At 35.0% G+C, this 72089-nt stretch overlaps 3 protein-coding genes and 3 pseudogenes across 4 annotated transcripts; 4 read left to right on the plus strand and 2 right to left on the minus strand.

Moving 5' to 3' along the window:
• Nucleotides 1-1663: 1663 nt before the first annotated feature.
• On the minus strand, nt 1664-7498 carry LOC146921848 (uncharacterized). 2 transcript variants are annotated; one of them, XM_085715103.1, is made up of 5 exons: nt 7270-7498; nt 5211-5299; nt 4919-5094; nt 2345-2453; nt 1664-2226 (listed from the first exon to the last, which is right to left on the minus strand). In XM_085715103.1, exons 1-5 carry the CDS (start codon nt 7466-7468, stop codon nt 1927-1929), a joined length of 873 nt encoding a protein of 290 aa, XP_085571229.1. In that variant the 5' UTR covers nt 7469-7498; the 3' UTR covers nt 1664-1926. The 2 variants fall into 2 exon arrangements, with proteins under 2 accessions (XP_085571229.1, XP_085571230.1); XM_085715104.1 differs by having other exon boundaries at nt 5211-5275; nt 7270-7493.
• Nucleotides 7499-13690: 6192 nt separating this feature from the next.
• On the minus strand, nt 13691-17117 carry LOC146921849 (uncharacterized). The gene is made up of 4 exons (XM_085710797.1): nt 15342-17117; nt 15102-15238; nt 14923-14998; nt 13691-14840 (listed from the first exon to the last, which is right to left on the minus strand). Exons 1-4 carry the CDS (start codon nt 16978-16980, stop codon nt 13819-13821), a joined length of 2874 nt encoding a protein of 957 aa, XP_085566923.1. The 5' UTR covers nt 16981-17117; the 3' UTR covers nt 13691-13818.
• A 9944-nt stretch (nt 17118-27061) lies between these two features.
• On the plus strand, nt 27062-28488 carry LOC146921850 (uncharacterized; annotated as a pseudogene).
• Nucleotides 28489-31269: 2781 nt separating this feature from the next.
• LOC146921851 (secreted RxLR effector protein 161 pseudogene) lies at nt 31270-32004 on the plus strand (annotated as a pseudogene).
• Nucleotides 32005-62733: 30729 nt separating this feature from the next.
• LOC146921852 (uncharacterized) lies at nt 62734-64979 on the plus strand. Its single transcript, XM_085715109.1, has one exon. The coding sequence runs from the start codon at nt 62851-62853 to the stop codon at nt 64831-64833; it is 1983 nt and encodes a 660-aa protein (XP_085571235.1). The 5' UTR covers nt 62734-62850; the 3' UTR covers nt 64834-64979.
• A 1222-nt stretch (nt 64980-66201) lies between these two features.
• On the plus strand, nt 66202-67007 carry LOC146921853 (protein RMD5 homolog; annotated as a pseudogene).
• The last annotated feature ends 5082 nt before the right edge of the window (nt 67008-72089 follow it).

Below are 72089 nucleotides of genomic sequence, written 5' to 3' on the forward strand. Positions count from 1 at the left end.
TTATTTAAATATAATAATTTTTTTACGAATATAATAAATTACTCTAAAAATATACAAAATTTGTCAATATAGTCTTCATTATTAAGATGCATTTTTTTTTTTTAGGTTTGTTATTAAAATGTTGGTCACTAAATTGACGAATTTCATATAGTCGTATATGAATTACTTATTATAATTATATAGTACAAAGACTAAATTGAAGAGAGGATAATAGTTTACGAACAACGTATTAACAAATTTTAAGGACTACTTAAGCCTGTTAAATAGTTGGTCGCAGAATTCCCATAAGGTAAATGGTACTGCCCTCATTATTCTAAATACTTCATTTGTCCCAATTTATAAGATCTACTTAATATTTTCTTTACGAAAATTCCCCTTATTTAATTTAGAAACATAAATTCATTTTTTTGTCTCTTATGATATCAATAATTGTAGAAGTAGTTATAGAAAAATAACATATTTTTTCTTATCAAATTATCGCTACAACTACTTTTCTTAATACTACAAATTTTGGGATATGAGTTTCATAAAAGAGGGGCATAAATAGTACTAAAAGATCAATTTCAGCACAAAGTAGTTGGGCCTATGCATTGTCCATGCTTCAAGCATGAAGGACTCTATTTGGGCCTGTGCATTGTCTATAGAAAATTGCTCCTTAGTATCCATGGTTTGCTCTCAGGTACCTTACTAACCATTTTATCACGAGTGGCAGTTAACTACCGTTCACTGGTGAACGGCTGTTAACCACTGTTCCAAACCTGCATATACATGAACAAAAAATAAAAAATAAAAAATAAAACCATTCTTGCTTTGAAGGAAACTCAAAGATTGATTAACTTATTTGAAATACGAATAATAAAAACCACTAAAAGGGAAATCATTGGCTATTGGGAAAGAAAAATTCCATGTCTTTGCGGAAACAACAATGTTACACTAATATTTGCCAAGTGATGGGTGACTAGGATCACTCAAAGCATATGCTGCTTTGTGCCTTTGTGTGTCTTTTTAAAAGAAGACGAGTTAAATCTAGGTCTGTGTTTTGGCAAATTATTTAACAAAATGTTTGAACGGCATTTAACAACCGCGCTTGAACGGTAGTTGTTCAAAGCAAGTTTTTTGTATGTCAGTTAACCACCGTATACCAACAAACGGCAATTAACTGCCGTGAAGGTTAAATGGTAAGTTCAAAGTACCCGAGAGTAAATTATGACGCCTAAAGAGAAATTTTCTTATCTATGCATTCCATCAAGCAGAAGAAATAAAAGAGTTGCTTCAGTATGTTAAAATTGTAAGCATGTAATTCACAACCCCTAATTTTTCTTGAGTAATGATAAAGATACCATAAAATGGTAACAAAATGAGGGGGGAAAAATTATACTACCAATATTGTTGTATATTGACTTCACAAATCACAGTAGTAATACAACTTACGTACCATGTAGATTACAATTGGAGTTGTTGTTGTAATTTTTCATTATGGTTCTTAGCGACACTTGAGAACTACAAAGATATAACTAATAAACAAAATTGGTTGTGGCTTTACAGTTTGCACAATTCCAGTCTCTTAACGTATAGGCTTTCAAACCAATTTTAATTTTTTTTTTTAAATAACCAAACAAATATTGTCGAGAAGTCTTAAAATACAATCAACAATTAAAAGATATAACTTAAAAATGAAAATGCTATTGTGATTATGAACAACGTTATGAAATATTGCAGGCTTGCTCTCGCAGTAAATGTTGTAGCTATGCATGTGCTTATGGTAAGAGCTTCGTTTTATAAAACGAATAAATTGAAAGCTTCATCTGTGAACTTCTTGCAAGAACATAAGATTTTACGAGGAGAAAACTGTCACCGGGTCGGGGGGGAGATTCTGTGTTCCTAAATCATTCTGTGTTCCTAAATCAAGTAACATAAGTTTTACAACTAATCAATGTACATAGTTACCATTCTATGCAAGTTGAATGGCAATCTTAATCTCCAATCTTTCTGTTTACGATTCAACGGCTTGCCTTTTATTGTAGCGTCTCTATTCTCTTTAACATCTGCCAGCTTCCAAACACATACCTCAGAGTCTATTTCAATGGAATCTAGCAAGAATACTCCATCCACTTCACGACAATTTGACTCTATATTTTCTGCATAGCAAAGTCTCATAGGCATTTCTTTAAATCGATTAAGATCATCTGGCACTTTCAGAATCCTATCAAGACCTGGAGAAGAAACCTTCAGGGCAAAATTGTGTTTTGTCAGGTACTAAGTATGCTTCAGAGGAATGGTCATTTGTTATTGTATAAAAACCTACTGGAAAAAAAAAATATAAGATATCAGCGCAAAACATTACCTCAAGACCCAAATCATCAGGTATTTCTCCAAGTGCTCCAACTTCATCTAATCTTTTCTTGAATTCCTGATTGTAGCTATCAAGCTCCTCCATGCTCGGACATCCATATCTGAATAAGAAAGACGAAAAGTTTACCACAAAACAAACCGTACAGTGAAGTATGATTCTATCAAATAGACAGGGCATTAATAGCTCATATTGTAAATTATGTATCACTGGGTTGTCATTGGTAGAGTTCGAAGTACATGCCCATGACATACACGATAACATTTTGCCGATTCTAATAAAGAGCCATTTTACATGCCTGAGATAGCATGCTTGGAAAATGATACTATGCATAAATTTCTACACATGTTTTGAACCAGCTATGCGCAAATCTGTACACATGTTTTGAACCAAGAAGCTAAATCGGGAATATAATACAACAGTAGTTTATCTAAAAAATGGAAGGAAAGGTGGTGTGTAGCGAAGTTGGGAAAGTAAATTATTTGATTAGGTTAATTTTGAGATAATAAACCTAATCAATGTAAAACAATGAGGAAAGTAGGAAACAATTTGATGAAAACCTCTTGCCCCAAAAAAATAAAGTCTATCAGTGGAGGCCCAGGTAGAGAGCATGACTAACTGGTTAGAATTAGCAGTGGGTGATACAGTGAGGAACTATGTTATAATTAGTTGGAATTTAGGAGAGGTTGGGCACTCTTGAAATTGTCTGCGTTATTTTGTTTTTCTTGTTTTCTGCATCTTTCCATTGTAGACACTAAATAGAGGGTCAAATATGACCTTGATACAGACCACCATTCCATTAATACATCGAAACCAGTTCTTTTTTCTTAATCCATAATATTTTTCACAAATTTAAATTCGCAAAATAAATATATTATAATAACTGGAAAGTTCAAATAAAAGTTTTCTATTTCCCAGCATTCGTGTTAAGTTCCATGACTCATCAATGGCTCCTCACCACAAATTTCGACCATAGTCACATAATTCGCCACCCTAGAGGAGAACCGCGAATTGGTTCGCGCGAACCGGTTCACGGTACTTTTGCGAACCGATTCGTCGAAATTCGTACAACAATTCGCAGAAATAAACGTACCGGTGAACCAGAAGAGGAACCGTGAAAAGATGTCGGGATTTCCGCTTTTTCAGTTTCGATTTTCAACATATGACTCAAGATAGATATAAAAGAAGCAATTTCAGTGAAGAAGAAGAAGAAAGGAGTGTGTGTGATGAAGATGGATGTATTTCTGGAATTGAAGACGAAAGGTTAGAGAGAGAGACAATTTCAGTGAAGAAGAAGAAGAAGAAGAAAGGAGTGTGTTGATGAAGATGGATATATTTCTGTAATTGAAGACGAAAGGTTAGAGAGAGAGAGAGAGAGAGAGAGAGAGAGAGAGAGAGAGAGAGGAGAGGTTCGTTATTTGGTAAAGTGAAATTAGGTTTTTTTTTTTTTTTTTTTTATGTTTTTTCTTCTTTCTCGGTAATAGGAGTTTTTTTTATGTTTTTTATGTTTTTTTTTATAAACGATGCATGGTGGGTATCCCAACTAATTTAATGGTTTTTCTTTAAATAAACAATAATTAAATTACTTTGTCAATAGCTGTCAACAATACATTTTTATTATTCCTTAAAAAAAGAAATACAAAGTAATTCTTTTTTAGGAAATATACATTAATTATGTAAGGCTCAGATTTTGAATGAATATGATGTATTAATATTTTTTCTTCAAAAAAAAAAATGATGTATTAATATTTTAACTCTTTTTTTTTTTTAAGACTTGATATTCTTTGTTGGGAGAATTTAGCATAATTTTTTGGATGGAATAGATCAATGGGTGTGTGTTTCTATTGGTTGTTATATCAATTCTGTTTGCAATTGTGCTGTGATTGAACCACGTTGGGCTTTTAATATAATGAATGAATTTTTATTTGCTCTCTAAAAAAAATAGTTTTCATTTTCTATTATATTTTTTGTTAATTAAATATTTTTTTAATTAGTAACGTACCGATTATTATATTTGAACGTACCATGAACCCAAATAGCGTACCGACTCTGTATACCCCCCACGTACCTAGTTTTTTGAAAGTCGCGAACCGCGTACCCGAATTCGTACCACGTACCGAAGGGAATGGCGAACCGTGTGACTATGTTCGACTATACTGGAGTCTTTTCATTTTTCCTAGATCAAGGTACCCCTAACTTAATAATCTTAAACAACATCGCAGACTTCCGCGCTAAATATGTACCCATGCTTTAAGCATTAAACTTATTCCTAGTTCAATAAACACTTCAACAATCAAGACCAAAGGCATTTCTACTCATATTTAGTTAGAGTTATGTTCAATTTCTTGGGGATCTTTCAATTATTAGTCGATCTTACCTGTAACAGCTTCCTTGAGGTGTTCTGTATTTCTATTTCACGCATTCTGAGGGCAGTATCATTTAACTAGTCACACACCATTAACTCTCTAGTTGGAACAACCTACACTCTACGTCCCTACCAACAAACAACAAGCTAATCAAAAGAATGTAAAGAAGTTCTAAACATATATGCACAAGTTAAAATATTACTCGGTTGTTAATTTGTCCAATCTCACGTAAACATATCCACGGGGACTAGTCTTGAAAGCAAATAGTTTGAGGTCCTCACTGAACTGCACAAGGACCTCCTCCGCAATAGAGAGGGCTCGCTGACCCCATGGCACATTTTGCAAGGCAACCCCACCACCATTTCCTCCGTCACCAATCTACACATTTAAGATAGGGACATAGCAGAGCAGCAACTTTAAAGCAATGTTTAACTGTATTCATCATATAATTAAATTGAAGATCTCTACAATAATCCGATTTAAAGACCTGGTACCTTAGGATCAGTCTCGTCTTCTTCCTCCCATCCATCTGTGCTTGCACCTTCATCGCTTGTCTCATCTGCAAACTTAAACATACTTGAATCTGTTAAGATAATAGTTTTGTGGAAACACCGATAAGAAGCAAGATAGTAATAATACACTAGAGAAGAAAATATAAACACCCAATGAAAATTGATATCTTGGGAAGCAAAACTGAAAAATTGCAAACTAATTTAGGAATTATGAATGAGCTGCTAGTAAAGATTTGAGAGAAGAAAAACCCTCCAAAACAAAGATATTAACCAACCAACCAAGCCTTATCCCACTAAGTGGGGTCGGCTACATGGATCAAATTACGCCATAATGTTCTATCATAAACCATATAAGAAAAACCCTCCAACCAGTATCAATGATATTCCCTTAGACTTTGTTTGGGAGTTCGGATGAAAGGAGGGAGGGATAGGGATGAGAATCCTTTTTACCTTGTTTGGAAGTGTTTTTTTGGTGGGGAGGAGAGTGAAAGACTCAGGAGTGATTGACCCTACAAAATTCTCCACCAATTCATTTATTGAGTTTCTCCATATTGGGGATTTTAGTCTGATGAAGAAAAATAAAATTGATAGAGATTCAAGTAGGGGTCATAAGGAAAAAGGGGTATATTATGCAAGAAAAATAAAACTGATAGAGATTCAAGTAGGCTTCTGAACTTTCGTTTTTTGTTTCATTTTAATGTCTTTGTTTTGGAGGGTTTTTCTTCTCTCAAATATTTACTAGCAACTCATTCATAATTCCTAAATAGTTTGCAATTTTCAGTTATGCTTCACAAGATATTATGTTTTCATTGGTTATTTATTTTTTCTTCTCTAGTATTAATGATTGGGGTAAGTATATGGTAAATAAAAAGTGAGTTAGAATGCTTAGTTGGCATGTTTGTTATGTCATGGTAGTATAAATAGTAAGGTGAGTGAATTAGGTTGCTTATGCAAGAATATTAGATTGGCCATTATGGGTAGGCAGAGAGAGTTTTCTCCATCTCTGAGGAGCTTGGCTCTCGGGTGGATTGGGATCATTACCTTCTACGGCTTTACTTTCTTCATCAATCAAATACATTTTATTTTCCATTATTTTATATCTTTAATTAATTTCTGTTTGTGAATTACGGGTTCCCAACAAAAACCCATGCACCGTGAGGGACAATCCTCTTATCCCTTTTCCCCTCAAACCCTTCCCTTCTTCCAAACAAAGCCTTGATATGCAACAAAGCACGAAAAGGACGCTATATTAAGAGAATCCAATTCCCTAACAGATATAAGGGAGATAAAGATAGAAATATAGAAATTTATTCGCAAACAACTCTAGCCATACAACACATAGCAGAGCAGACCTCTATTAAGTATCAAGCCTTTTCGTTTGTGTATTTCTACCAAACCTCTCTCAGACTGGTGAAAAGAAACTGTTCTAACTAAACGCATTGTGTGTGCACAAAATTAACCAAAATCTACAACCCTATCAGTAAAAAAAAAAAAGCAGTTGTTTCCAAACTCAAACCGGACATTATGCAATCACTGTTAGCAGAACGAGACTTACGAGGTCTACCAACTGATGCAATCATTGTGATCATTGAGTCCTTAATAGGTACTTTCATTAAAAAATTATAAATAAGTGATTGTACACATGGAATCCAAACTCATTTTAGTTTACTACCATTGTGGATACTCTAACAAAGGTGTTTTTAGATTTTTAAGTAGAAATTTCACTTTAATCTAAAAGCAGTTAACAAACTAGGAAATGGGAAATCCCAAAACAAGAAAAAAGAAGGCAACCAAACATACATGCAGACAAAGACACAGTAACTTATCAACAAACAAAAACCCAAAAACATAAAATGGGATAAATAACTCTACACATGATCTAGTTTACTGTATATTTACACGGGTTTAAAATTGTCAATTGTATTTGTATCCCAAGCTACAAAAAACTAACTACTTGTGTTGTGATTAAAATTATTTTTACACAGTAGAATGAAACTATAGACATAAAAATTTAAATGGAGAGTAAAAAAAAAGATTGAACCTGAAAGTGAAGCTGAAAAATGGCGAGAGAAGGATGTGTGAGGAGTGGAGAAAGGGAGAATGTGAGAATTTGGCGGAGAGAGAGAACGATTTTGGAGAATGAAAGAGTGGGAAGAGCGAGAAGTAGAACGTAGGAGAAGAGTCACACCACCAATAATATTCCTCGTCTTCTGAATCATACCCCTCGCCGCCATAGCCATGCTTGAATTGAAACAGAAGAATGCAACAAACAGGCATGTCTATACATTTTAAACTGCTACTTACACCTCCTAGTCATTCTAGATACACCCCTGAAAACGATTTACTACTAAAGAATGCCCAAGTTTCCTTAATCTCAATTTGGGTAGTGTTAACTTGTGTCTTAGGGCACATGTTAAGAAACTTAAAAGAATAAATATTTTATAAAATTTTGTGCATTCAACTTATTAAAAAACTAAAAATTAAATGTAATGTGCTCATTTCAATGGATTGTTTCTATATTTGTTCCATTAACTTGTGCTTAAGGGCACAAGTTATCATTTCCCTATCAATTTAAAATTGCAAGAATTCTGCTTTTTACCCAACACATTTGGCTCATTTCCAACTGAAAATCCAATATTACCCCTGCGTGAGTTAACTCGTGTTGTTTTAAAGGCATGCAGAACCTCATTTTCTCGTTTCCCATCTAAAATCTCTCTCAAATCACCCAAATTCGAAATACCTTCAATTTCAAATCAAACAACACTCCAATAACAAGTACGTTTTCATAATCAAACATCATTAACCTTTTTTATGTTGATATGTTAGTTTTTTCTTTTAAATTAGATTTTTTTAGTTTTAAGGTTTTGTTTAAATTTTGATTATTTTTTTTTTTTGCAAGAAATGATACAATGTTACGTGTAAACAGGGGCGAATGGCTGTGTTGACATGGGGTAGCATTGGCTACCCCAAAAGGAAAAAAAACACTTGAGTATTTAACATAGTTTAATACATAGCTACATCATTAATATAGTATTTGGCCACTCCAAACAATTTTGTTCGTTTAAAGAGAGATGATATTAAAATAATATAGATAATCTATTTAGTTTAGTGTCCATTAGAGATAAATTTGACTTCTTTAAACTCCATATAGCTCAACTTTTATAAATAACTATTGTTAGCTTTAATTTATTTTTGTTTTTCTAAGATGGCTTTTATTTTCTTTGTTGGCGTTTCATTAAATATAAGTAAAAATTATTGTGAATTTATTTTACTTATTTATTAAGTTTAATATATTAGTTTTTAAAATATATTTTATTTCTTCTGTATGTTTGGCCCCCTCGTAAAAATTGTGGTAGCTTCGCCGCTGCGTGTAAATGACTTATATTGCATAATTGTTTAGATGTTTGCATGTTTATGTTGTAGATATGACTTTTAGGGTTTATGTATAATTTGTACTCCAAGTGTTTGATGAAATGTTTGAATGAGTATTTCATTGATTGTTCAATTTTTATGGTGTACATTTGAAACAATGATCGATTTGTTCAGTATTTGTGTACGCTTCAACGGTGGAAATCCTTAGATGTTTAAGATTCGGTACATTAATGTCACGTTAAAAGGTCTCAAGGATCAACTGGATGAAATCAACCAAGGACTCAACCCCGAAGACACAAGGAAGGTGGAATACATTTGGTATGAACGTCCAACGTTGGACAACGGGAGAATAACGTTCAGTCGGCTAGAATTAACGAACGACAACGACGTGAGGAGCATGTTCTCCATTTTTTGGCAGCACAACATGTTCCCGTGGATCGATATGTTTGTCACGTTGCTGAGATCGCCTGAAGATATTCTCAACATCTTGATTCCTCCAGAAGATTATGATTAGGTAGCATCATTATTATGTACTGTCTTTATTTTGTTGGAATTTAACTTTAATTCTTGTTAGTTTCTTGAATATGTTGGTATTGAAATGTCTTATACTTATGGTAAAGGTTTGCAAGTCTGTTTGAAAACTCAAAAGAATGAAGAGAACACAACATGTATTCTGCAAAATCAGCTATATAGGTTTTCACATCGAATTCCCTTGTATAAGATGAGTGAGACGTAAGTGAATGCATGTTATTCCTTTACGTTCTTACCATCTTATATGAGGGAATTTGATGTGAAAACCTATATAAATGATTTTGTAGAATACATGTGTTGTTCTCTTCATTCTTTTGAGCTTTCAAACAGACTTGCAAATTTTTATACTAAATATACGACACTTCAATGCCAACATTTTTGGCAAACTTTCAAGAATTAAATTTAAATCCAACATCATGATGATACCGCATATATTTAGGGAGAATGTAATGTAATGTAGATGAAATTAAAACTAAATAAAATTGTGTATTTTTTTAATTGATTCTGTGTAATTGTGGCACTTTATTCGAATTTATTTATTCAATACGCAATTTTTATTCGAATTCACCTGGGTTTATTTAGTCTTTATTCAAATTTATTTATTCACTTTATTCGAATTTATTTATTCAATACGCAATTTTTATTCAAATTCACGCTAGGTTTAACTAGTCTTTATTCGAATTTATTTATTCACTTTATTCGTATTTATTTATTCAATACGCAACTTTTATTCGAATTCACACTAGGTTTAATTAGTCTTTATTCAAATTTATTTATTTAATATGCAACTTTTATTCGAATTCACTTTATTTGAGTTTATTTATTCAATAAAATAAATGCAAATATAAACAAAAATAAAGGAACACAAATAATAGACATAAAATCTCATTATTAGAATATGGGAAATAATACCTGCAGAAATAAAGGAACAAAAATAATACCTGCAGAAATTTGTCTCCAATCGACTAGAATCCAAAGGCAATGGGAAATCCCTACTGATCATTATTAGAATATGGTTTTGGATGAATTGGTCGATTTAGACGAAGAAAGGTTGTAGGCATTAAACACCCTTACAAGGCAAAAGGAAAGAGTAGCCAAAGCTTATAACAAAAAAGTCAAGTCGAAAGCATTTGTTGTGAATGATTTGGTTTGGAAAGTTATCTTACCTATGGATAAGAAAAACAAAACCTTAGGCAAATGGTCGTCTAGTTGGGAAGGACCTTGGAAAATCCTAAGAGTATTTTCGAATAATCCATATGAAGTCGAAGAGTTAGTTGCTGATAATCGAATCATGCATATAAATGGGAAATATTTGAAAAAATATCGACCATTATTGCAAGAAATTAAAATAACGCAGGAGTAATTCGAAAATACAAAATATGGCATTAAGAAACTAAAGCAATCTAATGGGCAGAGTACATTAGTTGTCGAATATTAAAGATAATTGCATAATCATTGCATATAATTAGACAAATATTACAAAAAGATAAATATCCCTAAACTAACTTAAAGGCCATAAAAGATTGGGCCAAAGCTAAAAAGTCTCTTGATCCGCGAAGCTCTATGTCAAAACGGCAAAGCATGCAGATCTCCGTTTGAGAGTATTCATAATCATCACCAAGTTGAGTCTAGTGGAAACCATGCAACCTTCCATCTCCCTTGAAGGTTCCCTTCGACGGACAGAGAGTCCTAAGAACCAAGCCCTTAGGCATTTCCCTACTCCACCAGAAAAAGCGAACGAAGTAAGGGGTTCTCCACCCATACAAACACGATCGAAGATCTTGAAATTGGTTAGCCCTAAAAATACCTGGTGAAGGTAGAAAGAGCCATTTCAAGATCAAAACATCCTTCAGCTGAAACGTCCAACATCAGCAAGAAGTAGTTGGCGGCTTTGACCTCAGCAGCAGAGGCAATCTCCAAGATGCGACGGACTTCTGAGACATCAGGATCACTCTGAAGCATCAGATAGACTCCCTTGATCATGTAATAGCCTGCATATTTGCTGTTGATCACCATGTTGAGACAGTTTTGTTATTGTGGGGTAATGTCTGTGTCATAATACAAATCTAGATGATCTGGACGTAAAGCCCTAAGACCAATGTTGAAGGTGAGAAAAAGACAAGAAGGGGGGTTGAATTGTGTTTTATTTTTCTTCTCCTAAAACTGAAATCACTGTTCAGAACTTGATAGAGTTCAACTTCTGAAGTGATGTTCAGAGTTTAGTTGCAGCGGATAAGTAAAGAGAGATAGAGAAGAAAGACACAAGAAATTTATAGTGGTTCCTTTCACAAACCGGAAGTAGTCTACTCCTCCTTGCACTTCCAAGTAGAGTTCACTAAAATCAATATCTGATTACAACTGCTCTCTGCTCAAAATAGCAAGAGACTTCAAACTACTCAAGCACAACAGCAAGAGATTTCCTATTGCTCAAGCACAACTGCAAGAGACTTCCTATGCTCAAGCACAACTGCAAGAGACTTCTATTCAAACAGAATTACAAAGAAAATTGTTTGAGGTTGAACACTTGATACACAATCAGTGGTGTTCACAATACAAATCAAATACAGACTCTTAAGACTCTAGAATTTCTAAGATATGAAAGTTGTTAAGAAATTCTAAGTGAACTTTGATGTGAAACAATTTTAGCAGAGATTTGGATCTTGTAAAATTGTGTGAGTCTCTCTAAATCTTCAAGTCTTCACTCCATTATATAGAGGTGTGAAAGAGACGTTGTTGATTGCCAGCACATCAAAAGAGTTGTTGTTGAAGCTTGATAATCACCAATGATCTGTTGCTTGATTTGGATATTGTCCTAAGAGGGAATAATTTCAAATTCATTCCTTGTATAGAGAATTACTAGCGTAGTCATAGCTATTGTCTTGTACTATTGCAGACACAAAACAGGGTAGTGGAGATAGTGGTTGTACAATTGTACTATTGTCATTTTTTTGCGTTCTTTAATGGATAAGCATCCAATGCCTTTAAATTCCTCTGAATTAGCCGTTGATCGAGGCTTCTATTCCTTCTGCATTGATGCACAATCAGAATGACAACATTTAACTAACTTCAGCTTCCAGTCTTTAGATTCTGATGACGTCAGCTTCTGAAAAACAGCTTCTGATAAGAGTGCTTCTGATGACGTTAGCTTCTGATGATCTTCAGAACCTTATTTCTTCATAACCTCTTTTCTTCAGATGCTTTCTTGCAACACAAGATTCCTTTTTTTTAGAATCAATTGCTCTTAATTTGTTCTTCCAGAACCTATGCTTTGTTTAGAGACACTTAAATTTTTGTCTATGATCCTGCACACTTGAACAAATATTATCATATCCAGTTGACAATTTTTAATACCTTGTTATCATCAAAACTCAAAGGATAATGTTAAACACATCTTGTTCCAACAATCTCCCCCTTTTTGATGATGACAAACACTAGTATTAAAATGTCCAATTGTTGTTAATTTACTTAACAAGTTGACTTTGAAGGTATGAGGTTTGTAAGCTCCCCTAAGTCCAATAGTTCTTTAAGGTGAGGTTTGTAAGCTCCCCCTAAGTTCTATACAAGTTAATTAAATTCAGTTTTTAAAAACGTAATAACACTCAGAATAATCTCACATGAAATTGAATGATTGAGAGATGAGAAGCAAGTTCTCCTAATTCAATTTTAAATTGAAAATAAAATTATTGGGGCACAGGACCTTTAATACTATATCTACTCCCCTTTTTGTCATCAACAAAAAGTATAAAATAAAGATAAAATAAGAGAAGTGAGAAAAACAACATGAGATAATTCTAGTAAACATATTCAAGTTGTCAGAGCATGTAACTAGTCAGAAACAATAAAAAGTTAACAGAGTAGTAAAACAAATTAGAGGCAGTTATCAGAAGCATAATACAACAGGAATGAAAAAATAACAAGATAGAAGGTGTGCATTCTATGACTTGGCTTGTTTCTTCATCAAATCCATCATTTCACTCATCATGGTGGTCATCTTGTCTGATTGCTTCTCCATTGCTTCCTTGAGCTCATTGTAACCCTTAACAAGTGCTTCTTCTCTTACATTGGATTCTTCTTGTTGAGTGATCAGTCTCCTTTGAAGGTTAGCATACATCATTCTTTGCTCAAAGAGATCCTTCTCCAACTTCTTAATTCTTTGTTCTTGTGCAGAATCATTCTTCAATTTTTCAAGAATGGGAGCATCAACTTGAATCTTCAACTTTGTTAACCATGTAAAATCAAGATTCTCAAAATGAACACTTGATGAGATGATACTTGCAAGGTTCTAAAAAACGGTCGCGGTCGCGGTCGCGGTCGCGTTAAGGTTGTCGCGATTTCGGCTGTAACGGACGCTGCGATACAAATAACGGTCTTCGCGGTGTGAATTAATCAAAATGTTTCACAAAACGTATTAAAACTATTTATATTATCATATAATGTATAATAACTTAGATTAATACTTTTTTTTCATAATTATAACATGTTTAAAGTAAATATGATAATAAAAATAGACTACATTTAGTAAAGATAAAATGTTTGACAGATTGAAAAGAAATTGACTAATAAATAACTACTCATAGCATATCTTTAAACAAAGTTCATGATCAATTAACTACATTTAGTTCACATCATAAGAAACTACTAATACAATTGAAAAAGTCTAATAAAAACTTATTGATTACACCACTAGTCACCACATGGTAGAACGACGTGCAGGATCATAACTTCCACTATCACCTTCATCATTGTTATTTCCACTTCCTCCAAAGACATAATCAAACAATCCAGAACTTCTTGGTGGTTCTATTTGTTGGTAGGCATACTCATATGAAGAATTTGTTGATGAGTCATGGTGGTAATTCATAGGAGGTTGGTTATAAAAAGGTGCATTTGGGTTTGGCATATATGGATAGTACCCATGTGATATATAAGAAGGTTGTTGGTAATATGGTGGATAATTACCTTGACTACCAAAATCACCAAATGATTGTACTCCACTTGATGAGGAAGAATAATCTAATGGAGTCTCTTCTTGCCTTCTACTTTTACCACGTCTTCCTCGACCTCTGCTACTACCACCAACATTAATCATATCAGCAATGAGTAAATCGTCATCCATAGGAGGCATCAAATTTTCATCACGCCTAACATATGAGTCTTCTTGAAAAGAATTAAATGACCCTTCACTCATTCCATGATTTTGTTCAGGATCACCATTGCCACCATTGCCATCACTACCATCACTATTTCCATCACTAGGTGGACTTAAACCACCATCACCACTTTGACTAGGAGTTTGACCTGAGTTTGAGACATCACCACCAAGTATTTCATCATTCTCATCATCTGAATCAATAGGGAGCCACTCTAAATTTTGGGTTCCATCCAACAGTGGTCCCTCTCTTTCCTCAATCCATGGTGATAAATAATCTTCTTGAAATATATGATCAAGGTTGATAGGATTAAAACTTTTTGCAATGTCTTCCTGACTTCTTCTCATGGTAGTCCTCGTTTTTAGCTTCATGTTGTAATATGTAAAGACAAGTTTTTGAAGCTTTTTATACTTTAGCCTATTTCTTGTCTTTGTATGTATGTAGCTAAATGTACTCCAATTTCTCTCACAATTTGAAGCTGAAGTTGTTTGGCTAAGAACTTTTACAGCTATGCTTTGAAGTTCAGGAGCACAAGATCCATACATCAACCACCATTCAGCTATATAAAAAAATTATATTAAAAATTAGCATAATTGTTCATATATTCATGTCAATTAGCACAAAATATAAATCATACATACCGGGTTTCATTTGAGACCATGCTTTTTGAGCTTGTACAGTTCCAAAAGTCTCTAACTTATCTCGAAAAAGTAATAACTACAATGATATAAATACACCATATAAGTCTCCAAATGAATAATTTTGTTTCTAAAATTTAGTATTAAATTATATATGTATATAACATGAAAAAATGTATCACCTGATTTATGGCTCTTATTTGAATATCAACATTCGGCTCTAGTTTAGTTATTACTTTTCTAGTTTCTTCCAATGTTTCCATAGCTACATGCCTTCCATGGACTAATCCAAATTGAAATTGTGGATTGAGAAAATAACCTTTAGAGAAAATGGATAAACATGTAGATACAAATTAATATTTATACTTCAAAATTAAATATCAACATGTAAAATAAATAAATTAAACCATGTAGATACTAACCCGCTGAATGCAGATCAGAATGCATGTAATTCCATCTTTTGTCAATGATTGAATTGTAGTAGGTACTGTAACGACAATTTTTCGCAATAGCTTGCTTGGCTCTATCAATTGCTTCATAAAGAAATCCCATTGTTGGTTTATCATCACCATCCACCAGCTTCAAGACCTTAACAATGGGTTCAAATACCTTTAGTATCTCAGTTGCCTTATTCCAGAATTCCTTATCCATCACCACTTTCTTTGCTTCATAAGCAGCTCCTCCTGATTTATCTTTTCCATATTTAGAACTCTTGTATTCATTAGAATCAAACATGTCTTTCAAAGCTTTCTTCTCTTTAACAATTGATTCAAGTTGTAAAAATTGTGTAGCAAATCGAGTGATTGCTGGACGAATAAGTTCTTTATCATCAGTATATTTCTTCATCAAACTCACTGTCCAAATATGGTTGTATATAAACAAAGTAACCTTTTTTGCTTCCTCAAGCACTTTTTGGACATTTGACTTTTTTCCAATATCTTCTAAACACAAATCCAAACAATGAGCTGCACATGGAGACCAATAAAGGCGAGGTCTTTTTTCCATCAATTTCAAACCAGCTGCTTTTAGTGCTGCCTCATTATCAGTGACCACTTGGACAACATACTCTTCCCCCACCTCTTCCACTATTTTGTCAAGCAAGTTAAAGTAATACTCAGTGTTTCTACTAGCAACATCAGAGGCATCAATAGACTTTAAAAACACCGTTCCATGACTAGAATATACTAAAAAATTCATGATATGCATGTGGTTTATTCCGTTTGTCCAACCATCACACATTATAGTCACTCCTCTCTCTTCCCAAAATGGTTTTAACTGTCTTATATATTTTTGCATTTCCGCATATTCTTCATTCAAGTATACCTCTGAAATCTCATAAGGAGTAGGAACTTTAACACCTGGACCCAACTTTGCAGCTTCAGCTAACAAAGCATGTAACCAAGGAGAAGTGCTCAAATTCATCGGCAGACGATCATATATTATCATTTTAGATAACATCCTTCCTAAAGTCTTTCTCGCATTTTTCATGAATCCTGTAGGAACTTTTGTTTGCTTCATACTCTTACTTCTCTCTAGATCAACATCTACATTTCTCATTCTTTGTTGAAGATCATGTCTTTGATATTGAGATGAAGCTCCACCACTACTACTACCAATGCCACTTCCAGGAAACCTTTGTCTATCTTCCCATTGTCTTTGTGATGTCATACTTTCATATGTAGCTCGTCTAATCGCATCCTCTTCCATCAAATCTTCATTGTCATCATTGCTATCCCTTCTTAAGCTTGCGACAAATTCTTCCTTTCTTTTTCGAGAATCATTTTTCTTTGCTTTTTTGTCTAATAAAAGCTTCATCATAGTTTCTCTAACAAAAGTTGTAACACTAGGACAAACTTTGACTTCTCCTGTCATGTGTGCAAGATGTTCCTTCAACCGAGTTATTCCACCCGTTATTATTGTTTGACAAAATTTACATTGTATGGTGTTTCTGCCTCTACCCTGCACAATGTTACCAAAGTGCCAACCAACATCATCACTCGGAGCATTCTCTGCTCTACCAATTGGAAATACTTCTTCCCGTGCTTCTTCTCTTCGAGGCATTGTTCAACCAACCTACAAATAAATGATGTAGTTCTAAAATAAATGGGCTGCTTCATCAAAATAGCTTTCGAAAAAATAAAAAAATTTAAAAAAAGTTACAGGAACCATACTAAAAATACTCTAATCTAACTCCTCTATCATTTTATTTTTCTTTTAATCACTAACAACATATACAATATTTTTCTTTTAATCACTAATAACATATACAATCAAAGTTCAAAGTTCTAATCTAACATCAAAGTCCCAATTTTTTCTCTAAAATTTAATCTAATTTCTCTAAAATTTAATCTAATATTTATTACCTAAATACTCAAATTAAGAGTGTCAATTTAAAATTACCTTGAACTTAAATAAGAGATGAATGCACACTTTTTTTTTTTGAGTTTAATAAATAAATATATGAATAAACAAATAAACCATCTAAAAGTAATTATTAATTATTATTATTATTATTATTATTATTAATTGATTATTATTGAATGAAGAGTGAAGCTGTGTGTGTGCATACGTGTGTGTATTGTGATAACAAACCTTATTCACTCAAAAAAAATATACTTATCACTTATCACAAACCTGACAAAGAGAATGAACAAAAGAGACGGCAATCGCAAACCTGAACAAAGAGACGCAAGCAGAACGAACAAAGAAACGCAAGCAGAACGAAGGAAGAATCGCAAATCGCAAAAGAATCACCCACCAGAATCGCAAGCAGAACGAACACCAGAATCGCAAGCAGGAAGAGAAGGAACAAAGAATCACACCACACCACCAAAGAAGAGAAGTAATTGATTTGTGTAAAAAAGATTTGAGATGCGGTACAAAAGATTTGAGATGCCTGGCTGGTACAACAGATGATATTCGTTCTTCCCCTGTTCTTGTATTTTTGTGGTTTTTTTAATATCAGATTTGAGATGCCTGTCCTTCTTCTCCTGTTCTTCTTGTATTCTTGTGCTTTTTTTTTTAATATGAGATTCGATTCCTTTTCTCCTGTTCAGTTACTGAATTTTCAAGTCTGAATTTAGTCTGTAACGGCGTTTTTCGGCCGTAACGGTGTTTCGCGGCCGTAACGGCGTTCCGTAACGCCGTAACGGCGATTTTCCTGTGATTTTTTTCCTCCGCGTTAAAAGGTCCAAAAACGGTAACGGCCGCTGCCGATACCGATTTGTAACGGCCGTTTTTGCGGTAACGTCCCGTTTTTTAAAACCTTTGAAGCATCCAAGTAGATAGGTGTGTCTGAGATGTACAACTTGCTCTTCTCCTGATTCCTGTTAACATTCACTTCCTCCATACTTGAGACAACATCTTTGAACCAGTTCTTGAGAGTGTTGAGAGACTGATTATGTGCTTCTAGTGATAACTTCTGAAGTTCACACATAACATATTCTACTCTTTCTCTAAGAGCAATCCATTCATCTTCATAATTCACCTTATGAACAAAGTTGCTTCTGGTCTGCACCAGTTTGTTCAGGTCCTTAAAAATATTCTCACATACCTCCTTTAATATAACAGAATCTAATAAAAGGGCAGGTGGGGGTGAGACATTTGTAGATAAAGGTTGAGGAATGAATTGTGTTGAAGAGCAGGGAATATCTGTGGTTATGATTTCAATAGCAGCATATTGGTTTGGTTCAAAGGGTGGATCATGAACATGTTCTAAGACAAATGGTGAGGATGAGTCTAAAGTGGTTCTAGATTGAATAGCATGTTCATCTTCAGCATCTGAATCTGTTGTAATTGTGAAACCAAATTCAAGAGCTTGTACATGAGATGGTTGAGGCTCAATTGTAGCTTCTGAAACAAAAGCAGGCAAAGCTACAATGATAGGTTGTTCTTCATGGGTTTGTTCTTCGGACACTAGAGTGATAGCATCAGAAACAGATTGATTAGGTGATTGAGACTCATGTGAAAGAGAGTTTGGAGATTCTGGCCTTAGTTCAGGTTGATGTTGTTGGGGGTTTTCTAAAATAACTTCATCAGAAACTATTTCAGAGGCTTTTTCTGAGGTTGCTTTACTTTTTTCACTTTCGACCGGAGATGGACCCTCTTCATTTTCTTCATCAGTGTGCTGTTGATCATCTTCAACACTTCTAGCATTGGAATCTTGAGGAAGTTCAGAAATCATTTTCTCTGGGTATTCATCATCTTTGGGAGGACTAGAGTCAACTATCATATTGTCCTCAAAGATGGGGTCAATTGACTGGTTAAAATTGGAAGGAGGTGTTTGTTGCTTGCCCGTTTCGGCATTGCTAACTTCAGCATCCTGAAACACATTAAAAAGTCGAAGTTAATAAAGAAGGTTTGTTAAATAAAATTAAGGGAATTCTCAAAGTTAAGTAGAGATACCTTCGACGCATTATCTCCAAAACAGGAATGTGCACTAGCAGGTTTGCCTTCTTTACGCCCTCGACTTTTCTTTCTGGGGCCCTTGACAGCTGCTTCTCCATCAGTTACATTGTTACCATCATCTGGATTTTCTTGAGAATGATTGACGGAATTGTGCTCACAAGAATCTTTGGGTTTTTCTTGAGCCTGTTTTCTTTTCTCCTCCTTCTCAATTCGAATCTCAGAAACATTTGCTTTTTCAGCAACTTTGATGGATTTAAGTGAAACATCGGACTAGAAGAAAAATTTGGTGTTAGTAAATTTTGAAAAGAAAATACCAATGCACACAAGGTGTAAAGAACTTACTTCTTCTCCACTTTGTTTCGTCTTTTTCGAAGAATGCTCAGAAGTAGAAGTTCCTTTCCTCTTTCGATCCTGTCGAAAAAATCATGTGGTTAATAGTCTCAAAGTGTATTTACAAATGTACTTACACGCCTAAGGAAACATACTCATTAAAGTAAAAAAAAAAACTAAAGTCTCACATAAAATTTAAAAAGTCGCATAAATATTCAAGTATTAATGAGATTCTCATATCAACAAAAGAATCCAAACTCACTTCATTGTGATGTATGTGTTGAATCCTTGCCAATATGATCAACACTAACGATTACATAACATTTATGATGTATGTGTGGTGTATAAGAGAATTTAGTACCTTTTGATGTTTCAATAAGGAAGGATGTCCAATTTCAATAACCCTCTTTAAAGGGCGTTCATATCCACGCAACATTTCTTCTGGTTGCTGTAATGCAGGTTGTTGCCAATGTTGGTTTAAAATTAAATAAATAAAATAAATGACTTGATTTAGATATTTAAACCTTTTTCAATGAGATGTTCATATTTTGATTTCTCTTTGGAGCAGCAACATTCTCACTTACCTGGTTAGAAACTGCAAGTGTAGATTTCTCCCTGGACATGATTCAACCATATTATACATACGAAAGTGAAATATTAAAAAATGAAAGGGTACTGAATAAAATAACCAATATATATGTCATCCTAAAAAATTGAAACTTCATTAACTAATGTAATTTTAAGGGTATAAGATTACAAATACAAAATAATTAATTTTCAACTGTTAGTACAAATTACAAAGAGATAGATATTCGTCTCATAAGAAACTAAGTTGAGAACTTGATAGAGAGAAAAATTTCTTAGAATCTATTGATAATTGATTATATATATATATATATATATAGAGAGAGAGAGAGAGAGAGAGAGAGAGAGTAAACATTTAACAAATGAACTATCAATCAACAAACTAAGTACTAACTAATTAACAAGCTCTAACCAGCTCTTATGGTTAGATATGTTTAATAAAATAATTGGTGAAGGAAAAACATTACTAATAACTGTGGTATTATGGACATTTTACAACTTTTTAGTACTATTTTGCACTTCCTATGTTGAGGTTACAAAGGAAAATGCTTACAATCTTACATCACATAGACTAAAGAAGTATTAAAGCACTCAATAATCAATCAATATTTCAATTACCTAACTATTTGCTACCAACAATTAAAGTTAATCATTCAAAATTACAATGTGTGAATAATTTTGAAATTATACCAAATTATAGATTACCTTAGAGACGGAAGTTGAACAATTGATGTTGTATCATATTCTTCAACGACTCTATTTGCACTCATAGGGCCTACTTGTTCAAACTTTGCATCCATTGCTTGTCCAAGCCTAGTTAAGTTAAAGAAGTCATACAAAAATCAAAGTTATGGAAACAAATCAAACAATATAAGAAAAATAAATTTTGTAAAACTAGTTCACAAAAGAAGGCATAAAGTATATATATGTATGAAAATTCAGGGAAACTCAAAATATAAGAAAAATAAATTTTGTAAAACTAGTTCACAAAAGAAGGCATAAAGTATATATATGTATGAAAATTCAGGGAAACTCAAATACTCCACAAGGAACAAATTTCTAATGGTTAGACTATTTGTTCAAGTATTCCCCTCTCTATAAATATGGGAAAAATCTAAACAAAAAATTTCTAATAGCATGAAGACAAATTTTCCATTTGACCTTATACTTTAAAGGAACAAATTTCACATTAATAAAACATTGAAGTGAGATGAGTGAGTGACACTCAAGCGATAAATTTGTCCAACCTCTAGCATGAGTAAAATGTAACATGTTTCATAGAGGATTGAGCCATTAACCCTAAAAAAAGAAGAGAATTGAACCTTACATACTAGTATTAGAATTAAGTTCGTCGTTACTTCACTCTTATAAATCTTGCTTCTAAGATGAAAATAACATAGGAGCCAATTTTGGTTTCATAAGACTACAATGACATAAATTATAAAAAGGTTACAATAGAATATGTAATAATAACTAATAGACAGTACTACTAATATAAAAATCACAATAACATAGGACTTATTATCTAACAATTTCTCTCAAACTCATGATCCATCAACATGAAGCATAGAGAATTAGACATGTGTCACACTAGACTTGACGACAGGTTTATAAAGTTGTTTGTAGTTCGTTTAAAGTCACAATTCTCTAATTCCCAGATTGTTGATCGAGTGTATAAATGTGTTTGTGCATCCTTATCTTTTGGCTAGATTTTGGGATAAGATCCAAGCCCGTTTAACATGGTATGATATTTAGGTTAAGGATTACAACGTGGAAATTAGACCCAGACCGACTCTAGACGTGACGGTAGGTATGGAAAGTTATTTGAATCTTGTTTAAAGTCCTACATTACTCAGGTCCTCGAATTATTAGGTGTATAAATACACATGGGCACCCTCACTGTTTGATATAGCTTTTCGAATGAGATCCAAAACTCATTTAACAAAGGGAACATAAAAAAAATGAAGAATTACTACAACTAGAAGGCTAAGTTTATATCCATAAATTAAACTGCAAATTTTTTCTCAACATCGATAGTAGATAATAAAATCATATAAGGATCTAGATATTTGGTTAAGTGGTTATTTAAATATTAAATTAAAAAAGAGTAACAGTCTAAGGTAACATGGTTGTTTAACCATGTTTGTGACAAGAAGTATTTGGTGGCATTATGGGAATATCAAAATTAGTGCATCAGTCGAGATCACACGATGTATATTTTGATGCAGATTTTGATTTTTTTCTTAAAAATTAAAAAATAAAAAGCTTGAAATCTGGATTGTCTGATCTCGACCTAACAATCACTAATGTTATATATAAATCAATGTGTGTAATCATTTACTACAGGGACTCTAAATTTAATTAAAATATTAAGTATGTGTTTGGTATTTTCTATGATGTTTTCATTTAGATAGTGAAACACACACATAGTAAATTTATTTAAAAAAAATAAAAATCATTTAATAGACTTGAATAAATTACAAAGAATCAAATTGGTGGGTAAGGATATACTTGGGAAATGTAAATTTCAAATCAGCAAGAATTTGTTCTTCGGCAAAATGATTATCTTCCTCCAAGAGAGAAGCAAAGGTGTATTGTCTGGACACCCTGCAAAGTAAAAAATGGTTTGCATATTTACTTGTTTACCCATTTAATCAAAATACATAATACTAAATTCTATGAAATAAAAAAATAAAGGAAGCCTTACTGAATGGTATTTGGTTCCTTGTTTGAATCATCAAACTCAGCTACAGGCAATTTATTAAGATCAAATACTGGAAGATTATTTCCTTCCTCTTGAACTTGTAAAGCTCCCCTATACGAGTTCAATCCTTCCTAATAAAAACATTAAATCAAGTGTTGAATTCAACATATTTTCAAATGAATAGTAAAACACCACTCATAATAGTGAAAGTCTACATGTAGAACGTATATGCTAATTTTTTTTGTCATGCCATCTAATCTTACAAAAAAGTCCAACGTAGGCATGGATTTGTGAGTTGATGGTGGAGTTGGATGCTTATTAACATATGGTAAATCCATGTCCCAAAAATTTTATAAACATCATATAATAAGATATGTTTTTGTATAAATACATGAACAAATTAGAATATGAAAGATATACAAAAAAGATTAGATCAACACTTACAAGGTTTTCCATGAGGCAAGAGCAGCTACCAACTTAGTTAAAGTTTTTTTTTTTTAGTGTTTTGGTATTGAAGAATTAAACACTAATGAAGTTGTTTAGCACAACATATTTATATAGATGTTCGGGTTGAGGTTATAAGGAAACGAAAATGCAATCACGGAAAAAATGATCAGAAATATAATATTTATCTCATCAAGGAAATAAATATATATAATATTTTTATTTAATTATTTCCTTCGATAATAATTTAAAAATGAGTAAGTAACATTGAACCTTGTGTGGATTTTATTAAAAAATTAAATACAAAAAATATTCACAAATTATTTACGACATTCATGCAATTCAGACCAAAATAAAATAGCCATAAAACAAATTCAAAATGTAAAATAAAATTAGGAAACAAAGCATAAAGTTTGAAAAAAAATTATGTAATAAATTCATTGTATATGTATAATTGTACAAATTCTATTTTTATAAGGCACCGAAAATAAAATAAAATAATATTTTTGGATAGAAATCAAGAAAAATTCATTGAACGATAATGAAAAGAATAAATAAATCATCAAAATAAATACTTCTAATTTTAAATTCTAAAAATCCTAACTCATTCTTTTTCCTGATAAGCTAAGAGTGAGCTTAAACAACACTGAAAGGGTATGGTTATGTTAACAAAAACCAGTAAGGGTCTGGTTCGTTTAACCCGAAAGGGTCTGGTTACTGACGTATTGGACTCATCCCTCGATCTGAGTTCTCACGCGTTGTTTTGCTTGAAAGAGCTTTTATGCTTGCTGTTGATCAGGGAGCTGTTAGCACTTGGATTTTGTTACTGTCTTGGCGGACGATCCATTCGCCATATTTAAACTCTAATTGTTCTCTGCAATGTTGACTTTTCATTTTCTTTTGTAACTTGGTTTCGCGCCCGTACGCGGGTTCGCTTTGTTACGCCTGTGATTGGTGAATTTTGTTAAGATAGATTAGAGTAGATCCGCTTGGACTGAATTATCACGTTGTATTCCTGTTTGGGTTATTCCTGGGTCAGGTATAATGTCCCCCCAGTCTCTGTATTTTTTTCTTTTTATTTAATATATTTTCTATTTTGTCTAAAAAAAAAACTTAAACAACACCAAGAGGTCCTCGTGAGCTTAGCTCAGTTGGTAGGTACAATGCATAATATATGCAAGGTCCGAGGTTTAGATCCCAACCACCACACAAAAAAAACACAAGGAGAGACCATCCCAAAAAAAAAGGGAACAATATGTAAACCAGAGGGGGGGGGGGGGGGGGTGGGGGTGGGGGGACCAAAAACCCTAACCAAAAGCAAAGAAGCAAAAGGGACCAAGAGGAAAAAGATGTTGCTCAACCACCCTTGGAACGATTGTTGTAGGAATTCAATTTTTTGAGATGTTTCTTCTGCTTCCTCATAAAATAAGGCGTAAAAGCTTTTTTTTATGATCTCCTTATTTTTTTTAAAGCGCTCACCTATCTAAGAAGTTCCAAGTCCTTCTGAAGTACATGGCAATGGTGTAGGGGGTATTGCTGACGTCTACAACTGTGTTTCAGGGTCACTCTTCTCTTGGGACACATTCTCAGCCTGATCATTCTACTCGATATTCTCAACATGCTCGACATTCTCTATAGAGGGTGTACTATGCGTAGCTAGATCAAATAAAGGTTCAAAAAAGTACACCTATCTCAAATTACCTTATCAATGACATTCTGTAAAATTTGCTAGACTTGGATAAATAGTCGTTATGTGGAGCAACATTTGTCTCACTAAGCTGTTCAATAATCATGGGAAATGGGTCTTTTTTAGCAATGATAATCGACAATTTTGTAGGTTATTACATTGCACTTATCCACCATAATCTATGAGAAATTGAGTGATTCCACCAGATGTAGCTCTTGATGAGTGACTATATAGGAATTTATGGTTTTTCGTGTTAGTTAGTCATTTTGAACTTGTAATGCTCGTTCTGGATATTCTGTGGAACAGGTTGAAGAAATTCTTTGGAGATACAAGAAGATAAAACGTGGAAATGGAGTAAAGCGAAGTATGATGGGTCTTTGTTTACACTATTATTTTCAATAGGACCAAAATTGTCAAACGATTGTACGAACTAGGATGTGGTCTGAAGAAATATCGTTGTGGATTACCTAGGGTGGTCATATGATTGTACGAACTCACGGGATCCTTACTTATTATTGACGGTGAAAAAAACACAAGAAGATGGGTTGAATTGTGTTAACTTTTTCAAAAAAAATTCGAAGTGTTTATCAAACTAGTACATGTTTGTTGAGACAAAATCCTTATTTGATGTTTTAAAGATTACAAACATATTATATTTATTTAATCTTGTTATCTACTATTTCATTTTGTGAGAATTTGTTTCATGAGAACAATCTGAGAACGTTCTGGCAAATACGATGAAAATGAAACAGTACATCAAAAGTGAACAAGTCTGCACAGCAAGAAAGCATGGCAAAATAGTATTTAATAAATGTCTCTTGGGCCTTAGGAAAAGGGTTCGACCCATTTGGATCCAAGAAGCCCATTAAAGAATAAATGCACATGGCTTAAAGCATGACATCACTAAAACAAAGGACAATGACATCATCTGCATTGGGCAACAAGTTATACAGCTCATAACAGCTGGTTATCTCATGCGCAAGCAAGCAATAGTGCTGTAAAAGTCAGGCTGTTCATACAGAACATTCTGAGAACGTTATGGCTATTTTAAAGAAGAAAAGAGAAATCAATTGAGTCTTTGGACAGCTATCAAAAACGTGTCCAACAACTCTATTTTCTCCCTTGATCACCAAGACACTCCTCACCTATAAATACAAGGGCCTTTGAAGGTTATAAGCAAGAGTTTTGCAAGCTAATATCTCTCTAAGTGAAAATCATCACTACAAACAAAGCTCTTCGCAAACAAAGCAAATTCCAAGCTCTCTCACTATATCTCTTGGATCTTCTCTTTCGAATTTGCTATTGTAAAACTCAAACTACGAGTTGAGTATTTTATTTGATCCACACAAATCTCATTATACAAAGTGTGTTGTATTCTTCTCAAGTCTATTGGGCTTAATAGTTTGAGGTAGAAAATTCCAACCTTTCTTTTGCTAGTGCGCAAAGAATTGTAGAAGCCTGCTGAGGTTGATAATACAGGTGTAACGGACTGATCTGGTGTGATCAAGATCTTATAGTGCTAGTCAGAAGTTTCTGTTAGCAAGAAAACTATAGTGGATAATCTCACAGAGGTGTGGGGACTGGAAGTAGCCGGGTTTGGTGAACCAGGATAACTCTCCTGTGTTATTCTTCTTTCTCTCTCTCTTTATTTAAAGTTACACAACACACACACTTTATCACACTTACATTAATCTCCAGAACATTCTGGTCCAAGATAAAACATTTACTTAAATATTTAACTAAGGTTTAAAATCAGCATATAATATTGTTTTATCATTCTGTCATCATTCTCCAGAACATTCTAGTCTTTGTTAAAATAAACTTATATTTTAACTTAACATCATTTTTCTCATTCTGCTTATAATCATTCTTTAGAACATTCAGTTTTGATTAAATTGTTATATACTCTAAACTTGTTGAACTAACGTACACCAAGAACATTCTTGAGTATATAAATCCAAACTTAACTTTCAGGAATAATTTTTAAAAGGGTCACAATTCAAACCCCCCCTTTCTTGTGACGTTTATTGCTACTTCAATTGGCATCAGAGCCCGGGCTCTACAAAAACACCTAACAAGTGTTGGAGGAAAAGATTCAGGAAGAAGGCAATGTCAAAAGAAAAGTATATACCAGAAGGTCTATCATGCACAAGACCACCATTCTTCAATGGAAAGAACTATTATTTCTGGAAAGGAAAAATGGAACTATTCCTCAGATCCCAAGATGTGGATATGTGGAAAATAATCACAAATGGGAATCATGTACCCATGACAACTGATGCAACAACAAAGGTGGAAACAATTACACCAGAAGCATCATGGTCAAAAGAAGATAAAGAAAAAATACTCCTAAACTCTAAAGCTTGACTCTTTCTATCATGCGCACTAAGCATGGAAGAAAGTGAAAGAGTTGATGAATGTGATACTGCAAAAAAGGTTTGGGACACTCTAAAAATCCATCATGAAGGAACTAGTCACGTAAAAGAAACAAGAATAGACATTGGTGTAAGAAAATTTGAAATCTTTGAAATGAACGAAGATGAGAACATTGATGAAATGTACTCCAGATTCACATCCATTGTGAATGAATTAAGATCACTTGGAAAAACTTATACCACTCATGATCGGATAAGAAAAATATTAAGATGTCTTCCAAGCACATGGAGACCCATGGTAACTGCAATCACACAAGCTAAAGACTTAAACTCTTTAGCCCTTGAAGATCTCATTGGATCATTAAAGGCTCATGAGACGTTACTTCAAGATGATAAACCATCAAGGAAAGGAAAGATGGTTGCTCTCAAAGCATCTCAAAGCGAACAAGAAGATGCCATTACACAAAGCGAAGGAATCAAAGAATCCAATGAAGAAGAAAACATCCAAGGAGAAGCAGAAGACGAACTAGCTCTCATCACAAAGAAGATTCAAAGAATGATGAGAAGAAGAGATCAGATAAATAAATACTTTCCTAACAAGAAAGACAACTCCAAAGGAGAAATTGACAAAAGTCAAGTAACCTGCTTCGGATGCAACAAACTAGGGCATTACAAAAATGAATGTCCATTAAACAAGAAGACTCAGAAGAAATCTCCCTACTCAAAATCAATGTTTACATGGGATGATCTTGAAGAACCAAAAGATGAAGACACTGAAGCCAACATGGTTCTAATGGCGAATTCAGAAAACGAAGAGGTAATTCTTTTTGACCAACCTCAAGTATACAAAGAGTTAGAAAATAAATTTGATAGTCTTCTATTTGATTCAAACTTTTTAACAAACAAATGTCACTCTTTACAAAAAGAAATTTCTGATTTAAAGGAAGAAAAAGAAAAGCTTCAAACTTTGAATAATGATCAAAAGAAAACTATTCAAAGTCTACAAGATTCTTATTTTCAAGCAACTGAAAAAATAAAAGCCTTTGGAAAAACCAAACTTCCTGAAAACTCTAGGAATGAAAATATTGTTCTTAAAAGAGAAGTCAAAGAACTTAGAAATGATCTTTCACAATTTATAAAATCAACAGAAACATTTCAAAAAATTGTAGGTTCACAAATGGCAGAATTTGACAAAACTGGTTTAGGTTTTAATCAAATTTATGAAAAGTGTCTTATACCGCAAAAATTAAAATGTTCATTCTGTAAGAAACAAGGACATCATGAATCTATTTGTTTTCATAAAAAGAGAAAACAAGAAATAAAAATAGATCAGACTATCTCAGAACATTCTCAAGAACATTCTTCTTCAGTAAAAAGAAAAGAATGCTCATATTGCAAAAGATTATGTCATCTAGAAGTAAACTGTTTTCTCAAGATTAAACACCTTGAGATTTGTGAAGCTAACCAAAAAGGACCCACATCTTCATGGGTACCTAAGGAACCACTAACTCAAAATGCAGGGATCCTCACAAGATGCAAGAACAAAGCCATGGTACTTGGACAGTGGCTGTTCTAGACACATGACTGGGGATAAACAATGCTTCATCTCCTTCGTAAAAAAGGAAGGAGGTCTAGTAACCTTTGGAAATAATGACAAAGGACAAATTAAAGGTAAAGGTATTATTGGTAAGAAAGACTCTGCAAAAATTGAGGATGTTCAATATGTTGAAGGTTTAAAACACAATCTATTAAGCATAAGTCAATTATGTGATAGTGGATTTGAAGTTGTTTTTAAACCTAACATATGTATAGTAAAACATACATCCTCAGGTAAGATTTTCTTTACTGCATCTAGAAAGAAAAACCTATATGCTTTATACTTAGATGATATTCCAGCTGAAACCTGTTTTATGACTCTTGAAAAAGATAAATGGATTTGGCACAAAAGAGCTGGACATATAAGTATGAAAACTATTTCAAAAATATCTAAACTGGATCTTGTAAGAGGACTTCCAAAAATTGATTTTGAAAAAGATAGGATATGCGAAGCTTGTACAAGAGGTAAACAAGTTAAAAGCAGTTTTAAAACAAATGATTTTATTTCAACCAAAAGACCTCTTGAACTACTTCACATAGATCTATTTGGTCCTGTTAGAACCGCCAGTTTAAGTGGAAAACAATATGGTTTTGTTATTGTTGATGATTTTTCCAGATATACTTGGGTTCTATTTTTAAAACATAAAGATGAAGCATTTGAAGCATTCAAAACTTTTTGTACATTAGTTCAAAATGAAAAAGAATCCAAAATCATTTCAGTAAGAAGTGATCATGGAGGAGAATTTGAAAATGCATTCTTTAAAGACTTCTTTGATGAAAAAGGAATTTTTCATAACTTCTCATGTGCAAGAACTCCACAACAAAATGGAGTTGTTGAAAGAAAAAATAGAACTCTTCAGGAAATGGCAAGAACAATGCTAAATGAGTCCAACGTAGAAAAATACTTTTGGGCTGAAGCCATAAATACTTCTTGCTATATCATAAACAGGGTTTCAATTAGAAAAATTCTAAACAAAACCCCATATGAACTCTGGAAAAATATAAAACCTAACATTTCATATTTCCACATTTTTGGATGTTATTGTTATATTTTAAATGATAAAGAAAATCTAGGAAAGTTTGATTCAAAATCAGATAAAGGAATATTTTTAGGATATGCAACAAATTCCAAAGGATATAGAATTTATAATTTGAAAAATCAAACCATGGAAATTAGCATGCATGTTATTTTTGATGAGTTCGATGATTTAATAATCAACAAAGAAGATGAAGAAGAAATCTCTCAAAAGGAAGATGATAACATTCAAGAACATTCTCCATAAGTTCTTCCAAGAAGCTGGAGAACCATTGGTGATCACCCTCCTGAACAAATCATTGGAGATACATCTGATGGAATAAGAACAAGACGATCATTCATAAATAATGATGTCAACATGGCAATGATCTCTCACATTGAACCAAAGAACATACAAGAAGCAATATGTGAAGAATCATGGGTAAAAGCCATGGAAGAAGAACTCTCTCAATTTGAGAAAAATGAAGTATGGAACCTTGTTCCTAAACCTCAAAATCAATCCATCATTGGAACAAGATGGGTATTTAGAAATAAACTAAATGAAGAAGGAAAAGTTATCAGAAATAAAGCTAGATTGGTAGCACAAGGGTATAATCAACAAGAAGGTATTGATTACGATGAAACTTTTGCTCCGGTAGCCAGGTTAGAAGCAATTAGAATTCTTCTTGCATATGCATCTCATAAAAATATTAAGTTATTTCAAATGGATGTCAAAAGTGCCTTTTTAAATGGATTTTTAAATGAGGAAGTTTATGTTCATCAACCTCCTGGTTTTGAGAACGCAAATAAACCTAATCATGTGTTTAAACTCACAAAAGCACTATATGGTCTCAAACAAGCTCCTCGAGCTTGGTATGAAAGGTTAAGTACATTCTTAATCAAAAATAATTTTTCTAGAGGAAAAATAGATACAACTCTTTTTAGAAAAGATGACAACACAAATTTTTTAATTGTTCAAATTTATGTTGATGACATTATATTTGGTTCAACAAATGAAAAAATGTGCGATGATTTTTCCAATCTCATGCAAAGTGAATTTGAAATGAGTATGATGGGAGAATTAAGATTCTTTCTTGGCTTACAAATTAAGCAAGAATCAAATGGCATTTTTATTTGTCAAGAAAAATATATAAAAGATCTTCTCAAAAAATATAAAATGAATGAAGCCAAAATAATGGCAACTCCCATGCATCCAACATCTAACCTAGATAAAGATGAAAATGGAAAAACTATTTCTGAAAAAGAATACAGAGGAATGATTGGATCTCTGTTGTACTTAACTGCCAGTAGACCAGATATTGTCTTTGCTGTTGGTTTATGTGCACGTTTTCAAACTTCTCCAAGAGAATCTCATTTAACTGCTGTAAAAAGAATTTTTAGATACCTAGTAGGTACTACTGATCTTGGCCTTTGGTATAGCAAAGGTTCTTGTTTTGATCTTATAGCATACTGTGATGTTGACTATGCTGGAGACAAAATAGAAAGAAAAAGCACAAGTGGAGCATGTCAGTTTCTTGGGAATGCACTTATAAGTTGGTCATGCAGAAAGCAAAACACTATTGCTCTGTCAACTACAGAAGCAGAATATGTGTCAGCAGCCAACTGTTGTTCTCAAGTTCTCTGGATTAAAAATCAACTTGAGGATTTCTCTATAAGGTACACAAATATTCCAGTATTTTGTGACAATACAAGTGCAATAAATTTATCAAAGAATCCCATTCAACATTCAAGATCAAAACATATTGAAATTAAACATCATTTCATTAGAGATCATGTTAATAAAAAGGAACTTGAATTAATTTTTGTTGATACAAAAAATCAATTAGCTGATATCTTTACTAAACCTTTAGTTGAGGATCACTTTAAGTTTATTAAAGAAAAATTACACAATATTCAAAATCCTTGCAAAAGGTCAAAATAGGAAGAGTCTTCTCTTCATCAGAATGTTCTGAAAACATTCTTGAAAGAATTACCCTACAAAGACAGACTTGATGGTCACGCCTCAAAACATGTCCTTTCAAAATAATTTCTTCTATTTAAACTAGTCTCTAGGTAGAAAAGAAATTACCAAAGATCAAGAAAAATTACAGCCCATTAATGCTCTTGTCCCCTCTCTCATCATTAAACCACTAAAAGTCACTTCTCACCTTTTTCCTTCTCCCAAAACCGGTTTTCACTTTCTCTCTCAAAAACTTCCCACTCTCTTCCTTCTTCAAACCGTCTCAACTTCTTCTCTCAAAATCTCCATCATACGTCATCTTCTTCACCACAAATGGCAAGAACCAAGGGTGCTGGAAGCTCTAACCCAGATCAATCTTCTCCTCTTTCACCATCTCCAACTCGCTCTCCCTCTCCACCGTCTCCTCCGACGAAACCACCGTCATCCCCCACATCACCACGTTTTGATTTAACTCCACCACCAACCAAGGAAACTACTCCATTCGAAACTCCACCACAATCTCCGCTCAAAAACACTGTTGAACAAACCATGCAAGATGGTTATCTCACCACCGAAACCACACCAGAAAAAACTCCATCGAAGAATGATGAAAAACGTCCTTTCACCCCTGACCCAGAATCTTTCCATTCACTTGCGATGGTTGTGTATGTTGAACCACAACCAACATTTTTCAACCTCAATCTCAACCCACCAACAGAAGCGGTTGAAGAACAACAAACCGCTCCTCAAGAACCTCCAAACCTGAACAAAATGGCTCCTCATCTCAGGAACGCCACCAAAAGGAAGATGCCTCCAAAGAAGGCTAAATCTGCTCCTAATCCAAGACCTAGGAAATCTCTAAGGCTTCGCTCTGCAGTTGGAACAAGGAAAACCAACAGTGTGGACACAACTGTCCATGAAATCTCTGATTCAGATGAAGAAACTGAACCACCTACCCCTTTGGTTGAGAAAACTCCTTCTCCTCTTAAGCCTAAGCCTAAGAGTAGCAAAAAGGTCTCAAAACCTTCTGTTAAGGCTTCTGTACCAAAACCAAAGCCTAAACCAACTGTGAAGGACAAAGGAAAACAGAAGCAAACTGTTGAACCAGATCGTTCTCCAGAAGGTTCTTCAGAAAGCTCATCAGATGAAGATGACAAACTGTCTTCAGATTATTCTCCAGAATGTTCTCCAAAGCGTAAAACTACCTCAAAACCAAAGAACATTAAAATCTCTCAAGGAAAGAAGGTACCCCTGTTTGATCCAACATTGAAAAAGGATTTCAAGAAAAAATGGGAAAACAGGTCTATTGGAATTGGAAGGTACTATGACTTTGTCAAACTTGAAAAAGACAAAGTTGATCTTAAGGAATATGTGGATGAGCAAGGCTGGACCAAATTTCTTCAACTTCGTGAGAGACACTACCCAAAGCTTATTCAAGCTTTCTACTTCATGGTAGAAGCATACCCTGAGGAAAGCCTGATAGTGTCTAGGATCAAGGATGTTGAGATTCGTCTCACTCCACAAGTAATCTCTGACACTCTTGGTATCTCTAATACTGGTCGTACTGTTTTTGGTGATGATTGGTTTGAAAAACTCGAAGTAGATTCTGAGAATGTTCTCAAACTCCTTTTCAAACCAAATGTCACTGAGTTTGTTTCTTCGAACCTTCTGCCTAAACCAAAAATGTTCCATGGTATAAGTCAACACTGTGTCTTACCTAGAAATGGCAATTTTCAAAATGTAAGTCCAAATGATCTTTTAGTCATGTATCATCTCTACATGAAAGAAAAATTGAGTCTGCCTCATATCATAATTCATAACATGATCAATGTCATTCAATCTCGAAACAAAAAGTCATGTCTGCCATATGGAATGGCTCTCACTAAAATCTTCATCAAAAATCATGTTCCTTTTGAAGTTGAACAATCTCTATTTGAGTATTCTCAATTCACCCCAAAGAATCTGAGTCACATGAAGCAGGAACCTGATGTTGAGCCTCAAACTGACCTCAAAAGAAAGAGGGAAGATGAGTCTGCTCTGCAAAATCCTGTTCCAGAAAATGCCTCTGATGAACACTGCATCCCTCCAGAACGTTCTCCAGAACGTTCTCCTGTGATGGAAGAGGATCAGGAATTGCTTGCTAATTTTGGCAACAATGCGTCTTTCTCGAATGTCAAAGCTTCTGAGATCCTTCAAAGCCTCACAGAAAAACCCCCGGTCACAAAATCATCAAACTTGTTTATCTCTCCACAAAAGCATGAATATTCTGCTTTATTCCAACCTGACTCGGTGGACAAACTCTTTGCTCCACAAGGTTTTGATACATCTGTCCAGATGGACTCTTTCAAATCTCTTCAAACCAATCTCACTTTTCCTTCAAGGTTTACTGAGTCTCCTTCTATGGCACAAAGGATTGTTGAGAACAATGAAAGGCCAACTAAAAGGTCTAAAGTTGAGAAAGATTGCAGCAAGACACGTAATGATCTGACTAGGGTTATTGAAGGGAATAATGCTATTTTGCATTATCTGTCTTGGCTGACTTATGAAGCTACTCTGTCAAGGAAATGGAAGAACACCATGAGTGACAAGAATGAGGTACCTAAACCTGAACAGAATCCCTTTCCTGTTCCCATGTATCCCATGTTTATGCCTACCATCTCCTCATCATCTGATGCTTCCTCACCAACCATTCCACCTGCTGCTACTGCTCCTGTTGCTGCTGCCCCTTTTCATGATGACAAAGGGGGAGATGATTTAGGGGAGTTAGGGGAATATGAGCTAGGAGGACCAGGAAAACAGCTAGGATCTAGGGAAGAATAGATTAATGCTAGGCTGTTTTATTATGCTATTTTGATGTTTAAAAAACTCTGTTTTTAATTCTCTATTTATGTCTTTAATTATGTATGTTGATCATGATTGATTGAGGATCAAATTGCTGCTAGTATGTGCGCATATGAACAATGCTTTTTGATGTTTAAAAATGCTAGGTTTGATACCTTGTAATGCTCTTCATGATTAATGAATATGTTGTTTATGTTTACATTCTCATTTTGCATATGAATCTTGAATGCATGAATTGAGGGGGAGTTCTTTGATAAAATTATCAAACTCAATTGCCATAAACATATTCTGGAAATACTCTCAAAATGGCACAAAATTTTAGTTGCTAAAATTGAGGGGGAGTTTTTAACAAATTTTCAAAAAAACTCAAATCAAAATCAAAATAAATTATAAATGTTTGTCATCATCAAAAAGGGGGAGATTGTTGAGACAAAATCCTTATTTTATGTTTTAAAGATTACAAACATATTATATTTATTTAATCTTGTTATCTACTAATTCATTTTGTGAGAATTTGTTTCATGAGAACAATCTGAGAACGTTCTGGCAAATACGATGAAAATGAAACAGTACATCAAAAGTGAACAAGTCTGCACAGCAAGAAAGCATGGCAAAATAGCATTTAATAAATGTCTCTTGGGCCTTAGGAAAAGGGTTCGACCCATTTGGATCCAAGAAGCCCATTAAAGAATAAATGCACATGGCTTAAAGCATGACATCACTAAAACAAAGGACAATGACATCATCTGCATTGGGCAACAAGTTATACAGCTCATAACAGCTGGTTATCTCATGCGCAAGCAAGCAACAGTGCTGTCAAAGTCAGGCTGTTCATACAGAACATTCTGAGAACGTTCTGGCTATTTTAAAGAAGAAAAGAGAAATCAATTGAGTCTTTGGACAACTATCAAAAACGTGTCCAACAGCTCTATTTTCTCCCTTGATCACCAAGACACTCCTCACCTATAAATACAAGGGCCTTTGAAGGTTATAAGCAAGAGTTTTGCAAGCTAATATCTCTCTAAGTGAAAATCATCACTACAAACAAAGCTCTTCGCAAACAAAGCAAATTCCAAGCTCTCTCACTATATCTCTTGGATCTTCTCTTTCGAATTTGCTATTGTAAAACTCAAACTACGAGTTGAGTATTTTATTTGATCCACACAAATCTCATTATACAAAGTGTGTTGTATTCTTCTCAAGTCTATTGGGCTTAATAGTTTGAGGTAGAAAATTCCAACCTTTCTTTTGCTAGTGCGCAAAGAATTGTAGAAGCCTGCTGAGGTTGATAATACAGGTGTAACAGACTGATCTGGTGTGATCAAGATCTTATAGTGCTAGTCAGAAGTTTCTGTTAGCAAGAAAACTATAGTGGATAATCTCACACGAGGTGTGGGGACTGGAAGTAGCCGGGTTTGGTGAACCAGGATAACTCTCCTGTGTTATTCTTCTTTCTCTCTCTCTTTATTTAAAGTTACACAACACACACACTTTATCACACTTACATTAATCTCCAGAACATTCTGGTCCAAGATAAAACATTTACTTAAATATTTAACTAAGGTTTAAAATCAGCATATAATATTGTTTTATCATTCTGTCATCATTCTCCAGAACATTCTAGTCTTTGTTAAAATAAACTTATATTTTAACTTAACATCATTTTTCTCATTCTGCTTATAATCATTCTTTAGAACATTCTGTTTTGATTAAATTGTTATATACTCTAAACTTGTTGAACTAACGTACACCAAGAACATTCTTGAGTATATAAATCCAAACTTAACTTTCAGGAATAATTTTTAAAAGGGTCACAATTCAACCCCCCCCCCCCCTTTCTTGTGACGTTTATTGCTACTGCAATGTTTTGATTAGAAGTTATGACCAGAGTCTAAACTAAAAACAAAGTATGCAATGAAATTCAGATAAACACAAATATAGAGAGAAAAAAAGAAAGAGACGACACAAACAAATTATTCTGGTTTCCCTCACAATTCGAGGTTAGTCCATTCCCCTTGCACTTCCAAGTGATTTTTCACTATAATCACACAAGATTACAACTTGCTCAAACATACAGGTAAGAGACTTCCTTGCCTCACACAAGAGGACTTCTACAATCAGAGTTTTTCAAATAAAAGATTGTGTTTACACTTGATATACAATGAGAGGTGTAATTAACTTAAAGTTCAAGTGACTTATAAACACTTAAGAAATTTTAAGATTGAATGTTTGTAAGATATTTTCTAAGTGTTTGTGTGGTAGAGAATTTGACAGAGTGTTGACACTTGTAAAATGATAGAAATCTTGTTGTATTTCTTCAACTGCTCAGCTCCTTATATAGGAGAGAATAAAAGAGCCATTGCTAAAGATTACCAACTCATCAAATTTGCCCTTGAGAAGCCTAATTAGAGTCGCTGAGACTTTGACTCTTATTGATAATGTCATTGTATAGTTGATGACAGGTCATCTTACGTTATTCTTAGCATGTTATTCAGTAATTTTCAGTAGGTTTTACAAGCAGAATGAAGGATTATTAGATCAATTTATTATGATTTAGTGACATTCATAATGTTTTCTGTATTTAAGTCTGTAATTCTATTCTTCCCGAAACATAACAATTTTAGGATGTTTTGTTGTAATTCACGAAAAAATCATGCATATCGGTTAAGCAAGACATATGAAGATTTTCTTAGTCCTTGGGAAGATGAAGAATGAATATTCAAGAGGCCTCATAAGAAGTTACAAAGGGAGGAATTATGTTCTCAAGTTTCAAGACATCTTACTTAGAAGCAAACACCCAAAAAGGCAAATAAACAAGCATTTTCAACAATGAATGCACTCACAAGCGCTCAGGCACAAAAAAGGGGGTGCCAGGAGCCCATGGATTTATACTAGAATGACCAGCGCATGAAAGTAGGCTCCTGACTTGATACTCGCATGCACCAGGCACAATTTCCTAGGCGTTTGGCTCCTTTTGTGACTTTTTGGTGAAGTAAGCCTGTGTTTTTAGCCCAAGTTCAGGTGGAAACTCTCCTTATAAATGTCACATTCCTCATTCACAAATTCTCTTTTAGAACGAAGCAGTTCAAGAGGAAGGAAAGCACTAGGAGCTTCAAGGGAGGTGTCTCTCTCCTCAGTCAAGGTTTTTCTAGGGTATGTTTTATTTCTTTTGTAATTTGTTTTTAGTTACCATGGGTAACTAAATATTTTTAGGCTAGGGTTCTAAGATGAACCTCTATTTTGTTTGTTGGATAATTATTTAATTTTAAAGTTGTTTTATTCATTTGTGTTCTGTTTACTATTTAATTTTACTGTAGTTCGTAAGATTTGTCTCTTCTGAAGCATAACCCTGATTTAGGCACTTAGGTAGTGACATAGTCTAATATTGATATTCATATATTGAAATTTATATTTTTCTAACTAGGAAGTAATTAAATAGTAACTAGCGAAACAAACCAAAAGCGAGTTACCCTGATAGTAAGTACTTTGGGAGGTGACATACCTAACATTGATGAACATCTGTTGTAATCAGGTAGTAACTAGTTAGTAATTAAGGAAACAAGTGACTTCACGACTTAAATCAGCCCAATAACTCCATTCTTCTTGCACCTTGGTAAGGTAGACGCTGATAGGGCTGCCCGTTTGTAGAACTACCAAGAGGGAGAGAGTGTGTTATGTACTTCTAGGATTCATAAATGAGGGAACCTTTAGGAACACTGGAAAGTCATACCTTTGGAAATTTAAGAACTCTAATTTAAGTTTATGTTTCAATTACCCCTAAGCAAGTAAGACCCTCACACACACCGTCACATGGATCAGTAGGTGCAACTCTCCATGTCTTTGTTGGAATTAAGTTGGTTGATTATTAGTTTATGACCCGTCACTTGGATTTAAGAAAGTAGAACATGACCCCGAGATGAATTCGTAGAAATTTATTTGTAATATCACCACAATTTAAGCAGTTACAATTACAACGTTCCCTTAAGACGAGTCATATCCCTAAATTCATACTTAGATTCGATTAAACGAATTCAATTTGGAAACTAGGAGGTTTACTATTATCTGGTTGAGATGAAATTAGGGTTGTCAATCCTAGTATGCTTCATCTAAGATGTGGTGCAGAAACATACATAAACAAATTAAATCAGACACTTGAATCATAAACTAAATAAAATAATTTATTAATTGAATCCAACAAATAAGAAGGAGTTCATCAAGGAACCCTAATTAAAGAGGTTAAGTTGCACATGTCAACAAACATCATTATAAAAATATAAAAAAACTTACCCTTGAGAGAACAAGAGGAGGATGAAGATCCTCTACCTTGATGCTCTGATGTTTGACCTTTGCCTTGTACCACTAGCTTTTTGAATGAATAAAAGAGTTTATAAGGGTCCATATTTATATTACATCATTACTTATGGTTAAGAGAAGAAAATTGGTATTATTCCACTAAACAAACTTGAATAACTAGAAATCAACACTCCCTGCCCACATACCATGTGTAGGGCGCATTAGGCAGTAGCCAAAGCTTCCTCAAGAGCAACGACGCATCAAGCAGTAGCTCGCGTGCGAATTTTCTAACTTTTGTCCCTTTTTTGAGCGTTCTTCCGTCTTGCAATCCTTTGGAACCTGAAATGATTTTTCTTCACTTTATATTATCTTCAAAAACCTTTTAGAACCCTTGATCTTCAATCTTCATTTCCTCGATCCTTCACTTGATGTCTTGTTTTGTCGATTTACATGATTTCTCACTAAAAAGACTCAAAACACATATGAAGTTGCGTGATTTAGGATAAAACTGAACTACATTGACTCGAATGAAAACAATACAAAAAGTTCCACAAACCCTTGACAACTCATCTGTTGAATAAGAGAGAAAAGAGAGATATATGATGAAAACCGTGTGTCTAAATAGCACAACGGAAGATTTATTATATAGGAGTAAAGTAGCTTAGAGACTAAGCTATGATATATTTGCAGAATGATTATTCAACATAATATTCTATCCTAAGTAACTTAGAAAGTAAGCTAAAATATATTTACAGCGTAAATATAATTATTTACTATTTATTTATATATTACACTTCCCCACTTAAGCTGAAGCATATAAGTCAAATGCGCAAAGCTTGCCACATATATAACTTATTCTAGGACCTCGCAGAGCTTTTGTAAAAACATCTGCCAACCGATCATTTGAATTTACAAAGCTTGTGACGATGTCCCCTGATTAAATCTTCTCTTTGACGAAGGGACAATCTATCTCAATATGTTTGGTCCTTGCATGGAACACTGGATTTGAGGCGATATGCTAATCGGCTTAATTATCACAAATAAGCATCACTAGCCGTGCTTCTTCGAATTGAAGTTTCTTGAGTAATTGATTCAACCAAATAAGTTCACGTGTTACTAGTGCCATGGCCCGATATTTTTCCTCAATGCTTGATCTTGCAGCTACATTTCGTTTCTTACTCTTCCTGGATATCAGGTTTCCTCCAACAAGTACACAATACACAGAAGTGGATCGTCTATCAATGGGTTAACCTTCCCGGTCAGCATCTGAGCAACCAACTATCTGAGTATGTCCTTTATCCTCCTAAATGAGACCTTTTCCCATAGCACCTTTGATATATTTAAGAATTCAAATTAGAGCATTCATGTGTTCTTGGGAAGGAGAATTTAGGAATTGGCTTACCACACTAACTCCAAAGGAAATGTCTGAGAGAGTGACTGCGTGATAATTCAATTTTCCAACCAATCTCTTATATCTTCTAAATCTAATAAAGGCTCCCCCAATTAGGTAGAGGTTTGACATTTGGATCTATAGGAGTATCAACTGGCTTGGCTTTCAATAGACAAGTTTCTTTTAGAATATCCATAACATATTTCCTTTGTGAAATTAAAATACCATCCTTGGATTGGGCTACCTCAATACCCAAAAAGTAACGGAGTTTAGCAAGGTCCTTAGTCTGAAATTCATGAGAAAAATGTTGTTTTAACTGGAGTATTCCCCGATGATCTCTACCAGTTATGGTAATATCATCCACATAAACAACAAGATAAATGCACCCTTGGGATGAGTGACGATAAAAAATAGAATGATTGGCATGACTACGAATCATACCAAATTGTCACACTATTGTGTTGAATCTGCCAAACCAAGCTTGAGAATATTGTTTAAGACCATAAAGGGATCTATGCAGCCGACAAACCATGGTAGATTGATGTAGTAAATCCGCAAGTGCACGATTTACCGAAGTAGTAAAAAGAGAGTATCGTTCCGACAGGGAGTTGTTCAATTCAATTAACCTTCGTTTATGATTAGAAGAAAGTAGAGTTGTAAAGTTTGGATTTTTAACGGTTGAAAATAATAATAAAAAGGCGCCTTGGGATTATTGGTTCATCTTGTTGACAAATCCTTCACAAACCAAACCCTATACCTAGAACTTTATATTAGACCCACTTTCTAAAGACAAGTTTCTCTTAAGCCTATCACATCTCCTTTCGGTTTCAGTGAGTGTGCTCCTCTAGCAACCACTCATATTCTCATGGTTGGTTGCTATTGGAGTCCTTGAAGAACGAAACTTTATTTGTCTCAAGGTTCGCTAGACTATTCTCATGTTTCACAATCCTTGTCTAATTTCACTTGTTGCAATATTAAACTTCATATTTCGATCCATCACTTAATATTTGTGATGATGAATCAACAAATACTAACCCTTCGCTGTCACTTTATGAGTTTGATATTTGTTAATTCATTATAAAAACAGTGAAATTAGATTAGAAAGTAGATTTATATAAAATTAAGGTTCGAGGCTTGGTTTGATTTAGATTATGTCATTAGACTCATCCAACAATCCCAAGACAATAAGAGTTCACTCACTCATGTTCATCGTAGACATAGAAGAGAAGAAGGAGAAGAACATAAAATAAAAAGAACTTTTATTAAAAGAAAACAATTGTCACTATTGAATTCCAATAACAAAAGATGAATTGTTGTGATAGCTAGCTACTCTATTTATAGTTTACAACGACTTAAACCCTAAGAAATATATCTCTAGAATGTTCCACAAGAAACTACGGGCTTTTAGGTCAGAAAATAAACTAATAGGTAGCTTGTCCATGAATCAAAAAGCAGCAAAAGAGCATCCTAGGGGTTGGCACGGCCATGCCAAGCTTCTGACTTGGGGGAAACATATTTTTGTACTCAATCTTCATATTTTAAGCACGAATTAGCTCCAAATCCTCTTTCTTTTGCTCCAAGACTGAATCTTTAGAATATTTGTTCCTGAAATTAAATAACTTGCAATTGAAGTAAAACAGTTTTAAAAAGGAAATAATGTTAAATAAAACGTCTCAAATATATATAAAACAGACTTAAATATTATATTAAAAACACTAATTATTGACTCATCAAACTCCCCCACACTTGAATCTTTGCTTGTCCTCAAGCAAAGGTCATAAACATAGCAGCATAAACAAGATTAACATATGACAATACAATTGAAAACTTATGTCTCCTCTAAGGCTTCATTTCAAGTGTACACTAATCACAACTTCAAGCATTCCTTGTGAACCTATTCAACCCAACAACAAGTTTCAAGTGAGTGTGTGGTCCAGCCCTTTTCTTGCTCCTGTATAAGATAGATATTATGAGGAAACAAGTTCTAACCTTAACACTAAACTAGCCGAGAAAAGTCCTTTCTTCATTTCATATAAGAGAGATGGGAATTATATGATCATTGGATCATTTGACATTTTAAGAAGGAATTACAAAAGCTATTGGCGATTCTCAGAGAAACACCACCTTCACATGGGAAGTCAGTGGGGCCGACCCTTTTCCCCCCAGAGTCAGTGATGTCCCCTTATAAGTATATTTGCTTCCGACTCCCTTGATAATCAACCTGTTTTTAGGCATTTTGATCATTTTAATGTCTTTGTGACCAACCAACTTTGGGCACTTGTTCATTTTCTTTATTTTTCAAGTCTTTTCTCCCCACACAAACTTATACTACTTTTACTCTGAAGACTTTTAAGGGTTCAATTTACCATTAAAGTTAGAAAGTGCTCCTTAAAATACCTACTCATACACTTGCTCAAAGGCTGCAACTTTGTGCTTTTCTCGTAGAGAATTTTCACAATAAAACAAGATGTGGGTATAGCAAGAACACTTAAAACACAAGAAATCACTTTCATTTACAAGAAACAACCAATTGGGAAGAGACAACAAAAAATGTATATCGTAATTTACAATAAAAACAAAAACAAGCCACTTTCCATGCCTTTCGCAAGAAAACATAACAAAAGAATTAAAGTTCAAGGGGTTTTGAAACACTACGACACTTAATTAAAATAAGACAAGACATTTTATTGGCTCCCACCACACTTGGGAGAAACATTGTCCTCAATGATTAGAAAAAGAAAAGAAGAGAGATGAGGAAAGAAAAAAAAGAAAGAGAAGAGAAAGGAAGAGGAGAGCTCACAATTTTATTGAGGTCCATAAGGTGGACCTTGGAGGTGAAGGTGTTGCATCATCATCCGGAGCATTTGGTTGTTTTCTTCGGTTATGGGATTGCCCCTTTGGACATCATTTCGGAGCCCGGAGATTGCAACACCTTGTCTTTGTTGCTCGCTTATCCTTTGAACCTCATTTTGCATCCATGTCCACCGATCATTATCTTCATTATAGTGCCCACCGGCTTCATGGTCATGGTGCTCCAAATTATCGTGCAAGTGTACACCTTCCTCCTCACCAACATCATGCTCTTCTTGTACCTGTGGGTCATCACCAACATACAACAAATTTTCTTCCACCCCGATGTCAGTTCGAGATGGGTTAGGAAGGATAAACAATAAAGGCACATTGAGCTTAAGCTCATAAGTCATGTTATTAGGCAGATGAGGCTTAATAAAGTTCATAGCAATGAGGGTGTCTATGTTATGCTTATTGTTGCCCTCAATTCGGTTTATCCCTTGGTCCTCACTCACTCCAAACTTCCTAGCAATGAAAGTGATTATGCCGCCTACTACTATCTCACTCTTACCGTCATACTTCGCACTATAGAAGCAAGATAATCAAGCAAGTACTAGCAGGTATTCACAGGGTGGTCACTAAGCATAGCCCACAGCATGAAGGGTTCATCTTTCCTAGTTATTCCTACCTCTTTCCTACCCCCAAATGGTGCAAGCCATCACCCTTTGAAGGTACCTAAGCACATGGTTGTGAATGTTAGTAGCCTTATTGGAACGAGAGTTGTATTGCTCTAAACCGGTGATACGTTCCCAAAAGGCAGCAGGGTTGTAGTCTTTCGGCTTTAGATCATGATTCCAATAGTCATGGATAAACCTCGCATTCGCGAAGCCCATCTCTAAGCAAAATTTTTCAAGAGAAATCTCATAATCAATGTTAATAAGCCGAAAGGAGACTCTATGATCGGGGTTATCAAAATTCAACCTTTCCTTCTTGAAGGCAATAGAGCTCAAGAATTCATAAGTGAAGTTTTCAAACCCCTTCATATGTCTTAGCATCTCAACCCAACCTAATTTGATCAACAACCTAACCACATTATCTCTAATCCCTAATACATGCATAGTATGAAAATCAGTGTAGCTACAAGGGTGTAAAGGTTTAGAGAGGAGAGATTTATACCTACTCCATTGTTCCGGAGTGTTGAATTTGATGTCATGGTTCCTTGGTGTTGCTTGTTTTCTACTTGCGCCATCATCGGAGCTAGCAACTTACTTTCCTTTCCTCTTAATGACCTTGTTAACTTGGTTTGGGTATTTGGGGAAGGTTAGGTTTTGGTAGGATTTTGTGTGGGAAAGGTTGGTTTAGTGATGGGGTTTTGGTTTAAGTAAGGTTTTTGAGTTTAATGATAGAGATTGGTGAAGAAATTGTGGTTTTTGGGTTAGGGTTATAAGGTATACGAATTTGGTGGATTTTTGGTTTGGGTGGATGAAAGTTGTTTTTTATCAGTGGATTATGTTTGGGATGATGTTTGGAGATGATTGGGTGAAGAAATTTTGTGATTTAGTGAAGATTTGAGGGAGTTATGAAGGTTTGAGGGTTTTTGGTTATGGAGGTTTCAGAGAGAAGTTTGAGAGAAGAAGGAAGTTGTGGTGATTGAATGAGGAAGAAGGAACAATTTTTTTTTAGGTATAGGGTAGGAAGTGTCGCGCACGGTCGTGCCATTGCAGGCACAGGCCGTGCCAACTTTCTGGAAAAAGGGAGGGCGTGGCTTGGCATGGTCAGGCACGGCTGTGCCACCACAGGCACGGGTCGTGCCAAGCTCTGGTCAGTCAAGGCTCAATTTATTATGCTCTATCTTTCTTTTCTTTGAAAAAATTTCCTTTAAAAATTTAGCATATAGAGGTATCTGAGACAAAGCTTTCGCAAAGGGAATATTAATGCAAATTTTTTTAAGCATATCAACAAACTTATTAAATTGTGCCTCCAAGTTAGGCTTAGTAAGCCTCAATGGGAAATGAACTTTTGGTTTATCAAGCGATTTTTCTTCCTCTATTATGGCTCTCTCACCTAGAAGCTTAACATTCTCTCCCTCAATGGTATTAGCCTTAGCAATGATATCTTCTATTCTACTACCCCCAAATGAAATAGCATTAACATGGGCTTTGGGGTTGGCTTCGGTTTGACCAGGAAAGACTCCCGGTGTTTGAGAAGAAGTAGCCACCTATTGGGCCACTTGGGAGATTTGTGTTTCAAGAATTTTAGTATGAGCAGCAATAGAGTCTACCTTAGTATTGAGTTTGGAAAGAGAATCATTCAGAATTCCGGTTTGGTTTTTAAGCTCTTGAAGTTGTTTAGTTTGATTCATGACATAATTTTCCATTAAAATTTCCAAACTAGATTTCTGAGGGACTCTCTGGTTGTTTGCATAATTTTGAGGGTTTTTATAAAAGTTTTGGTTTTGCCTCATTCCTTGGTTGTATTGAGCATAATTCATTTGCTCAACACCTTCAATAGCATTACTTAGTTGGCAATCAACACCAATATGACCAAAAACACCACAAATTTCACAAGGAGGAGATACAAAAGTAGGTGTGACAACACTAATATTCATTTTATCGAATTTTTGTGTGAGTGCGTCAACCTTAGCAGCAAGATGATCAATAGGAGAGACTTCGTACACCTGCCTCTTTTTTAGAGGGTGAAGAAGCAGTGATGGCTCTTTCGTTAGTCCACTGATAGTGGTTCTGGACAATGTCCTCGATCAAGGCATATGTTGTTGTATAGTTCTTTTTCATTAAAGCTCCACCTGCAGCTACATCAACAGTCATTTTTATGGTATATGATAAGCCATTATAAAAAGTGTGGACTATGAGCCACTTCTCTAAACCATGGTGGGAATGAAGTCTAAGCATTTCCTTGAAACTCTCTGATGACATGCTGTCATTATGTAATTTTTAGGACTTATTGTGACATTTTGATAGAGTTCTCATGCAATTTATACTGTTCTGGAGTGCAAAAAGCTTAAATATTGAAGTCTGTTCGAAGGAAATCGCGCCACGCCAATTTCAAGCCGTGCTGCGATTTTTGAAGCAAAATTACATCCTCCCTGTTTGAGGGAAATCGCGGCACGCCTATATACATGGCGCGACGCGATTTTGGCGGGTCAGGCCCATGACTTCTATAAATACTGCACTCAATCTGAAGAACAGGGGTTACGATTTTGGAGAGCAAAGTGCGATTTTGAGACATCGGAGACGGCTAGAAGGGCGATTTCTTCATCCTTTTACCAATTCATGTATGTTTTAATTATTTCATTGATTATGCTATTTTTAAACTCGATTATGAGTAGCTAAATCTCTTAGAGATTAGATCCGAGATGAATCTTTGTAACCCTAATTGACACATGTTGATGTGAAACTCTATTTTGTTTATGAATTCAATTCTAGTTTATTCAATTCAATCGTTCTTTATGCTTTTTATATCTTGATCACATATAACTTGATTTCGTGAGAATGAATGACCACTGACCATGGCTTTCAACTTAGACCTAATTGAATTGTTCTAATAAACAGGGTTAGTCTAGGAATAGATAATCGTTTGTTAGTGATAATAGGTTAACGTTCGGTAAAACCTTCAAGAATTATTAGACCACCTAAGGAATTAGGGGCTGTAGTTTAAGAAGAGGGTCCTAACTCAAGGGATTGATTAGGGTTATTTTGTTAATCATCGTAAATTAGAAAAGGATTCATAACAAATAGGTGCAGTAGACCAATTAGGGGAACTTAGAGGATTCGACGGATCTGATCTCATCTTTCTCTCATATTTTCTTAATCAAATCTAATTTCTTTTATTTGATTTCATAAAATCAAACCAAATCTTCTGCCTAGTGGCAAACTAAAAATAAACTTTACACATCCTAATTATATAACGAAATTGAATTATTGAAGTTAAAAACAGTCCTCGTTGGATCGATATTTTTACTACTTCGATAGTATTTGGTGCACTTGCCAGAGATCTATCAAGTTTTTGGCGCCGTTGCCGGGGACTGTTGATTTATTTCAACAAGGCAATTACGTTATAATTTAGGATTTCTGTCTTTTATATTTTTGTACATATATATATATATATATATATATATATATATATATATTAAAAAAAATATTATGCTCTTTGTTTTCTTCTCATTGTACTGTGCTACTGAAAAGTTTATCCAAGTTTTGCAGCTATGATAGACAGGGTACTCCTCTATGACACAGAAGAGATTGCTAAGTTGCAGTATGAAAAATATATGCTATCTTTTAAGATCAAAATTTTGGACAACAAAATCTCGAGTTGTGGTCATTATGAGGCGAATCAACCAGGTAGTGATGGTGAAGGGAAGAAAGAGGTGATCAACATCGATTACAATACTCAACTGCAAAATATTTTAGATGATTTCTTGGTGTCAAATCAAGTTTCATTTGAGAAGTTTGATGTTCAGTGTGGTGATCTTGTTGAGAAAGCACATGAGTCTCAAAGGAAGTTGGTTAAGATGGAGACTGAGTGTCACAAGGTTGAGGTGGAAGAAAAACCCAAAGTGAGGAGTGTTGATATTTTCCCGAAGTCTGAACCAACAGAGGTTGAGGAAATCACTCGTGTGCAGATGGATGCACGTCCTTCTCTACGGTGGGAGAGCTTAAACTCTAAAGGTTTAACGGTGAGATCATGGGAGCATCCACTTCTTTGCTACAAATTCATGGAATTCCTACCAAACAAGAGGAAGAAGAAAGATGATGTGTCCTTTCTGACATATTTGCCACCCTAACAGTGGTTGAAGCGTCAAGCTCAATGACGTAAAAGAAAGCGCTGGGTGGGAGGCAACCCACTATTTATTTTTCAGGTATGATTTTATTGCTTTCAAAAACAAAAACACAAAAATATTTTTTCTTTTCTTTTAATACAAGGCAGGAAAGTTTTAAAAATTTGTTCAAGGATACCTCTTGCCAAGAAAATCATGCAAGGTGCTGATGTCTTGCATGATTCTCTCCTAAAAAGTTTTTCAAAAATTCAAGGAACTCAGGCATTTTTCAAGAAACCAAAATTTTTGGCCTGAGGAAGCAAAGAATGCTCCCTGTTTGACCAAAATCGCGCCGCGCCTATATATGGCCGCAGCGCGATTTTCATGAGCAAACTGCCTAACCCCCTGTTTTAATGAAATCGCGCCGCGCCTTGTATTTGGCCGCAGCGCGATTTTGCTTGGAAGCTGCCCAACCGTTGCAAAAACTAGCCGTTACAAACCCACTATCTCCCAACCGTTGCAAAACTAGCCGTTACTAGCCGTTTTAACACAAAATCGCGTCGCGCCTTGCATTTTGGCGTGCCGCGATTTTGACCAAACAGACCTATAAATCCTTCACTGTTCATCATCATTTTCATTCCATTCTTCATACCTTTCTCTACCAAAACTTTCCCTAAACTTCCATTCACGAATTCTCCTCATTTTCATCTCCTTTTTCACTTCCTAAACATCATCTACCCACAATACTATCATCAATTCATCAATCCAAACCACCATCATTCCCAACTTTCCCAAAATTCACAAAACTTCCCTTTCACCATCTTCCTAAACCACAAATGGCCTCAAACCAAAGAAACACCCGCTCAAAGAAATTCACCAACCCAAAACCATCCACAAGCAAATCCAAACGCCCTCGTGCCGCATCCGAACCACCCGAAAACGCCATCCATTTCATAAATGACCAAGCCCAAGAGTTCCATCAATCTATGAAGAGTTTCGAAGTCATAGGGGAGAGGAAGTTTGATTTCACAAAGCTTGTGAAATATCCTTTCTTTGAGTCTGAATTACGAAGGAGGGGGTGGACGAGGTTGAATGAGATGATCGACGAAGCAAACAACAAAACGGTGATCGTCGAATTCTTTGCAAATGCAAGGGTGTCCGATACACCCTTTCAATCTTTTGTTCGAGGAAAGTATATTGATTTCAGCCCAGATGCTCTTAATGCATGGCTGAATGTTCAAGCACCGGAGGAGTGTTGGGTTGAAAAATTGAGGAGGGAGAGATTTGCCATTACGGAGGATACCTTTGATGAGATCATCACCACCATGTGTAGGCCTGGGTCGACTTGGAAAAGGTCCCGGATGCTTACCTATGCGGAGATGTTGCCGGTACCCAAGGCGTGGGTGTCCTATTTGGTCCAGACTCTTGAGAGTGCATCTTGCACTTCTGAAATTCCTCTCAAGAGAGTGCTTGCTGCCTACGCCATCATCAAGGAGCACCCTATAGATATTGGCCGCCTCTTGGCCAATAGTCTTCAAGATCTAGCAACCGGAAACACCACACAATTGGGGCATGGAAGTTTAATTAATTGGTTGTGTGAGCAAGAGCTTGTGCCGGCTTATGATAGTGATCTCAACACTAGCAATATGAAGCCAATCACGGACTCGGTAATGGATGGATTTGTGAAGAAATATGAAGGATATATGAAGGAGAGAGAGAGGGAGGCAGCAAGGCAACAACAAATGGAGCAAGGAGGGAGTAGTAGCCGAGGGGGTTATGCTCCTCTTCACCCAAAGCTTGAAGAATTCATGCATGTGCAAGCTAATTGGATGAATGAGACTTTGGACCAGCTGTGGGTGAACCGTCCTAGGTTCTCAGCTGCGTTTGCTGCGGAGGCTCAATTGCATATAGGTCCGATTAGTGGGTCTTATGAGAGGTTTGGAGGCTCCCGTGAGCGCATGGAGCAATATTTTACACATCAAGAAGAGTATGGTCTGCGCATGAGGAGGGAAATCACTGATGATTTCAATGCCACCGAGCAAGATCAAGGGGATGGCATCTTTGAAGGATTGAGGACACCGGGGGCTGGACACTCGGATGATGATGTGAACATGGGCTGATCTACTGATGGATTAGCATTTTCTGCTTTGTATTTTATTTTCAGTCATTTTTCTTTTGATGTATTTTCTTTATTTTCTTTTTAATGTCGAAGTCCATTGAACTTATTTCCCTATTGTAATTGCTCCTGCACTTGTTTATTATTAATGAATTTGTTTTGTTTCATGTGACCTATTCCAGTTTAGTAACAGTTGTTTGATGAAACGGTATTCCAAAAGTTCTAAAGGAGGGGTGACTTGATTCAAAGGCGAAGTGTACGGCGTTGCTAGGTAGTCACATACTCCCAGAAATCTCAGCCATAAGGTTCATTGCCAAATTTGTTTTTCAATTTACTTATATTTAGATTAGTTTTCCATGCAACTACATTTCTAGAACTTGCATTGTTTCTCTATTATTGATTGGTCTTTGTCAATTACACACTGAGGCAAAAGTGCTTGGTCCTGTGAGCCTTTTTGAAGCCTACCCTGTTTTAATTTGTTGAATTTATCCTTTCTTAACCAATTGTGAGCCGGTAGGATTAGAACTTTTTGTTCGGTGACAAACTACATTACAAGCCTAGAGACTTTTAGGACTTGTCCCTTAATGTATTTTCTGAGTTAAGGCATTGTAGAATGTTGCTAAAGATTAAGTTTGAGGTTGCTATTGGAATTTACAACCAACTAAGTTTGGGGTGGGGGTACTAGAGAATAAGAGAACAAAAATGAAAGAAATATGAAATTGTCATGCAAAATACACACAAAAATGGTGTATCAAAAAAAAAGGGAAATTGAATGATGAAAAAGGGACAAAACATTGAAAATCCGAGTAACTTCAAACTCGATTGTCCCTAAATGTTAAAAATATTCTCTAGTACCTTTGCATTGATTGTGTTCCAAAAGGTGAATGATTGAAGGATTGAATTTTGTGCTTTAACTTCCGTAGGAATGCCTAACTCAAATTTTGTGTAGCCTACTTATCTAAATATATCCCACCTTTCACCTAAGCCCCGTTATAACCCTAAAGACCTCAAAAGTGTGTAATGATATTGACTTTGATTCATGTTTAGAAACTTTTCAAGCGTATGGTAATATGTAGACCTGCATGTCGACTGGTAGAACCCTGTTCAATTGAATGCGTGGAGTTGTGAATTGGTGGATGCGAACAAGTCAAACTAGCTCATCTTTAGCTAGAAGGAGAATGAACTTTTGGGTACTATCGTTTTGTCAGGTAACTGTTATTTTACTGTCGTTTGTCACTGTTGCAAGCAAATTTCTTGAGGACAAGGAATGGTTTAAGTTTGGGGTTGTGATGACATGCTGTCATTACGTAATTTTTAGGACTTATTGTGACATTTTGATAGAGTTCTCATGCAATTTATACTGTTCTGGAGTGCAAAAATCTTAAATATTGAAGTCTGTTCGAAGGAAATCGCGCCACGCCAATTTCAAGCCGTGCTGCGATTTTTGAAGCAAAATTACATCCTCCCTGTTTGAGGGAAATCGCGGCACGCCTATATACATGGCGCGACGCGATTTTGGCGGGTCAGGCCCATGACTTCTATAAATACTGCACTCAATCTGAAGAACAGGGGTTACGATTTTGGAGAGCAAAGTGCGATTTTGAGACATCGGAGACGGCTAGAAGGGCGATTTCTTCATCCTTTTACCAATTCATGTATGTTTTAATTATTTCATTGATTATGCTATTTTTAAACTCGATTATGAGTAGCTAAATCTCTTAGAGATTAGATCCGAGATGAATCTTTGTAACCCTAATTGACACATGTTGATGTGAAACTCTATTTTGTTTATGAATTCAATTCTAGTTTATTCAATTCAATCGTTCTTTATGCTTTTTATATCTTGATCACATATAACTTGATTTCGTGAGAATGAATGACCACTGACCATGGCTTTCAACTTAGACCTAATTGAATTGTTCTAATAAACAGGGTTAGTCTAGGAATAGATAATCGTTTGTTAGTGATAATAGGTTAACGTTCGGTAAAACCTTCAAGAATTATTAGACCACCTAAGGAATTAGGGGCTGTAGTTTAAGAAGAGGGTCCTAACTCAAGGGATTGATTAGGGTTATTTTGTTAATCATCGTAAATTAGAAAAGGATTCATAACAAATAGGTGCAGTAGACCAATTAGGGGAACTTAGAGGATTCGACGGATCTGATCTCATCTTTCTCTCATATTTTCTTAATCAAATCTAATTTCTTTTATTTGATTTCATAAAATCAAACCAAATCTTCTGCCTAGTGGCAAACTAAAAATAAACTTTACACATCCTAATTATATAACGAAATTGAATTATTGAAGTTAAAAACAGTCCTCGTTGGATCGATATTTTTACTACTTCGATAGTATTTGGTGCACTTGCCAGAGATCTATCACTCTCCCACGCATCATAGAGAGATTCCCCATCTTTTTTATTGAATCGTGTGATTTGGTCTCTTAGTTTAGCAGTTTTAGAAGGGGGAAAGAATCGGGCAAGGAATGCTCGTCTCATTTGATCCCATGAAGTGATGGTACCAACTTCCAATTAATGGAACCAAGCATTGGCTCTATCCCTTAACAAAAAGGGAAAAAGGTGCAACCTTACGGCTTCTTGGTTCTCTTTCAAGGTTCCACTGAGTCTTAAGAAAGTTGAAATATGCAGATTTGGATCCTTAGTGGGTGATCTAGAAAACTGATTTTGCTGCACTAAGTTAAGTAGTGCAGGCTTAATTTCAAAACTGTCACCCTCGACCGTTGGGTACACAATAATAGCATGTGGCTCATCCGTTGAGGGTGTCGCATACTCCTTAAGAGTGCGTTCAGCCATAGCGATATTATTTTGTGCTTCTCTTTTTCTTTTATGTAAGAACCTTTCGATCTCGGGAACGAATTCACCAAGACTTTTGCTACTACGCATAAAAGAATAAGAACCCAAAAAGTTAATGGTAACAAAAAGAAAGAAGAAGAAAAGTAAAAAGAAAAATAAAAATCTAACCACTACTAAAAAGTTAGTAAATTTAGTTAACTCTCCGGCAACGGCGCCAAAAACTCGATGTAGTAAATCCGCAAGTGCACGATTTACCGAAGTAGTAAAAAGAGACTATCGTTCCAACAGGGAGTTGTTCAATTCAATTCAATTAACCTTTGTTGATGATTAGAAGAAAGTTCAGTTGCAAAGTTTGGATTTTTAATGGTTGAAAATAATAATAAAAAGGTGTCTTGGGATTATTGGTTCATCTTGATGACAGATCCTTCACAAACTAAACCCTAAACATATAACTTTATATTAGACCCACTTTCTAAACACAAGTTTCTCTTAAGCCTATCACGTCTCCTTTCGATCTCAGTGAGTGTGTTCCTCTAGCAACCAAGCCTATTCTCATGGTTGGTTGCTATTGGAATCCTTGAAGAACGAAACTTTATTTGTCTCAAGGTTTGCTAGACTATCCTCATGTTTCGCAATCTTGACTAATTTCACTTGTTCAAATATTAAAACTTCATCTTTCGATCCATCGCTTAATATTTGTGATGATGAATTAACAAATATTGACCCTCCGATGTCGCTTTATGAGTTTGATATTTGTTAATTCATTATAAAAACTGTGAAATTAGATTAGAAAGTAGATTTATATATAATTAGGGTTCGAGGCTTGGTTTGATTTAGATTATGTCATTAGACTCATCCAACAATCTCAAGACAAGAAGAGTCTACTCACTCATGTTCATCATAGACATAGAAGAGAAGTAGGAGAAGAACATAAAATAAAAAGAAGAACTTTTATTAAAAGAAAACAATTGTCACTATTGAATTCCAAGAACAAGAGATGAATTGTTGTGATATCTAGCTACTCTATTTATAGTTTACAACGACTTAAGCCCTAATAAATTTATCACTAGAATGTTCCAAGAGAAACTACGGGCTTTTAGGTCAGGAATAATTTAATAGGTAGCTTGTCCATGAAGCAAAAAGCAGCAAGAGAGCATCCTGGGGGTTGGCACGGCCGTGTGGCTGGTGGCATGAGCCATGCCAAGCTTCTGACTTGAGGGAAACATATTTTTGTATTCAATCTTCATATTTTAAGCACGAATCAGCTCCAAATCCTCTTTCTTTTGCTCCAAGACTGAATCTTTAGAATATTTGTTCCTGAAATTAAATAACTTGCAATTGAAGTAAAATAGTTCTAAAAAGGAAATAATGTTAAATAAAACGGACTCAAATATAAATAAAATGGACTCAAATATTATATTAAAAACACTAATTATTGACTCATCATAGATGACTCCCCCTGAGCAACAAACCCAGGTGGTTGCTCCACATATACTTCTTATTATAGACCACCATGCAAAAAAGCATTTTTAATGTAAAGTTGATGGAGAGGCTAATGACAAATAGTTGCAATAGATAGAAAGAGTCTAACAAATGCCATTTTGGTGACAAGTGAGAATGTGTCACTGTAATCTAACCCAAAAATTTGGGTATATCCCTTGGCACCAAACGAGCCTTAAATCGATCAATTTTACCATCAGGGCGAACTTTCATCGTATAAAGCCATTGACAACCTACTACCAAGTTTCCAGGAGGTAAAGAAATCAGTTCCCAAGTGCCACTGCTTTGCAGAGCACACATCTCATCAATCATTGCTTGCCTCCACTTAGGGTGAGATAATGCTTCTGCTGGAGATTTAGGAATAGAAACATAAGACAAAAAAGACAAGCAACTATAATGTAAAGGGGAAAGATGAAGCCTACAAAATTTTACTTTATATGTTTTTGATGATGTTCTTTAGTTTAGTTTATCGTTTTATTAATTGCATTATGGTTAGCATGTTAAAGCACCCATCATCTATGTGTCTTAGTCTATGATTCACTTGTGTCTTGTGAAAAAGTGTCATTGTTCATCTTTTGGCATATTGAATCGATTCATCATACAGTGAATCAACTCATCTAAGTCTCTGACTAAAGATGAATCAATTCACAACTCCTTGAATTGTATCACATTTGAATTGACTCTTTTCAGTTTGAATCGTTTCACAAAACTCTCTGACTTGCACTGAATTGATTCATCTGAAGGTTGAATCGTATCATTCTTCATCCTGGGCTCACTTGTGCACTGAATCCTTTCATCCTTCATGCATTCTTGGGTTGTCTTTTGCTGTCTGAATCGATTCACTCATTTAGTGAATCGATTCACCAAGTTGCTTTTGTGTAAAATTTCACTCTTATCACCCCTCACTATATATAGTTTCCTCCTCACAACTTATAAATTGAATCATATGCAACTATTCTCTCTAGGTCTGAAAAACCCATTGCATTAAGTTTTCATTGCTAATGTTGATCTAAGTTGTTTTTCATTAAAAGATAATCCAATTCATTGAATTAGGTTTCAAATAATTTTCTTAGATCAATTGATTGCAAAATCTATTCAATTCTTCAGTTTCACATGCATTGTGTTTTCAATTGATAACTTAGTAATTTTGTTCATATAAGTTTGGTTTGAAATTGTCTAAAAGTTTTGTACATTGTTCAAGGTTTATTAAAGTTTGATTGTAGTATATAAGATTTGTATTGTGAATCTCTCAATTCTAGAGTAAATCTCATTGCACATAGATTTATCATTTTGTATATTGTTGTGATTGTTCGTGCACGATTCCAATAGTTGATTTCGTTCAACTCACTTTTTATTAATCTCCGGAAAAACTTTTCTAAAATCTATTCACCCCCTCTAGCTTGCAAACTTATTGGCCATATAGACCAACAAGTGGTACCTTAGAGTTTGGCCTCTTCTTAACGGCTAACTACCGGAATAGTTAATCCATATGGCTAATAAAGAGCCCAAGAGGGCGTATAATAGAGCACCTATTTTCGACGGAGAAAATTACGACTATTGGAAAGAATGCACGAGCGTTCATATCCAATCGGTGGACATGGATGTGTGGGACGCCGTGGTCAACGGCCGGTTTCAACCGCAAGTTGTTGCCGATAGTGTAGCACAAGAAAAGCCAAAAGCCGATTGGAGCGATGATGACAAAAAGAAGGTCCAATAAGATTTGGAGGCAGGAAACATTTTCATCTCCTATCTTGGGGTTAATGATTATCATTCCGTCTCTCATTGTAAGATATGTGGGATGCATTGGAAACCCTTCATGAAGGAACCGATGATGTAAAACAATCAAAAATTAATACCCTTGTGCAACAATATGAGCTTTTTTGCATGGAAGATGGTGAAACCATATCCTCCATCCAAATGAGATTTAATCATATTGTAAACAAGTTACAAAACCTTGGTAAAACAATTTCAAACCAAGATTGCACTAACAAAATTTTGAGATGTATGACAAAGGAATGGTAGCCCATGGTTACCGCTATCAAGGAATCGCAAAATCTCAATGTTCTTAGCATGATCACACTCTTTGGAAAGCTAAAGGAACATGAGCATGAGATCACACGGTTCAAATCTGGTTAGGAAGAGGGCAAGTTGAAAGACAAGAAACTGGCTGTGTTTAAAGACTCTTCATCAAAGGCAAGTTCATCTATCATCAGTGAGGGTGACTCCGGAGGAGAATCACCAAATGAAGAAGACATGGTACTCTTTGTGAAATGATTTAATAGTTACATAAAAAAGCATGGACTAAGACGTAGCGACAAAAACTCTAGAAGGTCACAAACAAAAGGAGAGAATGGTAAAGATGAAAATGGCCTAAGTTCATTTGGATGTTGCAAGGTTAGTCATCTAAGAAGCGAGTGTCCCGATTTGATCAAGTCTAAAGGAAAAGCAAGTTCATCCGATGAGTCAAAAGGAATGAGAGCTTACATAGCATGGGAAGAAGATGGAGAATCATCTACAAAAAGCGACTCCGAAAATGATGAAATTGCTCAACTATGCTTCATGGGACAAAGAAAGAAATCAATTGAGGTTAGTGACCGAAACTCTAAACTTAATCCATCCTATGACGAGTTACAAAATGTTCTAGTAGAAATGCATGGAGATGCAATGAATGATTTTAAAACTATCAGAACCCAAAAGAGAACCATTCTCAAATTGGAAACCGAAATTGCAAAAATTAGAAAAGATTTTGAAAACTTCAAAAACGAACATGCATCTCTAAAGAAAGAACTATTTGTAACTCCTCCTAAAGAGACACCTATTATTGATGTGCCAAAGCCCTCAAAAGCCTAAGACATCAATACTTGTGAAGCTTGTCCTAGATTACAATTAGAGATTGTGTCTCTAAGAAGTAAGATAGAACAAGTTTCAAGTGCCTCCATAAATTTTGCAGATCGACATACAAAGACTTCAAGCTATAAAAAAATTTCTAAAAGAAAGTTCAAAAACGAAAATCGAAAATGCAAAATTCATGAGCATAAAGGTAGGTGCAACTATTGTAGAGAAATTGGGCATATCACACCTTATTGCCATGTTATGAATTTTTTTGTTCCAAAAGGCATTATGATGTGGGTACCTAAATTGTCTACCTTTGTCGCTAATCCCAAGGATCCAAATTGTGTTGGGGACCTAAATCTTACCTAAACCATTTGTAGGAATGTCTTGCAACCTCGCAAAGAAAGTGGTATTTAGATAGAGGTTTCTCAAGACATATGACGGGGGACACCTAAATGTTTATTGACTTTACAAGAAAGGAAAAAGGGTTTGTCTCCTATGGGGATAACAACCAAGGTAAGATCTTAGGTAAGGGTATTGTCGGAAATCCCTCCACAACCACCATAAAAGACGTTATGTTAGTTGATGGGCTTAAACATAACCTTCTTAGCATCAGTCAATTTTGCGACAATGTGTTTATTTTAAACAATGGAAAAGATAAATTTGGCAAGTTTGATGCAAAGGCCGATGACGGTATTTTCTTTGGTTACTCATCTAATAGCAAGGCATATAGAGTTTTTAATAAACGGACTCTCATTGTTGAAGAGTCTATTCATGTTGCTTTTGATTAGACGCCTCCCCAAGAAGTTGGGAAAGTTACTTTTGACTTTGATATTGCAGGAATAGATACCAAGGAGATTATCAAGGATGGTGTCCAACAAGAAGCTCCTTCGAAAAATGACGACAACAACAACAAGGAATTTGAGGGAGATTTACAAGAGGACGAAAAACAATAAACTTCACCATCATCTCCTCATGATTGGATCACCACGAGAGATCATCCCTTGGAAAACTTTCTTGGTGATATTATAAAGGGTGTAAGTACAAGGTCTAAAGTAAGTAAATTTTGTGGTTTTACCGCTTTCGTTTCTCAAATTGAGCCTAAAACCATTAAGGAAGTAATAGTTGACAAATTTTGGACTCTTGCTATGCAAGATAAGCTAAATCAATTTAAAAGGAATGAGGTTTGGGACCTTGTCCCTTGCTCAAAAGGAAAGTCAATTATTGGGACCAAATGAGCTTTTAGGAACAAGTTGGACGAAAATGGGATTATCACAAGAAATAAAGCAAGGCTAGTTGCTAAAGGGTGTACCAAGAGGAAGGGATTGACTACGAGGAAACCTATGTTCCCGAAGCCCGACTTGAAGCTATACGACTACTTTTAGCATTTGCGTCTTGTCTTGATTTCAAATTGTTTCAAATGGATGTTAAATCCACATTTTTAAATGGTTTAAGGGTTTAGGGTGTTACATTGGGATTTAGAATGTTCATTGTTGGGATGAGATTCAATAATTTCAAGGCATTTTTATCTAACTGCACATTCCAAAATCAAATCAAACATCAAATTCTTAAACCCTAAAACCATTATGGCTAAACACTTAGGAGAATAACATTGATAATCATAAGATGGAAGTAAAAATATCGATCACAAGAAAATGAGGGTATAAATTGTGACCCTTTGAAAATTTTGGATGGTTCTCAACTTCTGAGGAGAGAATCAAATTTATGAATTTGAAGTATGTATCAAAATAAATTTGATGCAAGAAGAGTATGAATCTATGTGTATGCTTTTGATCTATAAAATAAAGAGATTATGGATAGATAATATGACTGAAACCTCATTGTTCACCCTCACCTCCACCAAATACAAAAAAAAAAAAAAAGATATTTGTTGCGATTTCAATATTGTACCACAATATATTAAACAAGTTGGTAAGGACAATGCATAATATATGCAAAGTCCGGGGTTCGAATCCCGGCCACCACCAAAAAAACAAGGGTGTAAGTTTTCGGAGAAAAAAATAGTCGGTTTAATTTGGTTAATTTTTTGTAATAGATTTTTATGATGTCGAAACCAAACTAAATTGATGAAGGACATATTGATGTAGTTATGTCCAATGAGAATGACATTTTTAAATTAATTCCGGGGTTCGAATCCCGGCCACCACCAAAAAAACAAGGGTGTAAGTTTTCGGAGAAAAAAATAGTCGGTTTAATTTGGTTAATTTTTTGTAATAGATTTTTATGATGTCGAAACCAAACTAAATTGATGAAGGACATATTGATGTAGTTATGTCCAATGAGAATGACATTTTTAAATATTTAAGAAATTTATCCTCTCAAAAAATATTTTACAAAATTAATTAAAAATAACAACTTTTTTTTTCTAACGAGAAAAATAATAGTAATTATTAAAAAATAAAAATATATGCAACATAATAATATTTATAAAACACTACTAATAGTGTCAGTAAAAGAAATAAAAAATATTCAGGTCTTAGGTGATCAATTTTTTATTAACTCTCGGTTCTGAAGAGAAAGGAACTCTTGATCATGAATAATTTAGAGTTCGGTCTTGAAGTAAGTAAAGTTTGATCAGTAATTATTCTATTTAAAAATCGAACTCACGTTCTCCTGAATAATTCATTTTTAGTGGAGTCCATTAACAACTTGACTTCAATTACTTGATTTAGGTGATCAATTTTAAATAACATGAAACTGATATGGAATCAATTGAGAGTGTGTTTGATTGGTTTAATTAGATTAATTGGATCAATGATTTTAGATTTATTGGATCATAGATTTAATTCTTACACCTTAAAGACATGATTGACAAAGAGGCCGTTTTGATTAGGCTTATTTTGAGTTTATGCAAAACAGCTTATGCAAATAAATAAGCTTTTATGTTAATTTACAAGTTCTCACTTGCAAAAATTGTATCTTTATAAATTGTATTTTCATAAATTACATTTACAAACTTATGAATAATACATAAAAGTTTATTTATTTGCATAAACTATTTTGAATAAACTCAAAATTAAGCCTAATTCAAACGGGCCCTAAAAGTCTTATAAGTCAGTTTTGATCAAGAATATTCCTTGCTTAGTAAGAGGTGTCTCCTTTTTTAGTTCTACTTCCCTCCATTTAAGAATCCTCCATTTATCCCTCGCCCCTTTCTTCTCCACACACAACCTCACCCAATTGTCGTCGCGAACTTCGTTGCCGATGTCGTTTTGTCCTTCAAATTGCTTATTTATTGCTGATTTAAATTAAATTATGAGAAACTTGTAAAAGCTCAACAATTATTTAATTGATTTACAAATAGGTGTGATTCAATTCAAAAATGTTTAGAGTTTTAATTTTCAGTGGTTGTCTTGATTCACTGTGGTTCTGTTTGCGACGGCAAGACTGAATGACGACATCAGCGAGAGTGAGAGGGAAAGGCGACGATGGTGTTAAGAGGAGGAAGAAGAGCGCGCGTTAGAAAGAGAAAGCGTGTGTGTTTTGTTGGAAAAACATGTATTTTATTTTTCATTACACAAGTGTTTATGCTAGAGCTTTTAATCTCAGCCTTGTTTTTACATTTGCCACATGTCAAACATCAATAAAGTAAAAAGGAATAAATGGAGGCTTCTTAAATGGAGGAAAGCTGAAGTCGGAAGGAAATCATTGTTTAGACGCATTAGCCAATCTTAACCACTCTTTAGATTAAAATATCATTTTGTACAAGTGTTATATGAAGTAGAATAAGCATTTACCATCAACTAATGTTATGAGAATTACCACCATTCATTTGATTTATGTGTAGTTTTTTTTTTTTTCCGAACTTAAACACTTATTGTTAAAAAATAAATAAATCCCGCAAACTTGTATCGAGTATTATTATATGAAAATTGTTGTTGACACATTGCATAAGGCTGTGACACACATGTAAAATACGTTTTTGCCCCCTCGGCAGTTAACTGCCGAATTATGAAACCGGCTGCAGTTAACTACCAAGGAAAACTTCGGCAGTTAACTACCGAGGAAAGTTGAAAACTTCGGCAGTTAACTGCCGAGGAATCCTCAAACCCCCCCCCCCCCCCCCTTTTTTTTTTACAAAAACCATTAATTCTTTTTATTCTTTAAACTTAAATTTTCCTTAATTAAATTTAATTCTTTAATCGTTTTAAGGAATTAAACATAATTCTTTTCATGATTTCATTCATGTGATTTTGTTGCCATAAATGAAGAAATATGAATTTTGTTGGCATTAAATACACGATTATTTTATAAAGTTGTTGATTTCATTCATATGATTTTGTTGCCATAAATAAAAAAATATGAGATCATAGAATTACTACATATTCAATCACGTTTATTAATTAAAAAAAATGTTTTTTTTTTTGAAGAATAGAAAAGTGGTTTTATTTGTACAAAAAAAAGGTATTATTGATAGAATAATTACAAATATAATTATCTGAAAGAGAGATGAATAATATCTGAAATATTATAATTTGTGAACAACAAAAAAATATCTTAAATATTATAATTAATTACTAATAATTACAAATATAATTATTCTATCATTTGTAACGTTTTTTGTTGTTGCATTTTTTTTATTGAATTATCATTTTAGGTCCATTAACTACCGAATATTATTCATCTCTCATATTTCTTCATTTATGGCAACAAAATCACATGAATGAAATCATAAAAAAAATTGTGTTTAATTCCTTAAAAGGATTAAAGAATTAAATTTAATTAAGGAAAATTTAGGTTTAAAGAATAAAAAAAATTAATGGTTTTTGTAAAAAAAAAAAAAAAAAAGGGTTTGAGGATTCCTCGGCAGTTAACTGCCGAAGTTTTCAATTTTCCTCAGTAGTTAACTGCTGAAGTTTTCCTCGGTAGTTAACTGCAGCCGGTTTCATAATTCGACAGTTAACTGCCGAGGGGGCAAAAACGTATTTTACATGTGTGCCACAGTTTTATGCAATGTGTCAACAGCAATTTTCTTATTATATTCCTACTATAAATCACGTTCAAGTACGTCTTACTACGGGAAATACTTGTGTGACATTAATGTCACGGTGACATTAAATCTGGGCCACACATTGGGTGACATTAGATGTGTTGTGTGGCTCAGATGCAATGGCAATGACAATGTGTGGCCCAGATGCAATGGCACGGTGACATTAATGTCACCAAAGTGCCACCCGTCTTACTACATCCCTCCCTACTAAAGATCACGTTTGAAGAGAGGGGAAAAAATGCATAATGATATTGATAGTTTAGCCAGTAAAGCCAAACAAGGAACAATATTTTAACTTAGTGAGTAAGATTTGCGTGGTTAAACAACTTGGATCCCACGCATTGAGCAGTTAATAAATAGCACCCCGAATCAGCATCGATTATCGTGTCACATATCACAACCTTCTCTCTAACCTTTACCCTACCTACCTACGTGTCCAAATCTGTCCAAATTTCCTCTTTTTTTCACAATGGCCGCCGTCACTATCGTTGGCCCACCTGAGATCTACTCTCTCAATTCAAACCCTAACCCTACCACCGCCAACACCATCGCTCAAAACACTGAAACCACCGTCACCACCACCACAACTACTAACGATGTCTTCGTCGATCAAATGGTCGCCAACTTCAACTCTCTGGGAAGGAACCGAAACCCACCGATGGGATTGACAGAGAACATGTCACCGACATTTCTCTCCACCGGTAACCCTTGTCTCGATTTCTTCTTCCATGTTGTTCCTGATACTCCCTCTGAGACACTCGTCGAGAGGCTCAAACTAGCTTGGTCACACAACCCACTCACCACTCTCAAACTCGTCTGTAACCTCCGTGGTGTCCGCGGTACCGGCAAGTCTGATAAAGAAGGCTTCTACGCCGCTGCTCTATGGTTTCATGAAAATCACCCTAAAACCCTAGCTACCAATATTCCTTCCCTCGCTGACTTTGGTTACTTCAAAGATCTCCCTGAAATTCTATACCGTATTCTCGAAGGTTGTGGAATCCGTGAAATCCAGAAAGAAGAGTGGAATGAAAGGAAATCTGGATCCAAAAGTAAGCGCTTGCAACAATCAACCCCGTTTGCTCTAAGAAGAATAAATAAAAAACAACGACACAACCACAGGGAGCACAAAGGTGCGTGGAAAGTCACTGACAAAGACTCTTTGGTGACTGAAGAGGTGGCGGCAAGGGCTAAGGCTCAGAAACAAACCGCTCACGTTTTGAAGGAAGAGAAGAGGATTGCCTTGGCTAAGAAGCTTGTTGATCGTTACACTACTGACCCCAATTTTAAGTTCCTTCATGATTGTATCTCTGATCATTTTGCTGATTATTTGAAGAAGGATCTTGAGTTTTTGAAATCTGGGTCACCCACAAAAATCAGTCTTGCTGCTAAATGGTGCCCTTCTGTTGACTCATCCTTTGACAGATCAACGTTGTTATGTGAGAGCGTTGCCAAGAGGATCTTCCCTAGGGAGGAGTATGAAGGTGTGGAGGAGGCACATTATGCTTATAGGGTTCGTGATCGTTTGAGGAAAGATGTGTTGGTGCCGTTGAGGAAGGTGTTGGAGTTGCCTGAGGTGTTTATTGGTGCTAATCAATGGGGTTTGATTCCTTACAATAGGGTTGCTTCTGTGGCAATGAAGTTTTATAAGGAGAAGTTTTTGAAGCATGATAAGGAGAGGTTTGAGAAGTACTTGGAGGATGTGAAGGCAGGGAAGACTACTATTGCTGCTGGTGCTTTGCTTCCTCATGAGATTATAGAGTCTTTGGGTGATGGAGATGGTGGAGAAGTGGCTGAGTTGCAGTGGAAGAGAATCGTTGATGATTTGCTCAAGAAGGGAAAGATGAGGAATTGTCTTGCTGTGTGTGATGTGTCTGGGAGTATGGATGGGATCCCAATGGAGGTGTCTGTGGCATTGGGATTGTTGGTGTCTGAATTGAACGAGGAACCATGGAAAGGGAAGGTTATTACTTTCAGTGCAGAGCCTCAGCTTCATGTGATTGAGGGGGATGATCTGAAGTCCAAGACAGAGTTTGTGAGGAACATGGATTGGGGGATGAACACTGATTTCCAGAAGGTGTTTGATCGCATAATGGATGTGGCTGTCAATGGGAATCTCAATGAGGATCAGATGATTAAGAGGATCTTTGTCTTTAGTGACATGGAGTTTGATCAAGCGTCTGCAAACTCTTGGGAGACCGATTACCAAGCAATCACTAGGAAGTATAGCGAGAAAGGGTATGGTTCTGTTGTGCCTCAGATAGTTTTCTGGAATCTGAGAGACTCGAGGGCCACCCCAGTGCCGGCTACTCAGAAAGGAGTGGCGCTGGTGAGTGGTTTCTCTAAGAATCTGCTGACACTGTTCTTAGATAATGAAGGTGAAATAAGCCCTGAAGAAGCCATGGAAGCTGCCATTGCTGGCCCTGAGTATCAGAAACTAGTTGTGTTGGATTGATTTTCTTTTGTTATTTTTAGTTTTTTATTTAGTGCAACAACTTTAGCAATGACATAGCTCAATGTTCCTGTAACTTTGTATCTGTTGGAGTCACAAAATGAGTAAGAAATTTGGTATGGAATGAAAATGAGCAAAACTTACATACAGTTTCTTATACATGGTTCCTATAATACTAACCACCTCTGTTATTGTTTGGTTCCATGTTAATAACTCCCGTTAACTTTTGTTTCCCCCGCCCCCTGGTAGTCTTTTCTGCTTTCCCTGTATGGGTGAGTGAATTTATAGTCACCGGCAAACCATGGTGTTGGTGAGGCAGAGTAATCTCCAGCGTGATGGTTCTGGTAAGGAATAAAGGAGGCTTTGATCCTTCTGATAACCTTGCAGTCAAGGCATCAGAAGATCTTGTTCACGAGCGCTCCACATTTTCAACTTTTGATGAATTTGTAACAGATTTCACTTGTCTGGTAATTTCAAACTTGAATCTAATCAAGCAAATGTTAGATATAAGAAACTCTATCTCAACTTTTAGCATTATAGATTTTGTAAGTGCTGGCTATAAGATCACCGTTTAATGAAATGTTAAGTTGGGGCCAAGGCCAACACACATTCATGCTTTACTAAATCCATAACACATTTAATATTTGTGGGCTATAGAGTGGAATAATCTGTATATATGCTTCGTGTGTTTAACCCTATCCTATTTTTTCTTCTTATACTTTCAAGTGTTACATGCATATCAGATTGACCATAGCAATCAAATTAATTGAGTTTTGTTTGATAATTACTTTTAAATTACTGCCACAGTTGATAATGTATGTTGCTGATTGCTGGAAAATAGCCTAAGGAAAGTTGTAAATACAGCTCTAAAGACAAGGACAAACATAAATTGTGGTACAAGTCAATTGGTGCATTTGTTGGCTTATTATATTATGATGTGGTGGGTGCCATGTTCAATAACCATGTTAGTTAATTGCTTCTATATTTATTTTTCTTTGTCCAGGTAGTCTCAGTCTTAGAATATTGCAAATAACTCTAACTGTTTAATTTAAGTTCATTCACTAGTCACTGATTATGTGCTTGATTATAAATCTGTCCGGATTGAGCTGAACTGAAGGCTAGTTTACTTAAAATTGCTCCAGTCGGGGAAATGGAAAGTACACAAAGGACCTAAATGTAGCACTCAGCAACTATTGGAAGTACATTGAGAAATATTTCAACGCTGATACACCCAAAAGCTTAGAGAAACATCTACATTGATATACACACTTACAAATCATTGCCAACCATTTTTATCACCGGGACTATTATGAATTATGATGTAAGGGACCATTTTTTAAGTGCAGTTGGAGAGCCTGACTCTGCCGCAATATGAAATATCCATTTGTAGAAATGTATAAAATACTTCAAGCCATGCAGAACCAGAACCTGGAGGACCCATCCCTTGATTGAGCTGACATTGTGTTAAAACTTCACTCAATGCAATTTTAAAAAATACTTTCAAATGGATTTAGAGTTTAAGTACTTCAATATGCAAAAACCCACCCTTTCAAATGGATTTAGAGTTTAAGTACTTCAATATGCAAAAACTCACCCTCACCTCTCCTTTTGCTACCAGACATATTGCTAATATCCAGAAGCTTATGGCTTGTCTTCTGTGGACTGGAAAGTTTGACAAGTCATATAACAGAGTCAGATAAGTTGGACGAGGAACTTAAAAGATAGTTCTGCAATCTTTTGGGACAGTTATGCAACAGTCCATTGAGTGTGACTGTGGCAGCAGGGATCCTGTTTTTGCCAGCGCTCCTTAAATTTATGAATATCATGTCAGAAAAGCAGAAATGGCAGTCACGAACCTTTTAACAGTGGCAACAAAGAATTCCATTTGCATTTATTTTCTTTTGTCTTGTCTCGAAGGAGCAAGCAACTGAGGATAACCATCCAATGTTGATGTCCCGTGGCCATATCCTCTGTGATCAGTCTATTGTGAAAATGTCCATGAACAGCACAGAAGCGTTTGGTATTGATGCAGCACAGTGTATGCAACTATGTTTGTTATTTTCATGGATTTGTATTAAATTGCATCATCTGATTTACGTTTTAGTATGATGATTGCAATGGCCTATGGCTAGTTGTGATGTCTGTATCATATACTTGTAAATAAAAATTCTTTTTAATTCTATTTTGAATAATGTTTCATAGACTAGGCTTTAACCTATTCAGAATGTGAATTTATTACCTGAAAGTTGATTTAGAATTGCATTCTTTCATAGGCTGCAATTGAGAGTTTCTAATTGGTAATGAAATCAAGTAGCTGCTGCAATTGATACTGTTATCTAGGAAAACCAAGAAGGTATTATTGCATAATTCTTTTGCTATGCACCTAAACTATGACATATAAAGCTCAAATGGTAATCTTATTGTGAAGAACAAAGCTGATGCATGATCCAGATCTCTTCTTCCAAGAAGTGTTATTAACTGATTTCCTTGCTCCTATCCCAAGAAATATAAGCTATCATGCAAATTGAATCCCTATATGAAAAAGGAATACATTAAAATCAATAAAATTTTGTTGTGATGATAAAAAAAATAGCAAGTAAATATAATGTTAAATCTTTGAGAACATGAAAAATACATAATGACTTGGTTGAAAAACTGCAGATGGTGGGTGTCTCATCTCAAGGTCTAATTTTGTTGTGTCAGGACTAAGACTTCGACAGAATTCAATATCCTTCGGACTCCCTTGCCCTTGATGAGCATAAACTGAAAGATCAGTCTGCAAGTGCAAAAAGTTTAAAATATACTTCTGAATAGAGGAAACCCAAGTATGTTGAAATGTATTACAAAATACTCAATTTACAAGCACATAAATGTACACTTAGTCAATATAAAGTGACAAATCAAACCTGTGTTGTATTAAACCAATTATGTTTTGATCCCCTGTGAATATGGAACATTCTGCACACATAATAATCAACAAAGTTTATTACATAAAAGGCTTAAACAAAACAATATATGCTCAAACAGATTTATAGATAGATAAGTTAGTTGCATTGCATTTTTTATCTGAAATTGAAACCGTGGTTTTTTCATCGATTCTAACATCATTGGTTTGGGAATTTACATGATTCTTCATACTCTCATGAACTAGGAAAAAATCGCTTGTGTGTAGATGTCTTCTGTATTTCTCAACAACATGATATTTGTGTTCAATGAAGGCATTTTCTGTCTCATTTCGTAGTTCAACTCTATATGCTTACATCCACATGTCCTCTAAGAGCCTACCAAAGTTAGACTTCATATGAAACCTTAAACAATTATTGAAGCTCTCACTTCAACTGTATCATCGTAGCACCAGCTGAAATAGTGTAGCCCCAACTGAAAAAGTGTGTGCACAAGATGATAGAAGATGAGCTCCTAGTCACATCAGATAACTGATAGCAGATAAGATAGCATACTAAATTATTTTAATAATATCTTTAAGCTTAGACTCTTGTTTTTTAAACAAAATAAGACTATCTTTTAATATTTCAACTTAATTTGCATGATGATGTTTTATATTTTTTAGAGTGTAATTTATTTATTTTAACCACCAAATAAAAAAAAAAATATTACTAGTGTACCAAATCAAATATTAGAATGTACCACAATCTCAAATATCGAACCCACTATGTATACTTCACGTATCAAATTCATAAATAATTGTTTATTGTATACCCGTACCACGTACCAAAGCGAATTATAAATCAGATGACAATTGTGAATAGGAGCCATGAGCCCACAACCTTCTTATTCTGTTTTAGCTTGGATATAGCCTCTAGTCTTGAATAGGATACTCTGGCCTCAAACTATTGGCTTCAAAGTTCCAAATATTTAACTACTTTTAATGCAATATAAATCAGGGGTCAAACTGAGATATATTAGTCCCCTTGACTTAGATTTTGGTATCCAAGGTTCTTTTGGCAAAGGAAAAACTTTTTCATACTTTTACATGAGTACAAGAATTCCAATGAAGTAAAGGGGAATTCTTTGATACTATGTACATACGATAAATACTGAATGTGTACATAATACATCAACAAAAATATGAAATGAAACTAAATCTATAGTTAGAGAAACTATCGTCATTGTGATGTAGAAATTATTTAATTAAATTCTATTGATAAATCGACAAGAAACCATCAAGATGAATAAATTGATCCAAAAATCCCAAATATTAGGCACAATTGATAATGAAAAACTTAGAGAGCAGAGAAGAAGAACTCACAATGAAATCAAGTAAGAAACCAAAGGCAAATGCTAATATGAACATACATTCGGTTGAACAACAACGATCTATTGATGATAAAGCTTCTTCTTCTTGTTCTTCGTCTTCTTCTTGCTGTTGTTCCGGCTGCAGTTGTTGTTGTTGTTGTTGTTGTTGTTGTTGTTGCTGAAGATTTTCAAGAGGGGGAGAATTGGGTGGTGTATGTCGCATCCGAATAACAGGAGGGTTATAAGGTGCTCTTCGTTGTGGTGGAGAGTTCCTCTTCGATGATGATGATGCTTGTTGAATTTCCTGTGAAGGAGTGTCTGCTGATCTTTGTTGCGACGGAAGAGTCTTGCTTCAGAGAAGAATCTTGTGTTGATTCTTGTGGCTGTGGAGAGTGTGGTGGTGACTGTGATGATGAAGGAATGTTGGCCGATGATTGCAGAAGAGAGTCTTGTGGTGGTTGTGAGGAGTCGGCCTGTGGTGATCATTGCTGAGGAAGTTGTTCTTCAACCACTGCTTTTCCCTTTGGATCCATAGCGGTTTCTCACTCACAATCACACAGCAGCACTGATACAACTTAATGGTTTCTTGCGGAGAAAGTTAGAAAATATTCTGATGTTACTAACTGACTAACGGTTTTATTGATAGTTAGTTATTTAACCAGTTGCATAACCAACTAACGGTTCTCCTAACTAGCTGAGTAAAGGATTACTGAATTCAAATTTTGTTTCTGAAAGTCTTCATACGTAAAGGATTACTGAATTCAAATTTTGTTTCTGAAAGTCTTCATACAAATTTGATTATATACTTTTATATTATTTGGGTTTGCGAACATTGTATTTGAAGTAATATTTTGTGAAGCTAATTGAAGTCATCTTTTGATTCTAACAATTTATTAATCACTGATTTAACTATAACTTTATAGGCACGTTCTAAGGGTGGTATGGTTATCGACTGAAAAACTGTTTAAACCATCATAGCGATGTTGTCTCTAGAAGTAGAAGCTCACGCTTTTCATCGTAATCGCAACTAAGAAAGTGACAAATAAGGGAAAATAAATGAGTTCAATTTTGATTTTTGATGCTCTATTTTATTTTTGTTAAACTTACGCCGATCAAACAATGTCTCATCTTTTTGCAACTAGATTTTGAATTTCTACTTCCGGTAGATAACATCAGTCATCATTGGATTTTTTTTAAAACTTAAAGTATTGCAGATAATTTTCTATTTATATAATGTTTGTTTGTTGCGACTGTCCATTCCTTTCACTTGCACTTCCCTGTGTCTTAGCTTAGAAGCACTTGTTCATGGCGTGATGTTAAGCTATGACCTTTTAAGAATGCCGATCTCAGAACTTAAGTAGACTTAAAAGTCAATTGTTTCTTTCCTTCGCACTGGGCACTTAAGTTAATATACCATAAAAGGTATTTAAGTTCTTTATGTTTAATTTGGATCTAACCCTTAGGATCTTATGTGTTGATTTCATGTTTTCTGTTTGATTCTAAAGAGATTGCCAGTTTCAATTATTATTTGGTACCTAGGATACATGAAGTTCCTCTCTAAAAGATGTGTGTATATTTTGAAATGAATTGGAAATACAATGTATATAGGTTGTTTTCATCCCATGCTTATTACTCTATTGTATATGCCCAAAATGAAACTAACAAAAATACAGTTAGTCAGTGACATATATATGCAACTAACTAACTAACTAAAATACCGTTAGTCAGTTAATTGAAGCTCTCACAAACTATATAATCTAATCCAAGATACCATTGAACTCTTGAGAAATTAAGTGGGAAATCACACCGTGGATCCTAATCAGGAAGAACAACAACCTTCAACTAAGGATGAACTGCATGTACCTGATTGCCCTCCACCATCCCAACCATTAAAGATCCTCCAACGTCCCAACCACCAAACGACCCTCCACCCCCCCCAACAACCACAGCCTGACTCTCCAAAGCAATCACTGGGCGACTTGCCTCCATCACCACACTCTCCTCTCCACCATCACCAGACACGCAGTTGTAGCAGCGACAATCACCACAAAACTCTATCACTGACAGAACCACTGTATCACAATACCTGTTCTGTTTCAAAGTTTTATTGCATAAAAATACTAAATCCCATTTCGACATGGCACCTCATTCTCTTAAACTATGCATTTCAGCCATTCAATACTGAGAGATTGGAAATTTTTCCGTCAACAAAACGATATTTTGAAGAAAAAGTGGTTTTGTTCGAGATGAGCAAATTTTGTAAAAATGAAAAACAATTCTATTATTGAATAAACTGTAACAAGGCATAAAAGATGGGCCCTGTCATCCAGAGATAGACAAAGTAAATCCTTACAAGAACTTCAATACTCCTAAGACTATAGAAATACCCGAACAAGAAAAAAGACAAGTAGAAGCAATTCAGTAACATAGTTTTGAACATAGCACACACATCATACTAAGCTTGTGGATTCCTTCGGTAATTTGGACCTTAAGTCTGAAAAGGACCTTGGTGTGCTTATACCAGAAAATGCACCAAATAACTTTTACCCAAGTAGAAGTATATGCAAACACGTGAAGCATTTAGTAAAACTTTATGTATCAGTTGAGATTAACTTTATGTGTTGGCCCAAACTTAACACCAGTGAATATAGCCAACCCTTACTAAAACTTTATGTATCAGTTGAGAATTGAGATTAAGTTTCTAATCTCATCACTGGTGACTAACATTTGCTTGATTAGCTTCAAATTTAAAATTATCAGGCGTGTGAAATCCATTACAAATTCTTCAAAACCAGAAATTGAGAAATTTGTGCCTTGACTCATTTGTGAACAAGGTTATTGCAAGGTTCTAAGCCTCCTTATTCGAGCCAGAACCATCACGCCATAAACTAATTGCCAAAATTCGCCATGGTTTGCCAACTACTCTAATAAACTCACATCCGAAAACACAAGTTAATGGGAATTATTAACAGGGGAAACAGAAGATAACAGAAGATAGCAGGAAC

This window comes from Medicago sativa, chromosome 5 (assembly GCF_051527215.1).
Source record: "Medicago sativa cultivar Bolivia chromosome 5, Bolivia_mono, whole genome shotgun sequence".
Lineage (NCBI taxonomy): Eukaryota > Viridiplantae > Streptophyta > Magnoliopsida > Fabales > Fabaceae > Medicago > Medicago sativa.

Bases quoted from the DNA above. Each gene is read 5' to 3' on its own strand.
- LOC146921848 (XM_085715103.1), bottom strand. From the start codon at position 7,468: ATGGCTATGGCGGCGAGGGGTATGATTCAGAAGACGAGGAATATTATT. The intron at 2,454-4,918 runs GTAATATTTTAA...TTTCTTATTCAG, and splicing joins TTGGACAAATTAACAACCGA to ATATGGATGTCCGAGCATGG. The intron at 2,227-2,344 runs GTAATGTTTTGC...TTTGCCCTGAAG, and splicing joins CTGATGATTTGGGTCTTGAG to GTTTCTTCTCCAGGTCTTGA.
- LOC146921849 (XM_085710797.1), bottom strand. From the start codon at position 16,980: ATGCCTCGAAGAGAAGAAGCACGGGAAGAAGTATTTCCAATTGGTAGA. The intron at 14,999-15,101 runs GTGATACATTTT...ATATCATTGTAG, and splicing joins AAATAAGAGCCATAAATCAG to TTATTACTTTTTCGAGATAA. The intron at 14,841-14,922 runs GTATGTATGATT...TTTTTTATATAG, and splicing joins ATGGTCTCAAATGAAACCCG to CTGAATGGTGGTTGATGTAT.
- LOC146921852 (XM_085715109.1), top strand. From the start codon at position 62,851: ATGGCCGCCGTCACTATCGTTGGCCCACCTGAGATCTACTCTCTCAAT.